General features: G+C 42.5%; 1 long non-coding RNA gene and 1 pseudogene across 1 annotated transcript; both read left to right on the top strand.

Annotated features, from left to right (window-relative positions):
• Positions 1-12,474: 12,474 nt before the first annotated feature.
• On the top strand, positions 12,475-39,652 carry LOC132533786 (polycomb protein EED-like; annotated as a pseudogene).
• A 7,658-nt stretch (positions 39,653-47,310) lies between these two features.
• LOC132534064 (uncharacterized) lies at positions 47,311-47,748 on the top strand. The gene is made up of 2 exons (XR_009545767.1): positions 47,311-47,484; positions 47,596-47,748. It is a non-coding gene; the product is annotated as an uncharacterized LOC132534064 (long non-coding RNA).
• The last annotated feature ends 24,341 nt before the right edge of the window (positions 47,749-72,089 follow it).

Genomic DNA, 72,089 nt, shown 5'->3' with positions numbered 1-72,089 from the left:
TGTTGAATGGATTTTAAAAGAATCATGTTAAGTGAGATCACTAACAAAGAGGAGAATGAATACTGAATGATCTTACTCCTGGGGGAAATTAAGAAACAAGGATAGAAAGAGAAAACACAAAGTGTGACGTGCACTGGGTGTTTGCACCTAAACAAAGGAGGAGAAGAGAAGGAGAGGAAGGGACTTTGGGGGCCCTGGGCTATGATCCTGAAAGGACCTAAGCTGGGGCTGACAGTGTTCTGCAGACGCTCACCTCATGGAGGTAAGACTTGCACCCATGTGTCAGCAACTACCCTGTAAACCATTACCCCCCAATAAAGTTATTTGGGGCTACAGTACTCCTATGTTCATAGCAGCACAATTCATAATAGCTAAAACCTGGAAGCAACTCAGGTGCCCAACAACAGATGAGTGGCTGAGAAAGCTGTGGTATATATACACAATGGAATACTATGCAGCTATCAAGAACAATGAACCCACCTTCTCTGACCCATCTTGGACAGAGGTAGAAGGAATTATGTTAAGTGAACTAAGTCAGAAAGATAAAGACGAGTATGGGATGATCCCACTCATCAACAAAAGTTGAGTAAGAAGAGCTGAAAGGGAAACTAAAAGCAGGACCTGATCAAATTGTAATTAGGACACCAAAGTAAAAACCCTGTGGTGAGGGGTAGACATGCAGCTTCCTGGGACAGTGGGGGGGTGGGAGTTGGTGGGAGGGATGGGTCACAGTCTTTTGGTGGTGGGAATGGTGTTAATTAATATGAGAGGGGGAAAATCAATTGTATGTCTCAAAGTTTTTCAAAAGACAAACTGAATCTTTTTAATATATAGGCTGTGTATTTGATATGCGGACTCTCTCAAAAGCCTAGACCAAGTAGATTAGAAGCATCCAATAGCACAGCTATATACGAGATACTGGGTACTGTACAGCAAACCCTAAGAAAAGGACTTTTCAAAGTTAACCCAATTACCAAATGATGTGATGATAACATTAACTATCGATTGTCTTTTTGAACCCTAAGACAGCAGGAACCTCACATCTCCACTATAGAGCCCCTTGGATAGGGCCCCTTGGATAGGGCCCACTTTCCCGTATGCGTCTCCCAATACATACCAAATAATATTGCATCCACCGAATACAACCTAACCAACACAACGATTGCCACCTCAACATGCTTCACCTCAGACTGTGTCCAGAGACTTCATGTGTGGAATGACAACACTTCAGCTTCATTACTCAGGTGAGACCTTTCCTTTTATAGTACACTCTAATTTCATCTCAGGTGGTTCACTTTCTAACAAAGACCCATAACCTAGATATACACCAGTTTCTGTGAGAGAGAAAGATTATGTTCACACGTATCCATAAACTACTGCAAAATATATACCTGAAAGCAGAAATACACTAGAGTTTGCAGTGAGTACCTCCCTAACACTTCCTCTCCACTATTCCAAGCTTTGGGTCCATGATTGCTCAACAATTTGTTTGACTTCATATGTTAACTCTCTTTTCAATCACCAGGTTCCAGATGCCACCAGGATGCTGGCCAGGCTTCCCTGGATTGAAGACACCACCAATGTTTCCTGGAGCTCAGCTTCCCCAGAGACACACCTTACTAGGGAAAGAGAGAGGCAGACTGGGAGTATGAACCGACCAGTCAACGCCCATGTTCAGCAGGGAAGCAATTACAGAAGCCAGACCTTCTACCTTCTGCAACCCTCAATGACCCTGGGTCCATGCTCCCAGAGGGCTAGAAAATGGGAGAGCTATCATGGGAGGGGGTGAGTTATGGAGATTGGGTGGTGGGAATAGTGTGGAGTTGTACCCCTCCTACCTTATTGTTTTTTTCATTAATCCTTTCTTAAGTAAAAAATTTTTTAAAAATCTGCTTCCCGTGGTTATCAGGGCACCTGATTTGAATTTTTTACAGAAAAAGAGGCTAGGTGGCTTAGACAACTGAATATTGGGGTATGTATCTTTATTTATTTCTTTGTTTGGTTAATTGGGCCTAGGTGTTTGGAGGGCCTTCTCAACAACCATTTGTCTTTGGGGGTAGTAAGGGATGTCTGTGGCATGGGTGATGTTATAAAGGGAAAAATGTTTAAATTGTTGGCTGACAAAGGCAGGCCTATAGTGGCAAGACGAGATACACCAGTTAAGTGTAGAAGAATATGTGAATGTTTTTAATTCACATAGGTTGTGTATGGAGGAACTTCTTATAGTTTAATACCTTACCATATGAGAAGAAGCTTCTTCATGTGAAGGCTTTGACATAGTTGTAGTCAATTACTTGTGAAAAAAATTAACAAGTTAGAAGTTTACTATAATTGATGATTCAATGATTATAATTGGTTTAACTATATAATTTTGTTTAAAGGTCATCTAATGTGACCTCATGTAGCAGTCTCTACATCAGGATCTTTAGAACAATTTTTGTTAAAATATATATTGCTTTTTTAACCATTTTTACTTTGGACTATAAACAGACTCAGGTTACTTAGAGAGTTAACACATGTTAGTGACAATGGTTTTAATATCTTCAGTATCAGATTGATGCCAGATCTGTTGTGCATTAATTTCCACATGATAGCTTACAGGCACTTTGGGGGGAACTCCTATAGCGTCCTGTATAAAGAATTTGTATTTTAGTTTTGGGAATATATTGTCACGTTAAACATTTAAACTTTTACCTTAAATAGTCAGTTACTTTTATCAAATTAATTTTGCCTTGCCTTGTAATAATGTAGCTTTAAGGTTACACTTTTAACCATTAAATTAGTGTTTACCAAACTTGAAGCATACCCATAAACATTTAGTTATAACACACAAGATGAGAAAAACTTTATTATGAAAACATATCATTTTAAAAACAAATTTAGAACTATCTTTACTCACACAGTTTAAGAATAACCATCTTATATAGACACCAAGACTTTTACATAAAAAATCAAAAGAGAGAAAAAATTGGGATGTTTCTGGATTTCTCCAGAAACTTTGGCTGTATCCAGCATTTTTCTATAAAGTCAATTAAGTTTTTTAGAGTACTCTGAGCAAATGGGTCATACAAAAATTTTTGGTCATTCAAGACACTTAGTCACAAAACACAACTGGCCAGTCATAGCATAAGATATTCAGAGAAGGGCTAGGAGAGAGGCCTCTGTGAGCCAGATTTTCCAGATTTCACCATGTCGTATTATGGGTCCTGGGGTGCATCCTGCATCTAGTTCTCTTTCAGTATTTCTTGTTCCTCGGGGATAGCAGTGTTATCATGCGGGTATTATTGGACATGGTGGGCAGGGACCCAGATAGGTTTGGAGTAATTCTGTGGAAAAGCGCATATAAAAACCCCGGTGGTCAATAGGGGGTCAGGCCCTATCCACATTTTATCGAGTGGGTCTTTCCATTTGACCTTAATAGCTGGGAGGGTGGATGGTGTTTGCCAATGAAGCATAGTAGAAGGTAGGTCTGAGTTTTTGTAAATATTAAAGAGATTTAATGTAGTTAAGGCTTTTGCTAGCTGGATATTGGGGGGTACTTTCATCCTTTATCTTTATTTAATAGAGCCTTAACGGTTTGATGGTCCCTCTCAACAACGTCTTGTCCCTTTGGATTATAGAGAATGTCTGTGGTATGAGTAATGTTCCATTGGGAACAAAATCTTTAAATTGTTTGCTGGTAAACGCATACCCATTGTCAGTTTTCAGTTGAAGAGATAAGCCCATTACCGCATAACAGGAGAGCATATGGATTATAAGCTTTTTAGAGCTTTCTCCCATCTGAGCTGTCATTCACATAAATTTAGAAAAGGTATTAATTGAGAAAAACACATATTTTTGTTTGCCAAAGTTGGGTATGTGGGTGACATACATTTGCCAGATTTAACCCCAAGAGTTTGAATAGCAGGTGTTTTTATGAGACCTGCACAGGAAGAACATGTAGCAAGAATATGTTTCAACTGTGCTAAAGGAACATCAGGAAATTGAGCTCAAATCTCTTTAAGATTAACATGGTCTATGGCTATACCACCCTGAACATGCCCAATCTCATCTGATCTCGGAAGCTAAGATTAACATGGGTTAGGGAATGAAAGTCAGCAAGATTAGAGACAGAGGCTAGGAGAATTCCTGTGGAGGTGAGGCAGTCAGCTGCAACATTCCTTTCAGACAGGGAATCAGGAAGAAAGCTGTGGGAACGAAGGTGTTGAACATACATTGGTTGGGTTCAAGAACAGAGCATAGAGAATTTGAACCAAGAGAGAGGAAAGTGGGTTGTCATCAATTTTCACATAAGAATGAGCAAGCCATGGAAGTAAGTTAACAGTATACACAGTCAGAAAAAAGTTTGAAGGATTCTGGTACAGCTTTTAATGCAAGGAAAACAGCATAAAGTTCTCTGTACAGAGGGAAATTATCAGGAAGCTCAGTAAAGAGAGGTTTAGGGGATTCCTTGTCTGGGTAATATGTAAGGGAAGCAGCTACCTTTTATCCACCATCAGTGAAGACTGTAGGAGCAGAGGGGATGGGATCTAGAGAGAAAAGTTTAGGTACTAGTAGAGGCAAAAGATGTAAAGAAGCTATTAATTTATTAGAAGTTAAATTGTTATCTGTTTGTCCTGGAAACCCCACTAAACTTACAGCAAAATGAGAATGGTGGTGTATGAGCCACTCTGTATCTGTGAGAGAAAAGTGAAGAATAATTAAATCCGGCTCCCTTCCTACGACTTGAACCGATCTGTTTCTTCCTTGGTGAACCATGAATGCTAATGCATATATCTCGGTAAGAAGTCTTGGAGCTCTGTCTACTGGCATATGAAGTCACTGGAGAACCCCATGGTTCTGCCACAGTTCCCCCACTACTGTGGGTGTGTATTTAAAGATTAGAAGGTTTACCAGAGATGAGGGGGAGAATTGAACAAGGTTCATGTCTTGGAGGGCCTGGTTAACCCTTTCCAGTGCCAAGGAGCCTTTGGGAGTTAACATACATTTTGAGGATGGCTGTTTGTTTCCTTTTAACAGGTCAAACAGTGGTTGGAGGCAGCTACTAGGCAGATAAAGATACTGCATAAGCCAATTTAAATTTCCAAGAAAACTTTGTAAAGCAGCAAGATTGAGATTAGAAGCAAAGGTAACACAAGCTTTTAAAGGATGAATTTGCATTAGAGAAATTTCTGAAACTAAGAAAGATATTGGAGGAATTAGCTATTCCTTCTCAGGAGCTACATTAAGGCCACTTATCTTTAAGTCAGGAATAAGAAAATCACGTAGGGCACAGAGATCTGTTATCTAATTCTCCCCATATTAAGATGCCATCCATGTAGTGAAAAACCTTAAGACCCTTATGAATATATGGAAAAAGGGCAGATTCAACAGCCTCTTGACAAATTGTAGGACTATTGGCAGTACCACCCATTCAAATCTATCAGCAGGGCTGCCAATATTAATAGAAAAAACACAGAAGGCAAAACACAATCTTGTGGGTGCAAGGGAATAGAGAAAAAACAATCTTGTATATCAATATCCATGATTGGAATTCCCATGGTAATTGCAGAAGCAAAAGGCAAACCGTTTGGAGGGATCCCCAGATTTGCATGGTTTTATTTACCACACAGAGATCTTGGGGGAGGTGCCATTTTCAAGAGTGTTTTTTAATCACAAAGACAGGAATATCCAATGGGCTTCAGGAATGACAAATGTGTAACAAGGAAAACTACTCTCAGACAAGCTCTTTTAAAATTTCTAGTTATCCCTAGGCAAAGGCCACTGTTCAACTCAGACAGGCTCATTAGAAAGCCAGTCTAAGCAGGAAGTTTGGTTACGAACAGTGGCAGTTAGTATTGGGGGTGCTGGTTAGATCTAGAAGTCTCACAGGAAGGGGTGTTGCACTCTGAAGAGGCATCTGTGGATATTATAACATCAAAAGATTCCAGAGGACCTCTGCCCAGTAGGTTGGTGCTAATATCAGCTACCAAAGGGTGGAAGTGTCCAGTAGTCCCTTCTGGGTCTTCCCACATAAGGGAATATCGTGTGAGAAAGGCTTGGGTCAACCCTCCAACTCCGTGTAAATGGGGCCCTGGGAGGAGTTCCAAATTCTGGGGAATCTCTCCTTGCATTAAAATCATCTTTTCTGCCCCTGTGTCAATCAAACATTTAAAAGGAATATTGCCAATCCTTACTGTCATAGTAGGGTGACCTCATTCTAAAACAGAAGTGGTCTACAAAATTTCAGGGTCTGAATTTGAACCATTCAGGGGCATGCCATTTTTATGAAACTTGGACCAACAATCTCTCCTCCAATGAAAACCTTTCTGTCATCTAGGACAAGGTGTTTGTGGCCTCTGGCTCTCTGACTGGAGGCGTGGTTGTCCTGACTGGAGGCGGGGTCACGGCTTATCTGGACATTGGTTATGCCAATGCCCTTGGTAACCTCACTGAAAGCAGGCCCCATTTTGCTTATGTGGGGTAGCTGCATAATCCTGTGTCATAATGGGTGCCCCATAAGAGCCTGGTCTATGTTCCTGTGTTGCTAAAATCCAATTATCTGTCTTTTGGTGTTTAAGACTGAGGCATGCCTGATGGAATTCAGGTATCACTCCATCCCAGACAATAGAACACAGGAGGATAAAATGGGCTTCATGATTATAAATCTTTCTCTCTAAGCTTGACCACACTCTGGCAATGAAATTAGCTAAGGATTCATGGGTTTCTTAGCGAAGGGAGAAAATGTGGACTGAGTCTACTCCTTTGGGTTGGGTTAACATCTCCCATGCTTGTGATGTGCAGATGCATACCTATTCAAAATAACGGGCTGGAAACTTGGCTTCTGCCTGCTGAATTCTGGTTTCAAACTCTCCTTCTCCAAATAGTGCATCAAAATTCCACTCCAGCTGCTTCTGACTATTTCTCTGGGATTGCTTTTAGCATTCACCATGAAAACATGCCTCCCATTGCAGGTAGAGGGGTCAGGGAGTGCAGCATGAGCTACGTCCCTCCAATCTTAGGGGTTATTAAGGTGCTGGAGAAAGCCTCATAAAATGGAGTTGGTCCATGGACCATGGATGCCTTCATCCTTAAGTGCCTGTCTGAACTCCCTAAGTTCTTTGGAGGAGTATGGATGCCATACCTTAGGGTTTTGTCTATTGGGGACCACATTTACCGGGAAGGTGTGGACTTTTTTTGATAACGAGGTAGCAGCGGGGGGTGGAGTCATGGACGTGTAAGCCGCTGGAGGAGAGGCAATGATAGTGGCAGCCAGAGAAACCGAACACGTGTCTGCCAAAATGGAACACTTGGGGCAAAATGCCGAGGGCTTAAGCAGGGCGATATATATGTATGTATATATACCCCAAAAGCTGCAAACATAGCCAAGAGTAGTATCCACAGTGCAACCCCAAGTAATACATCTCCAATATAGAAAGCCTATCCCATGAGAAAAGAGTAGAGGGTTTGGGAAGCTTCTTCCTAAAATGAAGTGAATCTCATGGCAGAGAGGAACATGGGGCTGCAGAGAGTCAAGCAGCTGTGTACTTACCTGCGTCTGGGCGGGTCAAGCCCCACGTTGGGTGCCAGGTGTCAGGTTGTGCCTCGGAGAAGAAAGAGAGGAAATCCAGAGCGAAGAGGGAACACAAATCTTTATTCCCATGGGCACCTCAGAGTTGGGTGAGAGTGCTGTGGTTCGGGCCATGGGGAGTTAGCAAAAATAGCCGCCTCCCAGACCACCCTCCCTTGCATCTAATCACCTAAGTGAAAAAATGGGCAAAAGTGGCGAGGGGCAGAAGGAGAAGGGCTTTATAGGGCAACAACCAGGAGTGAGGTGTCAGGACAGGATTGGTTGAAAGAGGCACTCCGAGAATGTCCCAACTCTTGCGGGAACTGGCACTGCCAGCTTGGCAGATGGGACTGCATCTGCATAATTTCCCAGCTAGGGCTGTGAGGTTGAGGGTGTACTGGGAGTGGGGACTAGGCAGAGAGAGGGTGGACTAACTGGAGGGTGTTTGACAGATGGTGTGGAGTGGACTGGTGGATGTAGGGATTTAGGCAAACACACCACATCCAGTCTTAGGTTGGGTGCCTTGTCCCCAGCTGCCCTGAGGGTGGATGGGGAGGGTGCAAGGATGGTGGTTGGGGTGGGGGATGTTGAATGGGATAGAGTGGTTTGGGGTGCTGAAAGGGGTAGAGACAGGTGAACTTTGGGCAGGGGTGGTATTTGGGATTGTTTAGTGGGGTTCCTCCTCTTTGGTTGGGTGCCTCCTCCCTCAAGCACCCAGTCCACCCTCAATCAACCCTCCAGCACCTGCTACCAGGGCAACTGGAGAGGAGGCGTTAGTGAGAGACCTTCCTCAAAACACTGAAAAGGAGACAAAGACAGTGACGCCCCCACAGTACCTGCTTCTCCTAGCCTGCCCTTCTCCTCTCACTCACTGCCGCAAATGATGGTCCCTCCTTGGGAGAGGGGGAGGAAATGCCTTCCAACAAAATCAGAACATCTCCTTTAAAATAGATTATATCCCAGTGGAAAAGATAGTATGGTGGCTCTGCTAAAGACTTGCATGTCTGAGACTCTGAGGTCCCAGGTTCAATAATCTGTATCATCATCAGCCAGAGTGAAGGAGGATTAGAGAGAAGAAGAAGAGTAGAAGAGCAGGAGTGTGGGGTGAAATGAGAGTGGGAAGGCCAGCTGTGCAGAAGGTGCAGCCCTGCCTGCCATGTCTGCTGCCCTGCTCCCAGCAGCTGAGCAGTGTGGAGGGAGCCCGCGCCCAATGCCCCGCACCATGTGACAGAGAGCTGGCTCCAGCAGGAAGGTGGCAGGCGGAAGCCCGTGTTTCCCAGAGAGAAATGTTCCAGAAACAGAGAAACACTCTCATGAACAAAGGGCAGAGGCCTTTGGAGACCTCTTCACAGCAGAAAAGCAGCCCATAGTGGGTAGGTAGTGAAATCTTCACTTATCTGGGTGATGGATAGGTCAGAACCCACGTTGGGTGCCATTATGTCATCCTGCATGAATCCCTTCTTCTTCTAGTGTTTGCCCTTCTTCCGTAGCCAATTAACAGCGTCAGGTTGAGCCTGATGTAAAGTTTCGAGACCTCCTTTGAATCTGGAGAGGTGGCAGTCGTTGACTATGTGGGTCATAGTCTGTCTGTAGCCGCAGAGAAAGTTCGGGTTGTCTCTGGCTCCCCAGCGGTGGAACATAGTGGCACACTGGCCATGGCCTGTTCGATCGCGATTGAGGAGGGCCCAATCATAACGTGCTAGGTCAAAGCCGGGTTGACGCTTGCAGGGGTTTGTGATGAGGTGTTTGTTCTTTACCTCAGCTGACTGCCAACTCTGTTTCCAAGAGACTGGAACAGAGAAGTTCAGTGTAGGTGTAGGAGACCAGATTGGATGACGAGATGTCAAGCGTTGGACAGGGTGGGCAAAGATATCAGCGTATATTGGCAGGTCCAGTCGAGCGTAGACACTGGAAATGAACTTAGATGATGCCGCATCCCAACGAATATCTGGCGGGGCGATGTTGCTAAGAACTGGCAGCCATGGAACCGGGGTGGAATGGATGGTTCCAGAAATTATCCTCATGAATCCCTGTAAACCCCAAGATGAGAGTGGAAGAAATGAGGAGAGGAGGCAACTTGCAACTCCAGAGGGCAATTACTTGTCAAAAGCTTGGGCATCTTCATCCCACTGCTGCTTCAGCACAACGTCTTTATCCCATTCTTTCTGTAGGATGAAATTGATTTTATTCCTTCTATCCTGTTCTGCACATCTTTCTGCTAAATGCCTGGAGGGAAGGCAAGAGTCTGACTCCATCCACTGCCACCACCGCCCCCCAAGTCCTCTCTCCTTTGGATTCAGTGGGAAATCTGGTTTTGCCCTCACTCTTTGAAATAAGAGGTAAAGACAAAGGCCAGGTGATGGTACACCTAGTTAAAGGCACACATTACAGTGTGCAAGGACCCAGGTTCAAACCTCATGTCCCCATCTTCAAGAAGGAAGTGCAGCAGGTTTCTCTCTGCCTCTCACCCTATCTCTATACAAGACAAATAATTTTTTCAACAAAAAAAGGAAAAAAAGAAAAAGTGTCAATGACATCAGCAGAAACAGTGAACTCTAGCTCTCTCATAACTGAGTGGTCCAGGTCTGCTTGCTTTCAGCCAAATCCCTCTTCTGGTCAATCAATTACCACTCAAAACTGTTTCTTTCCTTTAACTGATTTAAAATCTCATCTCATAGGGTGACATGTGACAAGCGACAGCATCAGAGGGTGACTGGGGAGAGTCAGATGAGAACCAGGGTGGGGTGAGCTAGGGCCAGTCATGAACTCTCCATGTGTCCACCCATGTTTCTACTACAGTGTCAAGGGGGAGGGGGGGAGAGGGAGATGAAGGAGGAAAGGGTTATGGTGGGGAAGGAAGGCCCACACCCCTTACTGTTCTTGGTTTTTCTGTAGCATGTGTTTGTCTTGTTGCTGACTTTCAATGTGGCTCGGGATAATTTTTTCTTTTGTCTCCTACAGTGGCTTCTACCTGTTCTTTCATACAGTTTATGCTTCACTGCTGCTTTCTCTTTCTTCCCAGCGATGGTGTAGGTGTCCAAGGGCTTATTGATGGGCAGACTTTAAGTCCTGTGTTTCAGCTGGAACAGAGTGTCATTGTGAAGGCTGCAGCTTTGGGCTACAGTGACAGACAGAATTTGTCTTTCTTTTTTTTCTTTCCTATGGGGTGTGTGTGTATGTGTGAGCAATCAAACCCCAGGGCAACAGGTGTGCAATCACACAGTCTTTCACGACAAAGCTCTCCCCTTGGCCAAAAGCCCTGCATGGTGAACAAAGGCAATACAGTGGACTATCTATCATGTCCAGAGAGTTGTCAGGTTAACTAGATAATGGTTTGAAAAGAGGACTATTTAGGCAGATACAAAAAGAAGGAATAGTGACTAAAAACATAGAAATGGTGGTCAAGCATGTTCACTACCATCTGAAATGAGGCTTCTTGAACCTTCTGCACCTACAGTCCACCTGAGGTTCTTCCTCATGTGGAGACCTCAATTCTGGGGGTATGGGGAGGGGCCCAAGATTCTATGGAATAAGCTCCCACCCAGAGAGGAAGTGTCACTCTTGAAAGGCCACTGGTATCTGTTCAACGTGCCCTCCAGAGAGTAGGCTCAAACATTCCAAGACAGGATTATATTCAATGGAGAGGCAGAAACAACTCTTACATAAAGGTGCCATTCTGGTTCTTGTGTGTTCTCGTAGCTTCTGCAATGCTGAGCTAATAGGCTGCATTCATTTTTTAAATATTTATCCATCAGGACCAACATAATGGACCCCTTTGTGGGCCTCTTATGTTGAGGACCTTGCCATTAAGGTGAATCAACAATGGTAGGACTGTTCAATTATCCAAAGGGAGGTTGGGTAACTTACCCTACCTACCAGCGAGGAAGATAGGTCCTGAAATTAGTGCAGCCTAGAGTGTTTCTAGTAGTGACCACAGAATCTGAGCTCAGACCTACAGGGATGCAGAGGTTACATAGGTTCTTGTGATGAATATGGGCCCCAGATCAAACTGGTGGGGTTTACAGTTAACAATATTTATATAATTTTCCCATATTTGGGAGCTACTCTCTTCCCTGATCCAGCTTTCCAGTCTTTTTTGCAACTATGATACCATCTCCCCAGACAATAATTTGGGTCCACCTGCATATCAGATGTCAGGCTCAGGCAAAAACTAGTAAATAAAATAGACCTACCTGCTTTTTCCAAAACAGAGATTGACTTCTTCACTTGACCCAGCAGGAGCACCACCTGGAGGACACCCATCACTCAGTCTCATAAATATCCATCAGGGCTGAATAGGGCGGCCCTGAGCAGAACAAGGGGCGGTGCCTAGAAACCCATCCCAGGCCACGTCCCCCTGGTCGGAGAGTGCAACCCAGAGGGGGCGTGGCCCGACGGGGCGTGGCCTGGATCAGAGCCCACATGAGAACTCAACTGGTGCCTGCGCATCTGCCAGAGACTCTTCCACTAACAGGATGGGCGAGGCCAGTCCGGCTTCCTCTAGCTTTTCAATGCCGGTCTCAGTTTTAAAAAGTTGGTCTGTGAATGTCCCTGTGCATAACGTGAGGGCTTTAACTCCAGCTTCAAGATTATGGAGCGACGTGGTCATAGTCTGCTGCCAAGGCCGAGTGGGCTGGTCCACGGCCCAGACTCCAGAGTCTTCGACTGTGGAGGTGTGGGCAGTGTTCTGCAGCGTTTGCGCAGGAGCTGGGGTTGAGGGGAGACCCTCGGAGCCTCCTCTGCTGTCCAAGCACCGGTAGGCAGGGTCTTGCAAGGCAAGGCGCTGCCTTCAGAGCCCCGCAATCACTCTCAGTTGTGGACGGGACACATACAGGTAGGCGCCCTGCGCCCCTTTGTCAGCAGTGTGGCGGCCGCCCACCCACGGAGGCTGGGAGCCCTTTGCCACAGTGGTGGCGCAGGGGAACATGTCTGAGAGGGAGGCGGCTGAGAAGGCAGGAAGCTACATACCTGCCTCCAAGAAGCAGAATCTGAGCAGAGAGGAGAACAACAACCAGGACCTGTCTGGGGATGAGATTGTGAGTGTGGCACAGGGGCTGGGAGCGTGGGGCTCTGGGTGCCCTCTACTCCCATCCCGCTGGCAGCAGGGAGTCTGAGCAAGGACTCATGGCTTCTAGAGATTCTGAGTTTTTATAGACTTATCTCCCTTTCCCTGTCTTCCCTTCCCCTTCTTTCACCACCCGTGGCCACGTTAAAAAATAACATTGATAATTTTCTAAAACGTTAAAAGTTCCATTAATGAGACTGGAGCAGGAACCTGGCTTGTGCGGACTGGGGGATCAAACCTGTGACCTTGCGTTTTCAAAGCCCGCGCCCTGCCTGCTGTGCCTCCTCCCCAATCTCCAAATTCGAATCTATTACTGTTATGATTATGGTGATTATTACTAAAATTTTAAAGCTCTGCCATCAACCTTGGTGAATCATCTAGGCCTGTATTGACTGACTGTGTTGAGGCAGTCACGAGACATAGAATAATAATAACAGGTTGGCATTATTAGGGCAAGAGAGACCTGCATAATGGTTCTGCACAATCACTTTTCTGCCTGAGGCTCCAGAGTTCCAAATTCAGCCCCCAGCACTGCCATCAGCCTGTGCTGAGCCATACTCTGATAAAAAGGAAAAGAAAAAAAATATATTACCACTAAACCCAGTTTCATGGTGAAGTTTCTATCCAGTGAGGTCCTCAAACTGTCTCAGTGATGATATGTTCAAAGTTGCTCTTCTAAAATATGAAGCCTCTTCTGATAGATCGCAAGATCATAGCTTAAACTGGTTTGTCACAGGAGGCTGGTGTAAGTTTCTCAAGGTGTGTGGAAATTGTTTGTGTTGGACCCATGCTAGGAGTAAGGTTGCATCTTACACATCTAGTCCCTAGAGTCTCCATCACTGAAATACACCGGCACAGGCACAGCCTTTGCAAGTTAGGCCTTGACTTTCAAAGTATACAAGATACTGGGGGCTTGTTTGTGGGATTTGTACTTGAAATTTCTGGAGACTGCATTTTACATCATTTTTCCTTTCCTGCTTGTGTTCCCAATATTACTCTATATTGGGAGTTTACACTTTGTAAAATATTTATTTTTCCCTTCTGTTGCCCTTGTTTTATTGTTGTAGTTATTATTGATATCGTTGTTGTTGGATAGGACAGAGAGAGAAATGGAGAGAGGAGGGGAAGACAGAGGGGGGAGAGAAAGAAACCTGCAGACCTGCTTCACTGCTTGTGAAGCGACTCCCCTTTGGGAGGGGAAGCAGGGGCTTGAACTGGGATCCTTACAGCAGTCCTTGTGTTTTGCACCACCAGGAGTTGACATTTTTGACCTCCTTTATTCCTGTCCTTGGAAAATGTTTTATTCTCTTAAATTTTTTAGGCAGGTTTTTCTCAGTGAATAGAAGCTGGGACTGGATACAGTTATTAGGTTAGAATTCCCACAGATAGGGACTCGGGGGTATTGAAGCAGGTTAGCAGCATGTTAAGTGCAAGTTGTGAAGTGGAAAATTCCTGTACCTCCCGTTTATGAAAACGGGGATGGACAAGAAACCTCACTAAGATATAAGCCACTTGTTTGTCTTAAAAGAAATAGCTAACTTAACTGCAAACCCAAGTCCTTGAAACCCAACCGCTTGCTCAAGGTCGAGGGAGCTGATAGACAGGCGGTCTTAGCTGATAACGGGAAAGTGTGGCAACCCTATTTTGCATAAAGGCTTGAAATTTTAAAAATTCTATAGGCTGCTTAGTGTGTTGCAATGTCTGAAATGATTGGATCCCCCATTTCCAGTAAATTGTTATTGAGTGTGTTGTAGAATCCTCATTTTGCATATTTCTCTACCCAGAATGTACTATAGAATCCTATAAATTGTGTGGCTTGAGTTCTGTTTGGGGTCGAGCCTTGGTGGACTGCTGGCAGTCCCCCGCTCGGCCCAGATTCGAATCTGTAATAAACATCTTTGCTTCCCTGCAGCGGATGGTGGTCTGGTTTTTACTCGCTAAAATGTTTTATTCTCTTAAATTTTTTTAGGCAGGTTTTTCTCAGTGAATAGAAGCTGGGACTGGATAAAGTTATTAGGTTAGAATTCCCACAGATAGGGAGTCGGGGGTATCGAAGCAGGTTAGCAGCAGGTTAAGTGCAAGTGAGTTTGAAAACTGCAGCCCTGCCCAGCAAAAGATCAGTTATGTGAAATAAGCCAGAATATTAAAGAGACTGGCACACATGAGGCCACATAGAGGTAGTATCATTCCCACCATTCTCATTGGGGGTGCTTTCTTTGTATTTTTTGCTGATATGTCAAGTCACCAATTCTAGAATGCACTTGGAACTTTAATGCTTAGAGAACTTTACTGTTTGTAGTGTCCAGTTTCTTCTTTTTTTTCTTCTTGTGATAAAGGGTAAATGACATAGAATGAGATAGACTGTGACACCACTCTACCACTTGGCAAACTCCCCCCCATCCACCTAAGATGTCCCCATGTAGCGACTTGTGCTGGCACCCTGGTAAGCCACTTGCTGTCCCCACCTTGCCCCTTTTTTCTTTTCTCTAGATGATAGGTGAGAGATAAGAGACAGAGAGGCAGGAGAGACCCCACAGCACATCTCCAATACTCCTGAATCCCCACCCCCACCCCACAAGCTGTCTTCTATGGTGGCCTGGGACTCAGACCCAGGGTCTTAGACATGGTATCCTGTACACTCCACAGGTGAGCCACCTGCTGACACCAGCTGGTATACTTTTTAATCTTTATTTGGAAACAAAAAAGTCTGTTTCTTAGAAAATGCTTTTTCTTTTTAGATCAGTCGGGCTATCCAGTAAAAGTAATTTGCTACTAAAAAAGAGTGTTAACACTTGGTGGATTTTTTCCCTAAACTTATTCCTTGCAGGATGATGCTGTCAGTGTAGAAAATGGTACAAATACAGAAAGCTTCAATACACCTACAAATACCCTGAATACAGCTGGAAGGAAAAGCTGGGGGAAGGGAAATGGAAGTCAAAGAAGTATAAATGCTCCTTCAACTGTGTGAATAGTCTCAAGGTACGTGCTGAACACTCAGCATTACAGTTACTTTGCAGTGCAAAGCATCTTTAAAAAACTGTCCAGTTTAGAGTAATTCCAATCTACATTACTCTCAATTTTTCGTTTTGTAGTTGAGATGCATAGTCATTTTGTATTGCTTAACTTTTTGCTTTGCTTTGTTTTAAATGGGTAATACTTGGCACAGCAGACTATTTTGTCTATGTTTTTATTCAAATTAACTATTATGGGAAATGTTACTCTTTTGATAAAATCTTAAACAATATAAGTAGCACTTGTTTCTAAAAGTTGACCAGTTAACCTTAAGTCTGTATGAATCGAATGATATTTCTGTGCAGTTCATACATATATGTTTTGTTCATTGCTTGTGATTACTTTCAAAGAAAAGGGTATAAATGTGGGCTGGGGAGATAGCGTAATAGTTATGCAAAAGAGGCTGTCATGTCTGAGGCTCCAAAGATCTCACGTTCACTCTCCAGCACCACTATAAGCCAGAGCTGAGCAGAAGTAAAAACAAGTGATGGGGGTGAGAGTGTGTGTGTAAGGAGAGGGTATAAATGTAATACATTTTTGATTGTTGAGTATTTGTGGAAGACAGACTTGATTACATAAGCAATTACACCCACAGGGGAGACTGGTGGTGGCACACCTGATTTAGTGCCCATTATCTCCAAGTGCAAGTGCGAGGACCCAGGTCTGAGCCCACATTCCCCACCTGCAGGGGTACAATTCCACACAGTTCCCACCCCCAGAACTATGTATCCCATTCCCTCCCTTGAAGACTTCCCTATTGTTTATCTCTCTGGTAATATGGATCCAGGATCATTATGAGGTGTAGAACGTGGAAAGTTTGGCTTCTGTAATTGCTTCACAAGGGCAGAGATTCATACTCCCAACCTGTCATGAGACACATTTTTATATTTTATTATTTCGGTGGGGAATAGATAGCATAATGTTTATGCATAGAGACTCTCATGACTGAGGCTCTGAAGTCCGAGGTTCAGTCCCCTGCACTACTATAAGCCAGAACTAATGAGTGTTCTGTTTTTTAATATATATATATATATATATATATATATATAATTGTTTTTTATTTGCTTATTTTTGACCTGAGAACTCCAAAGTTCCCAGGTCCCCAGTACAGTCTCCAAAACCATCATAAACCAGAGCTGAGCAGTGCTCTGGTCTTTCTCTCTGTATCTCTCTTATTACAATAAATAAAATATTAAAAGAGAAAGGAAGAACAGTGACTTGTCATTCAGTTGTTTCTGAATTGGCTCTAGTTGGAAAGTATTGAGAATACAGCAAGGGCCAGTATGCTGTAGCCTTGGGTGATGGCCACTTGATTTGTTCAATAGTTATTGATCTTTGTGAAAGTTGGGAAGAGATCAGAGCACTGCCTGATTCTGGCATATGGTGGTGTCTTGGAGTGAAGCTGAACCTCAGGGGTTTCAGTCATACAAGCTTGTTGTGCTGCTTGCAGGGCTGCCTCCCTGGCCCTGGCCACTGTTTGGGTAAATAAATTTCATAGGTACACAGGCAGTGTCTCGCTGTCACTGCAGAGTTGAGTAGTGAAGCAAGAAGCCAAACAGTAAAAAATATTGAGTGGAAGGCATTGCTTTTGTTTATCACATGCTGTAGATTTTTTCTTTTTGCCTCTGGGGTCATCGCTGGGACTTAGTTCCTGGATTACAGATCCAAATCCATTGCTCCTGGTGGCCATCTTTGTTCCATTGTTTTTGCTATTGTTATTGTTGTTGCTTTGGATAGTACAGAGAAATTGAGAGGGGGAGAGAAAGACACTTGCAGACCTGCTTTGAAGCAACCCTCCCTGCAGGTGAGAGCCTGGGGCTTGAACCTGGATTCTTTTTAAAATTTTTTTAAATATTTATTTTATTTATTTATTCCCTTTTGTTTCCCTTGTTGTTTTATTGTTGTAGTTATTATTGTTGTTGTTGTTGGATAGGACAGAGAGAAATGGAGAGAGGAGTGAACCGGGATTCTTAAGTCAGTCTTCGCACTTTGCACTCTGTGTGCTTAAACCTGTGTGCCACCCCCCACCCCCATGTAGCTTTTTGATGAAAAGACTTGTTTAAATCTAATGGTGTAAAGAGAAATGAGAACTTATATGTCAGAAACTTTTATCAGTTCTTGAGAACCTCCACGTGTTGAATTATAACCCTTTTACTTTTCGAAAACAGTTACTTCTTAACTGACATATCTTAGGCTGATGAAAATGTTTACACTTGTGGGTGGACATATGATTGCAATACCAGCCATCTTCTGCTGGCTGTGGCTGGATCTAGAGACATAATTAGTATTATTAATCCCATAACAATGTAGTGCATAAAGGTAGGTTTCTGGTTCAGTTGTAGTGCAATTGAACTCCCTCACTCTCATCTCCCCAATTCTCCCCCTCACCCCTCTCAGTGCACCCCTGAGTACTACCTCAGAAGTATTTCTCCTCATTCAGGAAAGCTATCATAGCACGGAAGCTTCCTTCAGTACTATGGGGGCCAGGCTCAAACTGGGGTCAAGTGCATGACCAAGTAAGCATACTATAAAAGTAAGTTATGTTTGCCTGTCCTAAAATATTTTAAGACCTACAGGTATATTTTTTCTGCTCTTGAAAGTTTGAGCTTATACCTGTAAATTCCCATGAGATACAATTATTTAAAGTTACAGTATAATCCCATTTTTGTACTTTATACAGCTGATGTCCAAGTTTTTTTAAACAAATATTTATCTATTTTCCCCGGTTGTTTCCCTTATTGCATATCATTGTTATTATTGCTATTGTAATTGTCGCATAGGACAGAGATAAATCAAGAGAAGAGGGGAAGACAGAAAGGTGGAGAGAAAGATAAACACCTACAGACCTGCTTCACCACTTGTGAAGCAATTCCCCTGCAGGTGCGGTGCCATGGGCTAGAACTGGGATCCTTATGCAGGTCCTTGCACTCTGCTAGACCTGCACTTAACACACTGCGCTACCATCCGACTCCCAAAGTCCAAACTTTTCAAGTTACTATATAAAAGTCAGTATCTAAATGTAAGTGATTTTGACCTTTTTTTTTGTCTGTGCTAGACAGACACTCTGGTGGCAATATTTGGTGGTGTGGAAGGGCACAGAGATGAAGTTCTGAATGCTGTAAGTTGAGAGCTGCAGAGCAGTAACCTTCAGGTGTATGTAGCTGGGCATGACCCTTGTGGGCCTCTTCCCTTAGAAGGAAGAATATGATTTGTCTCATGGAATCTGCCAGCTTCACTGACTTATGACATAGAGGTTATCATCTTACAGGTGAGGACCTGAAGGAAGTTTCTTGGGGTTTGATCCATATTTTTTTTTTTACAAGAGACCTGCTCAGCTCTGGCTTATGGTGGTACAAGGGATTGAACTTGGGTCTTTAGACCCTCAGACATGAGAGTAACTTTGCATAACCATTTGCTGTCTAGCCCCTACCCTTATCCATATTCTTTTTTAAAAAATTCTTTGTTGGGAGATTAAAGTTTCACATACCACAGTAAATACAATAGTTTGTACATGAATAACATTTCTCAGTTTTCCACATAACAATACAATCCTCACTAGGTCTTCTGTCATCCTTTTCCAGGACCTACACTCTCCCCCCACCCACAACCCAGAGTCTTTTAATTTGGGGTAATACACCAACTCCAGTTCGGGTTCTATTTGTGTTTTCTCTTCTGATCTTGTTTTTCAGCTTCTGTCTGACAATGAGATCATCCCATATTCATCCTTATGTTTCTGACTTATTTCACTTAACATGATTTCTTCAAGCTCCATCCAAGATGGGCTGAAAATGGTGAAATCACTGTTTTTAATAGCTGAGTTGTATTCCATTGTGTACATAGACCACAACTTGCTCAGCCACTCATCTCTTGTTGGACACTTGGTTTGCTTCCAGATTTTGGCTATTATAAATTGTGCTACTGTGAACATATGTGTACACAAATCTTTTTGTAAGGGTGTGTTGGGTTCCTTAGGATATATCCCCAGGATAGGAATTGCAGGATCATAGGGCAGGCCCATTTCTAGCCTTCTGAGAGTTCTCCAGAATGCTCTCCCCAAAGGCTGGACCAATTTACATTCCCACCAGCAGTGCAAGAAGGTTCCATTGACCCCACAATCTCTGTGGCATTTGTTGCTGCTACCTTTTCTGATGTAAGACATACTTACAGGAGTGAAGTGGTATCTGATGGTTGTCTTTATTTGCATTTCTCTAAAATTCAAAGACTTGGAGCATTTTCTTATGTGTTTCTTGGCTTTTTGGGTCTCTTCTGTTGTGAATATTATGTCCATGGCTTCTCCCCACTTTTGGATGTTGTCATTTGTTTTCTTGTTGTTGACTTTGGCAAGCTCTTTATATATTTTGATTATTAAACTATTGTTATAGTGATTCAGTTTCATTCTTCTGCATGTTTCAACCCATTTTTTCCAACACCATTTGTTGAAGAGACTCTGCTTGCTCCATTTAATAGTCTAGGCACCTTTGTCAAAGATTAGATGTCCATGATGTGGGGGCTTTCTTCTCCGTTCTCACTTCTATCCCACTGGGCATTGTGTCTATTCATGTTCCATTAACAAGCAGTTTTGATAGCAATGACCCCATTATACAATTTTGAGATCTGGGAGTGTGATGTCTCCAATTCTGTTTTTTCTACTCAAGATTCTTTTGGCAACTCTAGGTCTTTTCTGGTTCCAGATAAATATTTGTAACATTTGTTCTCCTAAAAATGTTTTTGGGATCTTGATGGGGATATCATTAAATTTGTAGATGGCTCTGGGTATTATATTCACATTAATGATGTTAATTCTTCCTTGATAGTCTTTTTTAATGATATTTATTGGGTTATCAGAAAAGTCATGACACATTTTACATAGAAAAATACTCCATTACTTTTCCTGCAACCCAAGACATAATACAGGTTTGTGTGTTAAGGAACGGGGCTTAAGTTATTTATTATTAGTAGTTGGTTACAAGTTTATAAGATATACACTTTATAGTTCCATATCATCTCCACCCTTCCACCTCCCAAAAATAACCACTGTAGTTTTCATAATTCTTAACAGTTTTCTTGCTTATGTTTTGTTTGGATTCCCCCCCTTTGCCAAGTTCATGTAAATCAGTTCTCTAAATTCCACATATGAGTGACACTATCTGGTAGTTTTCTTTCATCTGTTTACCTATTTCACTAAGTATCATCACCTTCAGTTCCATCCATTTGTCCCAAAGGACACAATGTCATCTTTTTAACTGCACAGTAGTATTCCATAGAATATATATGTTATGGGGGTCGGTGGCGCAGTGGGTTAAGCGCACGTGGTGCAAAGTGCAAGGACCAGCGTAAGGATCCCAGTTCGAGCCCCCGGCTCCCCACCTGCAGGGAAGTCACTTCACAGGCGGTGAAGCAGGTCTGCAGGTGTCTATCTTTCTCTCCCCCTCTCTGTCTTCCCCTCCTCTCTCCATTTCTCTCTGTCCTATCCAACAACGAATAGGGTCAACAATGGCAATAGTAATAACCACAACGAGGCTATAACAAGAAGGGCAACAAAAAGGGGAAAAAATGGCCTCCAGGAGCAGTGGATTCATGGTGCAGGCACAGAGCCAGCAATAACCCTGGAGGGGAAAAAAAAGAATATATATGCCATAACTTCTTTGGTCAATCATCTGATGATGGTCATCCAGACTGCTTCCACTCTGGCTATTGTGAATAACGCAGCTGTGAACATAGAGGTGCATATGCCCCTTCTAATTAGCGCTTGAGTGGGATGCTTTTTCATTCTGATAGAAGGAGAGACACCACAGCACCAGAGCTACTTTTTCCATAGTACCCACCATATAGTGCTGGGATTCAGATCGGGGCATTGCGCTATGTGATGAACTCTCTCTTGTTCCCTCATAATATAATTGTAAATAATGAGTGTGTCCTACCTACCTACCAGAGCACTGCTCAATTATGGCTTATGGTAGTGCTGGCGATTGAGCCTGAGGCCTTGGAGATTCAGGCATGAAATTGTTGTGCAGTCTCCCCTTCCTCTGAGTTAATTCCTCTTCACTGAAATATGTACAATTTTTCCTACTTGGGTGTTCTGACTCATTTGTTATCACAGTACCTCCCTGACTGGGTGGCTTCAGGTTTGTTTGAAAGTGAAATGACAGAGCTAGTAATGAGATGAATTCCTCCCTTCAACTTAAAATTTTTCTGCCATTTCTCCTGGTATGGGGTTTTTCTCTCTCTCTTCCCTCCTTGTAGCTTCATGTGGTCCAAGCAAAATTCCGAGATGGGTGTAATGTACCCACTCCACATTTACAATGCTTAGATTTATCCAGGTAGTTTCACCCCACAGTGAAGTGAGCACTTGCTTTTATCACTACCATATAATTGTTGTTTATAGCCTCTGGTGGTTTGTGAATTCCTTATGTAAGTGAACAAATGAATATGGCTATTTCATTCTTCTGTATTTTGTTTTATTTTTTAATTTTTATTTATAAAAAGGAAACACTGACCAAAACCACAGGTTAAGAAGGGTATAACTCCACAAACTTTTCACCACCAGAACTCTGTGTCCCATCCACTCCCTTGATAGATTCTTATTCTTTATCTTTCTGGGAATATCTACTCAGGGTCATGGGGTCCAGAAGGTGGAAGGTCTGGCTTCTATAATTGCTTCCCTGCTGAACATGGGCATTGGCAGGTCGATCCATACTCCCAGGCTATCTCTCTCTTTCGCTAGTGGGGTGGTGTTCTGGGGAAGTGGGGCTCCAGGACACATTGATGGGGTCATCTGTCCAGGGAAGTCTGGTTGACATCATGTTAACATCTAGAACCTGGTGGCTGAAAAATGAGTTAATATATAAAGCCAAACAAATTGTTGACTAATCATGAACATAAAGGCTGTAATAGTGCTGATGAAGGGTTGGGGGGGGTGGTCTCTGTTTTGTAGATAGTTAGTAGGCCTATTTTAGTTATATTCCAAAGGGCCCATGACTATACTATTTTTTTCTGAGCCTGACATCTGATATGAAAGTGGATCTAAGTTACTGTCTGGAGAGATGATGTCACAGCTGGAAGGACCAGAAAGCTGTATCAGGGAAGAGAGTAGTTCCCAAATATGGGAAAAGTATATAAATATTGTTGACTGTAAACCTCATCAATTTGATCTGATCCTGGGCCTATATTCAGCTTAGGAGCCTATGTGATCTCTGCATCCCTTTGGATCTGAGTTTACATTCTATGGTCATGAGTAGGAATGTTTCAAGCTGCCCCAATTTCAGGACCCATCTTCCTCAGGTGCAGCATAGAGTATTTTGTCCATCCTCCATTCAGAGGATGGAACATTTTCTACTGCTTTTGATCCACATTGAGGGCAAGTTCCTATGGGGACCCACAGAGGGGTCTATTGTGTTGTTCTTCATAGAGATGACTAGTAGCAATGGCTAAAGGGATCTGTTCGAGACCTAAGCCCATCATGTATGTTTGGTATACTCTGGACTCCCTGACTAGGGCCCCAGCTGATGGGGTGGCCTGATAGTGACTAAAGAGTAAACATCAAAGTATGCCAGTCTCTTACCTTTTTAATTTTTTTATATTTGTTTATTTATTTTCCCTATTGTTGCCCTTGTTTTTTCGTTGTTCTTGTAGTTATTATTGTTGTCATCGTGGCTGGATAGAACAGAGATAAATGGAGAGAGGAGGGGAAAACAGAGAGGGGGGAGAGAAAGACCTGCTTCACCGCCTGTGAAGTGACTCCCCTGCAGGTGAGGAGATGGGGCCTCTAACCAGCATCCTTATGGCAGTCCTTGCACTGTGTCTTGCTTTTATCCATCTTTTGTAGTCCTTACTTTGATAAGGTTAGCTTTGGAGTGACTGAGGGAAGTATAATAGGAAGTAGGTGAGGAGGGTATCTAACTCTTAAGTAGACACTATTTCATTAAAGGAACTTTATGGTGTCTCCTTAGGTCTTTCTACTTGCTTGCTGCATATACTGACTCACTACAGACTATTGTGCCCTTTTGCTTTCAGGTATATAGTCTGCCCTAATTTATGGATACACATAAATATAGGCCCTATCTCATGGGACCAGAGCACTGCTCAGCTCTGGCTTATGGTGATGCTGAGGGTTGAACCTGGGACCTTTGGTGCCTCAGACCAGAAAATCTTTTTGCATAAGTATTATGCCATCTCCCCAACCTAATACCTTTGTCTTTTACTATAGTAACCTCTACAGCTTTTCCATACTTAGAAAAAAGCTCTTATTAATAGATGAGTCATGGGTGACTAGGTAAAGGTGTGAATTGGATGCTTACACTATACCTGAGGTCAGCCCACTATTCTATTCTTCTAAAGTTCATGAGTGCTCATCTCAATTGAATCTCAGTTCATTAGTCAGGTGGTAACGCAATGGGTTAAGCACACGTGGTGCAAAGCACAAGGACAGTGTAAAGATACCGGTTTGAGTCCCCGTCTTCCCATCTGCGGGGGGGGGGAGGGTGTGCTTCACAAGTGATGAATTGGGTCTGCAGGTGTCTTATCTTTCTCTTCCCCTCTCCTCTCCATTTCTCTCTGTCCTATCCAACAACAATGATATCAACAACAACAACAATAATAACTACAACAATAAAAGAATGGCAACAAAATGGAATGAATAAATAAATAAATATTAAAAGAAGAATCTCAGTTTGTTTCCCTCACTTCAGGCAACTGCCATGGCATGAACTTTGTAGTGGAAATCAGGTTCCAGAGAACAGAAGATAGATACAGCAGCAGGGCTTGTTCCTGGATGCCTATGAGTTTCTTCAGACAGAATTTATTGCTTAGTTGAAACTTTATACTAAGATAAGCATTTGGTGTTATGGACTTACCTTTAGCCTCTTGTTATATTTGTCTTATTGATTTCTAGTTTGATTCCATTGTGGTCAGAATATATTTTATGATTTTCTTTATTTTGCTTTTCAAATACTAACATGAGAGAGATTCAGGGCACCACTCTGACATGTGATGTTAGGAGTAAAACTTGGGGCCTCCTGCTAAATTTTAAGTCTACCCCTCTAGTGTTGAGATATTATTTAACATATTTTTCCAGCTACTAATCAGAAATGCTGTATGAACTAAACAGCATTTTGGAAACCAGTTTTTTTTTTAATGATGTGAACAATGTGAAAAGATGATAAGAATATGTGTCATCTTGTCAACATTGGGTTGTCAGAAACATGATGCATTTTTACATAGGAAAAAATATGTCATGACATTTCCCAAACCCAATAGCATAAAACTATATACAACTTTGTAAATGTGAACATAGCCTCTCTATTTTGATTTCAGGGTGCTGGGCAGTGGCACACCTAGTTAAGTGCATACATTACCACGCATGTTTCCATGGTTCACTAGTGGTGAAGCAGGTCTGCATATGTCTCTCTCTGTCTCTTTCTCCAGGGTTATCACTGGTGTTGGGTAGCTGGCAATACAAATCCACTGCTTGTGGCGGCCATTATTTTTTCATTTTATTGAATAGGACAGAGAGAAATTGAGAAAGGAACGGAGACAGAGAAAGAAGACACCAGGGCCAGGCAGTGACACATCTGGTTAATTAAGCACACACATTACAGTGTACAAGGACATGGGTTCAAGCCCTTGGTCCCCACCTGCAAGGGAAAATCTTCACAGGTAATGTAAAAGTGCTGCAGGTATCTCTGTCTCTCTCCCTCTCTATTTCCTCCTCCCCTCTCAATGTCTCTCTGTCTTTCCAATAATAATAAATAATAATATTTAATTAAAAAATGAGAGATAGACACCTACAGGCCTACTTCACCACTTGTGGGGGTTGGGGTGGGCACTCAGACCTTAGGAGGGAGTCCTTGTACATTTTACTAGTATGCTTAACAGGGTGTACCAATGTCTGTCTTTCTCCCTCTCTATCTCTTCCTCCCCTCAATTTCTATCTGCCATGTCAAATAAGTTAAAAGGAAGAAAAGAAAAAAAGGGAATGAAGAAGGAAGGAATATGAAAAATAGCCTCCAGGAGTGCTGGCTTTGTCATGTAGACACCTAGCCCCAGTGATAACCCTGGTGGCAATAAACATAAAATAACAAGTGCAGATTTCTGCCTCCCTTAACTTTTATCAAAACACTCCAGGACATAACTACATAACTGGAGCATACAGATGAACTCTGTAAAATAAACAGATTAATTGAAACTAGGGTCTATCATATTCCATGGTGGCAAGGCAGTTTATCCAAAGCATACATTAACTGTGCATGTAAAGCAGTCACAGAGGGAATTCTTTTGCTTTTAAATCTAATACATCTAAAGAACAGTATATTAGATAATTTAGTGTGAATTTTAGAAAAAAAATGTAATAATGAAAGTAAACTAGTGTGCTATTTAAAAAAAAATATTTACTGTAGAGAGAAGAGAGCATCAGAGTTCGGTCACTGTGGCACACGCTGTTGCTGGAGGTCAAACTTGGGGACATTGTGCTTGTGAGCCCAGTTTTTTATCTACTGTACCACTTCCCAGGTTACAACAACCTACACTTGGAAAAATATTTGATTTGGGGGCCATGCGGTGGCACAACTGTGTTATGTGCTCACATTATATTCCTAAAGGTGCCAGGGTCAGGGTTCCTGGTCCCCACCTGCAGGAGGAAAGCTTCACAAGTAGTGACACAGGCTGCAGGTGTCTCTCTGTTTCCTTCCCTCTTTTTTTTTTTGCCTCCAGGTTTATTGTTGGGGCTCAGTGCCCACACTATAAATCCACTAGTCCTGGAGGCTATTTTTCCCCGTTTGTTGCCCTTGTTGTTTATCGTTGTCATTTTTATTATTGTTGTTGCTGTCATTGTTGTTGGATTGGACAAAGAGAAATCAAGAAAGGAGGGGGAGACAGAAAAGGAGAAAAATATAGACACTTGCAGACCTGCTTCACCTATTGTGAAGCAATTCCCCTGCAGGTGGGGGTTGGGGTCTTCGAACCAGGATCTTTATGTGCTTTGCACCATGTGCTACTGCCCCACCCCCTCTTTCCTTCTTTATCCCCACCTCCCCTTTCAGGTTCTCTGTCTGTATTCAATAATAAATAAATAAAAGTTTGAAAAGTATTTATAAAATTATTTGATTTCTTAATACAAGGTAATGGTGGGGTGGGGAGATCCAGGGCATCCTATTGTTTCTGAGTGATGTTTCAGTGTCTCAGCAGATTATGGTCAGAATACAAATAGTAGAGCTGTCTTCACAAACTCTTGAGTTCAGTTTAGCTACTACATTGTCACCATGACCAAGAGCTTTCACTGACTTTACCCTGTTCTGGAATTTCACCATATACTCTTAGGCTTGCAGCTTCATCTCCATTGTGCTTATGGCATCAGCTTTGTTACCCCAGTGGTCTGGAACACCAACCTGTGTAACATGTGAGGTGTTTCTCCAGGTCCTCTGATGTGACATCTCTTTATACCATCAAAACACATTGCTTCTAATCATACACTTCTTAACAATTAATTTCCCTCGTACACTCCTGACTGTCCTCTGCAAACATTAGTGCTCTCTCTCTCTCTCTCTCTCTCTCTCTCTCTCTCTGTTTTTGCCTCTTTGCTTTTATTCTTGGGCATGGTACTGGCAGTCACTTCACAGTCTGCTTACGTTCTTCCTGATTTTGGCAGTGAGACGGTCAATGCTTTCAGAAATGACTACAAGTCTCTTCATCTTTTTTCTTTGCTGAGACTTTAAATAAATTTAAGTATTCATAATAATCTTAAGATGACTAACCAGTTGCCCAGATAAAGTGAATTTCCTGGAGTTACAAATGCAGTGAGCTTTTGGGTGGGAAAAGATGAAAGTAGTGAAGTAGCAGGGCCCATATTGAAGAACCATGCATTCTAAGACAGAATTTATGATTTTCTTTTTCCTATAAAACACTGGAAGTGTATGGACACCAAAGAGCCTAGAACTGAAGGTGATTTTTGTCTGGCAGAGACACAATTGTGATTTCCAAAATAAATATCCCATACAATGTAATGCTTTTGAGTTAATTCAAATTCTTTTGCTAATCAGACCTCTTATCCTCAAGTGTGGATACTGAATCAGCATAAATGAATATATGTCACTGTCACTTGGTAGGTGTGTTACCGTGTTACATGAATTGTCAGTTCTAAAATGACGATGAGAAAAGCAACTTTTTACTGTTGTATAAAATGACAATGGGAAAAGCAACTTTTTAATCGTTGTCGTTGTTGTTGTTATTAATGTTGTCATTGTTACATAGGACAGAGAAAAATGGAGAAAGGAGGAAAAGAGAAAGACAGACACCTGCAGACCTGCTTCAAGGCCTATGTAGCGACTTCACTACAAGTGGGGAGCCCAGGGCTTCAATCAGGAACCTAACATGGTCCATGCACTTAGCACATTAATTAATAGCAATAAAAAGGGACAGTAGCAACATTACTGTAATAAAAGCTGTGTTTCTCTGCCACCAGATACCATGTAATTACTTATCACAGTGGGCCATGGGGTAGCAGATTACTGGAAAGCAAAATTTCAAATGAGATTTTATAGTTCATTTATAGTGGTTCTTGCTCCCATTTACAAATCAGAAGTAAATAATGCAATAGAATGAAAATATAGTCATTTTAAGAGATGTCTTTTCTAAAAGTAGAAAGGTGTCTTAGGACAACTTGGCTACTCAGTGGCCTTATTTTGATAATTTGTTTTTTTTAAAAAAATAGATTTATACAGATGCTTGCATTGGGCAGTTGGGTTGGCAAACTCTATGTTTGGGATTTAGAAGTTGAAGATCCTCACAAAGCTAAGTAAGTATTTAGAAATTCCTGTTTATAATTTCTGCCCTTTTCTCTAAAATGGTTTTATCACTTTAGAGACTCTTACATCATTCCAGAGTTATTTTGATGTACCTATTTATTTTTTTCCAAAACACTGCTCAGCTCTGGCTTATGGTGGTGCTGGGGTTTGAACCCTGGGGTCTTGGAGCCTCAGGCATGAAAATCTTTCATATAACCACTATGCTGTCTCCCCAGCCCTACTTTTTTGTTTGTTTATTGTTTTTCAGGAGTATAGTGAAGGCAACTTAGTTCTCTATGTAAGTTACACAGTACATCTTAAATTTAAAATTGCTCATTTTGCACAGAACTATTTGTGTGAAGTCTGTTTTGTTTGAATGCCTTCTACATGAGGTGGAACATTGTTCACTGTCTCATTCACTGTTTTAAGTGAGTTAGACGTAAATGAATGAGACATGACAGCATTCTGCATGGATAGTATTTAACCTGTTGTCATGTTTTCTCCCTAGATGTACAACATTGAGTCATCATAAATGTGGTGCTGCTATTCGTCAAACCAGCTTTAGCAGAGACAGCAGCATTCTCATAGCTGTTTGTGATGATGCCGGTATTTGGCGATGGGACTGACTTCGATAAAGTACCTTTTCCTAATCAGAATTAAGGTGTGTTTTCTGTGTACAGTAGAACTAATGTATCTTTCTAGTAAGGTTCTTAGAGCCATTAAAGTTGTCTATCAGCATTCAGTCAGGGTGAGCTGAATGTGGTGATGTTTACACTATTCACAAATTTGTACTGTCTCCTGCTCAGACACTACTGCTTTTAATAAAAATTTATTTTTGTAAAATTGTGTTACTCTAGCTTATTTTCATTGAGATAAAAAGAACTTGTTTAAAGTAATAAAATATGCCTTACCTTTTTGTAATGATTTTTATTTTTGTAGTCCTTTTTCCTGGAAAAAGAAATGCAATGTAGTAAATATAAGCTCCAGAGTGGGACGTAAATTTGGGTTCTGCCAGTCCAAATAAAGGGTTAATCATTTACTTCTAAAAATCAAAACAAAAGACAAATGAGATTTTGCTGCTGCTATGTGCTGACCTTGGATAATTACCTTAGAATTTGTTCCAGTTTCCTTATGTATAAAACAGGTATAATCAGCTTCATAGGGTTATTATACCAATCCAGTCAGCTAACACATGTAAAGTAATTGGAACACAGCCTACACTAAACCGTAAATACATATTTTAAGTTTATTGAAAAAAATAGTTTTAAAATTCTGTCAGCAGGGCTGTACTACTCTGACCTGATTTTCAAATAGACTCATCACCAAAGCTTCCTCCAATGCAGGGGGAGCTGGTCTTGAAACTAGGTTCCAGGCATATCAGAGCATCCCAGTAATGATCTATTTTTATTTGTTTGTTTATTTATTCATTTATTTATTTATTTTAATCAGAGAACTGATCAGCTCTGGCTTTTGGTAGTGTGGGAGATTGAACCTGGGACTTTGGAGCCTGAGGTATGACCATTATGATCTTTGCATAACTATTATGCTATCTCACCCCACCCACATCACACTATTAAAGTGAGATATTTTGATGGCCTGCAAATTCTATTTTGTTTTCATATATATATATATATATACATATATATATTTCAAAATTTAAAATATATGTGCATATATATATGTGTGTGCATACATATATACAAACATGTATATGTATGTATATATTTGTATATGTATATTCATGTATATACATATATATACATATTCTTTATTAGTGTTCCCTGAGGAACAAACTCTGGGCTGTGAGAGTACTGAGCAAACTCCCAAGCCTATTTTTTCTTTCCGTTTGTCTAGAGAGACACCTAGCACCATGCCACCATTCATGGAGCTCTCCCCCCACTCCTCCCACTCTCCATGTGCTCTCTGGTAGTCCTGTTTCATACCTGGTTTGAACCCAGGAACTCACACCCAATAAGCTCATCTATTTCATGAGCTATCTCCTGACTACAGTTGGATACAGAATAATTAAGAAACTGTTTTTCAATATGTAAAATATTGCCATAGGACTTTTAGTGGGCATATTTTTCCCTTTTGTTGCCCTTTTTGTTGTTTTTATTGTTGTAGTTATTCTTCTTCTCGTCCATATTGGATAGGACAGAGAGAAATGGAGAGAGAAGGGGAAGACAGAGTGGGGGAGAGAAAGAGCCACCTGCAGACCTGCTTCAGTGCCTGTGAAGTATCTCCCATGCAGGTGGAGAGCCAGGGGCTCAAACCAGGATTCTTATGCTGGTCATTGCGCTTTGCACAACGTGTGCTTAACCAACTGTGCTACTGCCCAACTCCCTGTATTTTTCTCTCATTAAAATAAAATATTTTAAAATTGAAGTGATATTATGAACATTCCCCATTACCTAACATTACAAAAACTTTTCTCCATTATCTTAGTTCAGGAGAATGCTAAACTCAGCCATGCAAGTTAGACTGTGACTGTGGTATGCATTATATCGGCAATTTAAGTATATGGTAGAGAACTTTTGTGTGTGTGTGTGAGAAGGATAGCCAGGAGAGAGAGAGAACCAGCTATTGCTCTGATACATGTGCTACCAGGACAAACTCACGGCCTAATGCTTGAGAGTCTAACAGTTTATTCGTTGTGCCATATCCCAGAACTGTTACACAGACAATTAATAAGTTAATTGTCTGACAAATAACAAGTTATAACTACTCACAAGATAAATAATTAGTTAGAATTATAATTACAGGAGCTTGGCTGTGGTGAATGCACCTGTGGTGAATGCATTCAACCTGGTTGAATGCACATGTGCAAGGACCCATATTCAAGCCCCTGCTCCCCACCTGCAGGGGGAAAGTTCACAATTGGTGAAGCTGTTCTGCAGGTGTGTCCTCTTCTCACCCTCTCCGCTCTCCACTTCTCTTAGTCTCTATTCAATAATGAAAAATAAAGTACAGTACCCAGTATCTTGTATATAGCTGTACTATTGGATGCTTCTGATCTACTTGGTCTAGGCTTTTGAGAGAGTCCACATATCAAATACACAGCCTATATATTTAAAAGATTCAGTTTGTGTTTTGAAAAACCTTGAGACATACAATGGATTTTCCCCTTCTCATATTAATTAGTGATTTATATGTCTATATTTTGCTAGGAGTGTACATAAACACCAAAAGACTGTGACCCATCCCTACCACCCACTCCCACCCCCCACTGGCCCAGGAAGCTGCATGTCTACCCCTCACTCACTACCTTCTGCAACCCGCAATGACCCTGGGTTCATGCTCCCAGAGGGATAGAGAATAAGAAAGCTATCAGGGGAGGGGGTGGTATATGGAGATTGGGTGGTGGGAATTGTGTGGAGTTGTACCCCTCCTACCCTATGGTTTTGTTAATTAATCCTATCTTAAATAAAAAGTTAATTAAAAAAATAAAGTATTTTACAATATGAGCTATAGGGTAGGGGTAAATAGCATAATGATTATGCAAAGAAACTCTCATGCCTCAAGTCCCTGTGGAAAACAGACTAAATGTTGCTCACAAAATGAAAAATAGAACTACTTCCAAATAGACTCATGTCTAGGCCCTTGAAGAGGTCTTTGTACACCCTTGTTCACTGCATAGTTAGCATGCACTAGTCTTGAAAATAATAAAATGTAAGTACCCCCATGCTAACAGAGCTGCCAAGTGCCAGACCCCTAGACTGGAACCCAGAGCCCAGATTTGAAAATCTTTCACTGGTGTGTCTAGTGCAGACTGTCTTTAGACTGATGCTCCTCCGCTCCAGTTAATGCAAGCCTGTGGTTTCTACCTAGTGCACATCCTCTACTGGAAAAACAAAGGACAACTGCCCAGTAGATGCTCATTCTAAGTCTTGATAAGGCATCCCTGAAAAATGGACGGAGAAATATGAGATGAGAGGGAGAGATAGAGAAGGAGAGAGGAAGAGAGATACCTGCAGCACTGTGCCACTGCTTGTGAAGTTCCCTCTTCAGGTGAGTACCAGGGGCTTGAACCAGGTCCCTGTGCCTCTTTCTCTCTCCCTCTGTATCACCCCACTCTCTCTTAATTTTTTCTTTCTGTCATATCAAATAAAACAAAAGTAGAAAGAAAAGAAGAAAAGAAAAAATAGCCACCGAGCACAGTGGATTCATAGTGCCAGCACTGAGATCCAGCAATAAACCTGGTGGCAATAAAAAAAAAAAAAAACAAGTCCAATGGGCCAGGGAGTGGTGCACCTGGTGAAACACACACATTACTGTGTACAAGGACCCAGGTTCTAGCCCTGGGTCTCCACCTGCAGGGGGAAAGCTTCACGAGTAGTGAAGCAGGAATGAAGGTGTCTATATCTATTAATAAAAATTAAATGATAAGTAAGAAGTTCCTAGAAATATGTATGCTCAACTGACTTCATGACCAATCAACCCCAATATAAATTTTAAATGAAAATCAGAAACATATAGTGTATCTTTTAAACAAATCCCCTGCAAGACTCCTATACTGGCAGCAGAATTTTCAAGCTTTTTCGTCTTTTTAATGGTCATTATTGTTCACAGTAGGCCATATGCCATTATTAAAAAGAAGAAATCAGAAAAAGGAAAAGAAAAGGGAGATGTGTTGATGTACAGATGTCAAGAATGGGGACCAGGCAGTGGTGAAGTTGGTGGGGCAGAAATGACAATACATAAAGACTCAGTTCAAGCCCTAGGTCCTTGCCTTCTGCCCCCACTTGCAGGGGGGAAAACATCACAAAAGGTGAAGAAGTGCTGCACATGTCTCTTTCTCTCTGCATCTCTATCTTTTCTCTCAAGTTCTTTCTGCCATGACTCAATAATTTTTCTTTAATGTCAAGAATGTGTTCTATAAACAAAGGCAAGTATCCAGGGTTGTGAGCTGTGGGCTCTGTCACAGTCAGCTTCATTGGTAACATTTTGTAGTATTTTCACATCAAGATGTATTTGGAGACTCATCTCTATGGATGTGAAAGAAAACGAGTAAATAAACTGTACTGCATCAAGCTTAAAGGCTTCTACACATTGAAAAAGCTATCCAGGGATAACCAGGTGACACAGTAACAGGGAGAAGATATTTGCACTTCCTACTTGTAGAAGTGACTGATACTAAATATCTATAGGGAACTGGTACAAATTACACGGGGGGAGGGAAAACAATAAAAATATGGCCCAACCCTTGGAATATACCTAAAATAGTCTTTCCTAGTTTTTTTCCATATAAGGACCCCTGGTTTTATCTGTTTTCTTGTTTTTTTTAAAGGATTTTATTTAATTATGAGATAGGAGGAGAGAGAAAGAACCAGACATCACTCTGGCACATGTGCTGCCAGGGATCAAACTCAGGACCCCATGCTTGAAAGTGCAAACCTTTATCTCTACCTCACCTCCAGGACTACTATTTGTTCTATTATTACTTTTACATTCCTTTTTATTTGAAAATTTGTCCTGCATGATATGTTTCTGCCTTTTACCCACCAAGTTGCAGATACTACTATGATGCCATCCTGATTTCCATAGGCAGACAGAATCACTAATGTGTCCTGGACCCTCACCTCCCCAGAGCTTTACCCCATTAGGTAAAGATAGGAATAGCCTGGGGTTATAGATCGACCTGCCTAGGACCATGTTCAGAGGAGAAGCATTTACAGAAGCTAGACCTCCCTTCTGTAGCCTGTAAAGAATTTTGGTCCATACTCCAGGAGGGATAAAGAATAGGGAATCTTCCAACAGAGGGAATGGGATGTGGAACTCTGGGGGTGGCAAATAAATAGCTGCCCCCCCTATTATCCTAAATCACTAACAAAATTTTTTTTTAAAAAATGTGGCCAAGGGGTCTGGGCGATGGCACAGTGGGTTAAGTGCACATGACAGGAAACACAAGGACCAGCTCAGGGATCCCAGTTCCAGCCCCTGGCTCCCCACCTACAGAGGAGTTGCTTCACAGGAGGTGAAGTATGTCTGCAGGTGTCTATCTTTCCCTACCCTTCTCTGTCTTCCCCTCTATTATCCATTTTTCCTTGTTCTATCCATCAACAACTACATCAATAACAACAGCAATAACCCCAACAACGATAATACAACAAGGGCAACACATGGGGAAAAAAATAACCTATAGGAGCAGTGGATTCATGGTGCAGGCACTGAGCCACAGCAATAACTCTAGAGGAAAAAAACAAACAAAAATGTGGCCAAATAACTGAACAGTTGTTGAAAGAAGAGGTTCACATGGCCCACAGACACCTGAAGAAATACTTAATATTAGAGAATTGCAAATTGAAACTACACTGAGATTCCACTTACCACTGAGATTCCATTACCTGATGACTCAGCAATATGTAAAGAGATGAAAGACACATCTTCCTAGCACACCATCTTCCCACCTTTCAGAAGCATCTTCACTTAGCTTGCTGCTGCTAAGCTGAGTCTGTGTATCAATTCAAGTCTCAGGGAGCCAAACAAGAATGATTCAAAGGAGCTTCACAGCCCACAAGGTGGCACTGTGCTCTCACTCTGGACTTAAGAAGTTTGATTCCTGGGGGGCTGGGCTGTGGAGCACCTGGTTCAGCATGCATCTTACCATGTGCTAGGACTCCAGTTCAAGCTCTCAGTCCTCACATGCAGCAGGGAAGCTTGAGGAGTAGTAAAGGAGTATATCAGGTCTCTCTTCTCTCTCTCTCCCTCCTTCCCTCCCTCTCTATATTCTGTCTTTATCCAATCATAACAAATAAAATATAAAATTAAAAATAAAGAAGTTTGAATCCTGACTTTAAAGTGCCCGAACTCTGGTTCTGTCTCTGTCTTCCTTTTCTGAAAATAAATTTGTATGGCCCTGAAGGTGGGCAATGGTTAGAACATTGGACTCCAAAGCATGATACTCTGAGTTCAGTGTCCAACATCACTTGTGCCAGAGTGATGCTCTGATTATTTTCCCTTCTCTCTGATGTTAATAAGTAAGTTTTTTTTCTTCTTTGCCTCTAGGGTTATTACTGGGGCTCGGTGCCTGCACTATGAATTCACTGCTCCTGGGGGCCCCTTTTCCCATTTTGTTTCCCTTGTTATTGTTGTTGTTGTTGGATATGACAGAGAGAGAAATCAAGAGAGGAGGGGAAGACACGGAGAGAGGGAGAGATAGAGAGAGACAGAGAGAGAGAGAGGGAGAGAGATCTGCAGACCTGCTTCACCACATGTGTAACTCCCTCCTTCAGGTGGGAAGCCAGGGACTTAAACTGGAATCCTTAATGCTGGTCCTTGTGCTTCACACTATGTGTGCCTAACCCCCCTGCGCTACCACCCAGCACTCCCGTAATTTCTATTTTATTTAAGAAAGGAGACATTAACAAAACTATTGAATAAGAGGGGTACAATTCTGCACAATTCCCATAACCTGATCTCCAAATCCCACCCCTCCCCTGATAGCCTTCCCATTCTCTATCTCTCTGGGAGTATGGATCCAGGGTCGTTGTGGGTTGCAGAGGGTGGAAGGTCTGGCTTCTGTAATTGCTTCCCCACTGAACATGGACGTTGACTGGTTGATCCATGCTCCCAGTCTGTCTCTCTTTCTCTAGTAGGGTGGGGCTCTGAGGAAGTAGCGCTCCAACACACATTGATGGGGTCGTCTGTCCAGGGAAGTCTGGTCAGCATCCGGGACCTGGTGGTTGAAAAGAGAGTTAACATACAAAGCCAAACAAATTGCTGAACAATCATGGACCTAAAGACTGTAATAGTGCATATGAAGTGTTGGGGGTATTCCCTGTATGCTATTGAGTACTTCTGCTTTCACTTATATATTTTTCCCTTAGTTTATGGGCATGGGTGAACCTATGCTCTATCTCAGGGGACCTGGACTATATCTAGGTTTGGGGACTTTATTGGGGAGTGGAATACCTGGAGTGGAATTAGAGAATACTATGAAAGGAAAGGTCTCACCTGAGTGATGAAGCTGAAGGGTTGTCATTCCACACCTGAAGTCTCTGGTCACAGTCTGAAGTGAAGCATGCTGGGGTGGCACTCGTTGTGTTGATTAGGTTGTGATCCACGGATGCAATATTATTTGACTTGAATTGAGAGCAGCATGCAGAAAAGTGGGCCCCACCCTAAGGTTCCAGGACTGGGGAAATATATGCTCTATAGTGGAAATGTGAGGTTCCTGTTGTCTTAGGGTTCAAGAAGACAATGGATAGTTATTGTTATCATCACATTATTTGGTGATAGGGAAAGTCCCTTTGATAGGGTTTGGAGTATAGTACCCAGCATCTTGTATACAGCTGTGCTGTCGGTTGCTCCGTAATTGTTTTTTAAAAAGTAGGAAGGTGGGTGGTGAAATAGCTCTCAATTGGGGGGGCAATTGGTGGTGCACCTGGCCAAGTACACACATTACAATGTACAAGAATTCAAGCACCCCAGTTCCCACCTGCAGGAGGAAAACTTCCATGGGTGGCGATGCAGGGCTGCAGGTGTCTTTGTCTCTATTCTTCTCTATCTCTATCCAATAAAACAAGATTTTTATATTTTTTTCAAAAATAGCTCATGGGTAGTCTGCTGCTTTGCCATGTGTGCACCCATGTTCAAGCCTGGCCCCCACTGATTTAAAGGAAGATTTGGTGCTGTTGTGTGTCTGTCTGTTTCTCTCTCTCTTTCTCTCTCTCTCTCTCTTTCTCCCTCTGCCTCTGTTTAAGAAAAAACAACTAGCTCTCTTGCAATGATTTTACCACCCCACACCAGTCTTTACACACACACACACAAACACACACACACACAGAGGATTTTATTTGTGCTCATACACATAGCCACTCATCTTCTCTTGATTGGTGACTAGTGTCCTACCAATTAAGCAACAAGTGTGAATCTTAGGGGCAGGTGGTGCACCTGGCTACGAGCACACAGTACAGTACACAAGACCTGGGTTCAATCCCCTGGTTCCCCTGAAGGGGGAATGCTTCACGAGGGCAGCTGTTTTCTCTCTGTCTCTCCTTTCTATCCCTATCTCCCCTCTCAATATCTGCTGTCATCAAATATAAGTCATGTTCTTATAATTTGCATTTACTCTTAATGAGGACAAAAGAGATTCCATCCCTAATAGAGTTAGTAATTTAGAATAAAGAACATTTATCAGTCTATTTTAATATACAAAGTGATAACATATTTTGGTAACTCAAAACATAGGTTGGTTAAATTCATTGCTTAGCTATTGTTGGTGGTAGTGTTTTAGTTCTTATTGTTATTGTTTTACAAAGTGATTCAGAACATACTGGTTTTATTGACAATGTTGTACTTTATTTACTATGTAAAACAAAGCAAGTGGTTTCTGGGTTTTGTAAGATATGTCTCATTTTGAAGTCCTACAAATATACCACCATTGATTTATGTTGGGTAGTATGCCAACTCCCCCAGCTTAAAGCTTGTGTCTCTAATCCTACTTAACTAAGTACCGGCATGCCTACAGGGCATTGTTTTTGATGCCACTTAAAGCTGAGGTCTATTTACATAAACCACTGTTAACTAAGCACGACCCTGTCTCCAGGGCATTGGTTTAATCCTGCTGGTTCATGGTCTCTTTGCTCTGCCCCCTCTCCTTGTCACACCCTGATTTTCACCAATCTCTTTGTGCTACACCCTCTCTACGTCACACCCTGTTTCCACCCTACTTGGCTAGTATATATAGAAGCTGCTTTTCTGAGCAAAAAAACACTTGGAATTGCTTTCCAGCTCTGAGAGTTTCAGAGTGTATCTCCTGCAAAGTTAGTGCAGCATGAGTTCCTGATCCCTCTCCCATGCAGCAGCCTAGATCGGCTCCAGTTGAGTTCTCTCTAACCCAGAGAGCACTTGCCTGGGAAGAAGCACCCGCAGACCATCCCAGCATTTGGCGCCTGGAGCAGGGACACATAGGCAGCAGATTTACAAGAAGACATCCTAGATAAGTATACACCATTTGGATATCTGCAACCTCCTATTAAGGCACTGTGATATTTTTTTTCTGTTTTCTTCCTTATTATTTTCCTGAGACCTGTCTACCATGGATGATCTTTTCCAAATTCTGTATTCTTTTTCCTGTATACAATTTTTATATAACCTTGGAACTTTAATGCCTCAGGCATGAGAGTCTCTTTTCATAACCATTATGCTTAGAATAGATCCTTACTAGAAGACCAGACCATGAAGGAAACCAAACTAAAGGGAAGTTATAAGAGTTACTTCCTGATAGGTGGTTTGAAAGCAAGTATTACCCCATATATGAAATAGTTTAATTAAATGTATTTCTGTGTACTATATACACTAATTTAATATGCAAGGATTAATATAATGCAGAAGTTCATAAAGCTATATTTTGATGTTCATTAATAAATACTTGCTACAGAAAATATATTTATTGATCCTGGAAATATTTTAAGATGAAAGAATGATGACAAATTTAAGTTAAAATAGGTAATATTGAAGAGCACTTTTATTTATTTATTTTTCACCAGAGTACTGCTCAACTCTGGCTTATGGTGGTGTGGAGAATGAACCTGGGACTTTGGAGGCTCAGGCTTGAGAGTCTGTTTGCATAACCATTATGTCATTTACCCCACCCAAGAGTTTTTTTTAAAAAAAAGCTTTACATTCTCCTGCAGGTAAGGATTGGGGGCTTGAACTTGGGTTCTTGTGCATATTAATGTATGCATTCTACTGTATATGCCAATGCCTTTCTCCCACATCCCCCACCTTTTATTTTTAAAGATTTATTTATTAATGGGAGAGAAAGATCACTGTTCTGGGTAATTGACTTCAGGACCTCGTGTTTGCAGGCCCTATGCTCCCCTGCTTTACCCACCACTCCTTGAGATGTTAAGTGCTCCCATTTTTTCCTTCATTATATTATTTTTTTCTTCAATAACTATGTGTTAAATAGGGAATCAATGAATTGTCTACCTCTTGCATGGAGGGTTCTCTCTCTGCCTCACCATCTCGCCTCTTGTCTCTTAGCAACCAGCCAAGTGCCTGGTAAAAGCTAATATATACTCAGTAGACATGGGTTAACTTTCTGGCAGGTTTTGAATAATACAAAAGTGAGTGCAATTTAAATGTCTTCTCTTTCAGATACATTCCCATACTGTCCTTATTCAGAGTGTGAGTCTTTGGGTTCTGTGGCTGCTGAGGGATGTGAATGAAAAAGTGACTCTCATGTGGGTTTTGCAATGCAAGTCCGAGCTTGCAGAAAAGTGTATGTGCATTGAGGCAGCTTAGAAAATTCTGACCCAGTTCATTTCTGTCTGTTTGCTTAAATCCCTATACTCTCCCTGCACTTCACTCTGTGTGTTTCTTACCTTGGTCAACTCTTAGACTACTTGAAAAGTAACCCATACTCTTGGTGATCAGTAAATAAGAGAGAAAAATGAGCAAAATAGTTACCTGAACTCTTCCTCCCCCTTCACATAAAATGTCACATGGTCCCCAAACAACCACAGCCAACACTTGCGTATCTGTCCTCAAAGACTGATACAAGTTTGGAAAGTATACTTATGCCAGGGACTGAACCTAGCAGTTATCTTTCTACCACCTGGCATATAAGTTTGGCCCTGTACCCACTGAACTGTTCTCCTTTCTCCTGCAGAGCAGACTGTTGGCAGGGGAATAGCCAGGATGCCCTAGCTTTGCTGTGGACTGAAGACTTTGTGGTCTACACTCTGAGTAAGTCCAGCTAGTCGCTAGTCTCTGTTTGGACAGGCTGGGGAGCAGGATGGAGCAGTTGTTGCTTTTCTTTCTTTTTATTTTCTCCAAGGTTTTTGCCAGGGCTCAGTGCCTGCAATACGAAACCTCTGTTCCTGGAGGGTATATTTCACATTTTATTGCCCTTGTTGTTGTGCTTATTGTAGTTGTTTTTGTTGTCATAGCTGTTGTTGTTGGCTAGGACAGAGAGAAATGGAGGGAGGAGGGGAATACAGAGAGTGGGAGAGAAATATAGACACCTGGAGACCTGCTTCACCACTTGTGAAGTGACCTCCCACAGGTGGGGAGCCAGGACTTGAACCGGAATCCTTACTCTGGCCCTTGAGTTTTGCGCCATGTGTGCTTAAACTGCTGCTCTACCGCCCAGCTCCCTGGAGCAGCTGTTTCTATCACTGATGACGTTCTAATTATTGCCTTGGGCAAGGTTTACATGACTGTGTTTAATGTGTGAGAATTCACAGCTAGCAGTGAAGAGTGTGAAAAACAACAGTGCAGGTTGGTGGGGCTAGTAAGGGAATCCAGGGGCAACTGGATAAAGAAGTTGCAAATGTGATGAGACAAATACTGTTTTGTAATTAAAAAAAAACATTGGAGGTGATGATGCTAATTAAAATAACGGAGTGAAAGGTAGCTCCCATTTGATTTTGCTCATGTGAGGAATATAGAGTGCTGAAACACAAACTAAGGAAAGGAGTGGGGGAGGGAGGAAAGGAAAAGGGAAAAGAGGAGGAGGAAATATGAAAAATGAAGGATTATTAAGAAAGGAGGAGAGAGATGAAGGATGCCACCCAACCCTCTGTGCCCCTCCCCCTGGGCAGGCTGGGGGGGCTGGGGGTGGGTAGGGGGAACCCACACTCTGACAGCCTGGGGTGCCCCAAACTCTGATATGATCTGTATACTGGCACCAAATCTGTGCCCAATCAATGCCACTCAACACAGCCACCTCCAGGCTTCCTGGCCAGGACTACACAGCTGGTGGCATCCCTGATTCCTAGGGTTGTGTTAAGAAACTGGGGTGAGGAAGGCCCAGGTTCAAAGCCCTAATTCCTACCTTCAGAGGGTGGAGATCTTTAGGAGCATTGGAGCAGTGCTGCAGGTATCTCTTCAGTTTCTCTTGCACTTTCTCTCTGCCCCTCTGTTGGAAAGTAAGGCGGGGGTGAACATAAAAACAGTGGCTTAATGTTTGGGAGATGACCAGAGCAGCATCTCCTAGAAGACTTTCTAGGCTTGTTTGAAAGTGAACCCCAAGGGGGCGCTGAGCTTTTGGCAAAACAGGTGCCTCATGAATGGCACCACCATTACCATTAAGTCTCTGGGCTCTTGCCCAGACTCTCACTAAATGATTTGAGATAAGCCAGGAAGAGGCATCTCTTCTTTCTCTTCCTTGGCATCTATTCGTCTTCCATATTTTTATAAGAACTTTATTCTGCTGTCAGGAACAGGAGAGCTATGGTGTTTTGGTTCACTGTCAGTAATCTTCCTCTGTGGGACATTTAATTACTTTCCCAGTATTCACATTTCCTTTAGATTATAGTTAAAACATTTCTTACTAAACACAGGTTGATTTTTTTCCCAATGAAATTCTGAAATGAAATATCACAGGTAATAATTTTATGGGTCTTTTTAAAAATATATATTTTTAAAGTATTTATTTATTTATTTCCTTTTGTTGCCCTTGTTGTTTTATTGTTATTATTGTTGTTACTATTATTGTCGTAGTTGTTGGATAGGACAGAGCAAAATGAAGAGAGGAGAAAGTTAACACCTGCAGCAAGCCTGCTTCACCCCTTCAACCCACTGCGCTACCACCCGACTCCAGATGTTAGGCATCTTAAGAAATCTATGCATGGGCAAATTTCTCAGTTTTTTTCTTGATTTCTTTCTAATTTTTGGTAGTATTCCTTTCATTAAGCCATTTGGAGTGCCCACACTGTGGCTTGGTGTGGCTAGAGGTCAAGTTGCCTAGGAGATGAGTATGTCACAAAGGCCACCCTGACAGCCAGGCCCCAGGTCATAAAGGTGGACATTTCTGGGGAGACCAGTATGTGACAAAGGTCAGCCTGGATGCCAGGTCCCAGGTCATAAAGGGGTACATTGCCCAGCACCACCAAGTGTATGGCTATGTGCTGGGTACTGGGGAACTGATCAAAGTCAAACAATTTTTGAATTTATAACCTAGTGGGGGAGATACACAAAAACAGTAAACACTGATGTAAACACAAATGTACAATGAGTGTGAGTCATAATTTGTATGGTTACAAGGAATGCTTTTTTAAAAATTTCCTTATTGGGGGATTATTTTTTTCCAGTTAACAGTAAATACAATAGTTTGTAGATGAATAACATTTCTCAAGTATTCCACATAAGAATACAACCCCCACTAGGGCCTCTGCCATCATGTTGCAGGACCTGTACTACAAGGAAGACTTATACAGAGGGCGAGGGTGGGGTATGTTTCAAGGCTGACTAAAGAAGCGGGAGATGTGAAGTGAGAATCGGGATTAGTGGAGCAGGAGGGGAGGATTTTCTTTGGTAGGGAGAACAAGGAGAACAAACACACTTGACTGAGGGTGGGTGGACAGTGTGTGGAAGGAGGTGAAAGACAACACTATGGCTGCTGTCTGACTGGACATGGAAGTATGTGATTTTTTTTCCACCAAAGTTATTTTTGGAGTGTTGTGCTGGCAATACAAAGTCAGCACTCCTGGCAGCCATATTTTCCTTTTCTTTTTTAATAGGACAGCAGAATTTAGAGTAGGGAGAGAGAAAGGTAGATACGTGCAGGACTGCTACAGTGCTTGTGAAACATCCCCACTGCAGGTGGGGAACCTGGACTCAAACTCAGGTCCTTGCATAGGTCCTTGCACAAAAAACTATGTGCACTTAACTGGGTGCATAACACCCAGCCAAAGTGTCTGCTTAATGAGAGGAAAAAGTCAGGTTATTAGGGGCACTGTCAGTCACATCACATAGGTTGGCATTGAGGATACTCCCAATGAGGGGGTAGAAGAGAAGTGAACCCCCAAGCTCTGTGCTGGGAAACACTGGCTCAGGTGGCAGTGTGGAGAATTAAATGGAGGTCAGGAGTGCCTTTATGAGTGATCTAAGTGACAGCTCAGGTGGTGGCACAGTGGATAAGATGTTGGACTCTGTTTCATGTATTTGTTATTTGTTTGCATAGAAAGTGCAAAAGCCCACAAGAACAAAATTTCATTTAAGGAGTTGGAGGCTGGGGTTGAACCTAGATAGCACACATGGCAAAGTACTTCAGTGTCCAAGGAAGCATTTTGCTGGCCCAGGCTGTTGGATTTTCAAGCTTGAGGTCTTGAGAATAATTTCATGGCATCTTATGTGCCATAACGGTTCTCTGGTTCTGTCTCTTTCTCTCTACTAATTATTTTCCTCATAGGGTTCCCCGCTCCCTAGCCCCCCCCCCCATGTTTTAAACTTTAATCAGGAAAATGAAAAGGCCACGCACTAGAGAAGCATGTGGCCACTCAGGCAACAATGGATGACCTAACGTGGAACAACTGTTTCCTTTCAGAGTTATCTAAGACAGAAAGGATGGTGACTTGGCCTGAATTGGTAGAATGACATGTAGAGAGTGGCCAGTGGGAAATGAAAATCTATTGGTTGCAGTGATGGAGTAAATGACAGGATATAGCAGAAAGGAACTTCCCAAGCAGCTTTTGAGTTCAGGTCTATGCAAGTGAATCAAGTGATGATGCTATTTTTCGAGAACAAAAGCCTGACTCAAAGACAAGATTTAAAGGAAGCCCAATTCTGGCTTTGAGTGAGTTGTGTGTGGTTTTTCCCAGAGCACTCATCTTTGCAGGCTTATGGTTGCACTGAGGTTTGAACCTGGGACCTCAGAGCTTCAGGCTTGAGTCTTTTTGTATAACCATTGTGCTATTTATTTCTCCAGTCCAAGCATATCAGTTGTGGGATATTCAGGTAGGAAGTCGCATGCACAGGATCAAAAAGGTGATTGTGTGTGAGTTGGTGGTAGGGGGTTAGGGGGAAGGAACCTAGGCTTCTGAATTTGCCTTTGGCAGTGATCTGCATAGTGATGGTTAGCAAGGCCCTGGGCATGATGTAAGCAGAGGGCATGGAGGGAAAAAAGAGAATGTGCAGCTAGACCTCTACAAGCTCCAACACTGCTGTCAAAATGAGCAAGTGAACCTGCTAAGGGAACTGAGAAGAAATGGCAGAGAGACACAGGGAATCCCAAGAGAGAATGGTGCCACAAAGCCAGCCTTTGATGCCACAAGCCCTCATTGCCAGGGCACATTGTGTACATGTGCAGTGAGCTTGTTGGCAAGGTAACAGTGTCAGTGAATCCTGCAAATGCCTCATTGGTTTAAGGGCAGAGAAGCATTTTTAAATATAAAAGTCATATTTTTAAACACATGTAAAATATATTCCAATTCTCTGACACACTGACATATTGGTGCATCTGGAAAAGTAGTTCAAAATCAAGAGTCTGTTAAGGTTTCCAAGTCTAGTCCAACTGAATTGCAGAGGCCTGAAACTTTTCTAGAGGGGGCCAGGTGGTAGCCCACCGGCTTATGTGCACATAGTGCAAACTGCAAGGAGATGCACAATGATCCTATTTCAATCACCTGGTTCCCCACGACCAGGGGATTCATTTCACAAGTGGTGAAGCAGATCTGCAGATGCCTATATTTCTATTCCCTGCACTGTTTTCTCCTCCACTCAATTTCTGTCTGTCCTATAGAAAAAAGAAAAGAAAAGAAAAGAAAAGGTGTCCAGGGGTAATGGATTCATAGTGCAGGCACCAAGCTCCAATAGCCTTGGAGGAAAAAAAAAAAAAAAACTTCTTTGAATATTATGCATGTGTTCTCTGTCTTCAATGAGAAGTAGGAAATATCAGGTCAAATGAATTTGATGTTAATGCTGCTCTTATTAAAACATCTATTACAGTCTTAAAATCAAAACCACACAGTGGATTTGTATAGTAAGCGGATGAAGAAACATGACTCTTACATTTCCAATTTAGCTCTCACAAGCCTTTCTACTTGCATTTGGTTGCAAGGAATATTGTTCTCTGAGTCCCAACTAGGTCATTTCCTTTTTGAATAGATGTGTTTCCTGAAATCTGAGCTTCCTGTCACAAATCTACGTGAAAGACAATAGTTTTGATGCACTAACGTGGAAAGGGCTCCGCTATATACAGATAGTGAGATTCTTTTTTATTCCTGTGTGTATTTGATCATGATAAAATTTTAACTTGGAGGGTACAAGTTGGACTAGGTTGGAGGATCTTCTTTGTGCATAGCTTCCAGGCAGAGAATTTTTTGGTTATGAAGATATGACAGGATAGAGGAAATACCTGATCAGGTTCTAGCAGGGGAGCACAGCTATTCATACACCCTCAACCAAAGACAGTCCACCTCTACTCGGGGTAGGCCGTCCTCTTCAAGCAAATGCAAGTCTTCTGGAGGATCACACATGGAGCGGTGAGGGAGGAAGGGGACACCCACTTAGCCAGGCAGATCAGCCAAATCAACCTGGCATTCAATGGGGTGACAGATGTCACAGCCAGATAGCCCTCGCATCCCCTGATCAGTTTTAGTACATTGATTAGCCATGATTTAGACCATGGTTGAGAGGATAGGGCAAAGTCTTAGTCTTTGACTTACCTTTAGTACTTGGCTTACCATAGCACATGTTTTGGGGTAGGTTTCCACCACCCAGTTTGTCTCCAATGTCCATAAGAGCAATTACTAGTTCTCCTTCAACAACCTGTGCTTCCTTTCTAGGACATCAGAAAAAAACTGTGTATAACCTCCACATACTGGTAGTGAAAGACTCTGGTATCTCTGTCTCAGGTAGTGGTTTGGGGGTGGGGGGATTTTTACAATTAATTGAGCAGTTTGCTTTATTCCAGAAAGATATTCTTCAAGCACACATCATGATGTACTATTTCTTACATATTTACAGAGCTTAGCGGGGTGAAGTTAAACAATCAGGAAAACTGATTTTCAGAAAGGACCTTATTTCAGTTTGTTCCTAGATGAGAATGACTTGCTATTTGACAGTCTTTTGCACTTGCATTTGGATAGTGACAGGGGTACTTACATAAATCAAATTGTGTTTTTGTTTTCTTCGAATTTCAGAAGTCTCTATGATATGAAGCCATGTTTCTGACTTTTTTCTACGACAGCTGAGACTACAAAAGGTAGGACTTAGGAAGGTGACTTGGCAGTAGAGCACCTACCCTGCACACGTGCCTGAGGTCTTAAGTGTGAAGCCTGGCACTGACTGTGCTGGAGTGGTGCTCTGCTATCATGCTCTTTCACCTCTCTCTGTCTGTCTCTGTCTCTGTCTATGTCTCTGTCTCTGCCTCTCTCTCTCTGCCTCTCTCTCTCTCTCTCTCTCTCTCTCTCTCTCTCTCTATATATATATATATATATATATATATATATACACATGCAACTATGGCATCCCTATAGTTTGTCTTAATATTTTACCCTGAGTTAGAAATGGACCTACTCTATGATCCTGCAATTCCTCCTTGGGATATGTCCTAAGGAACACAACACACTCATGCAAAAATATCTGTGTATAAATATGTTCTTGGCAGCACAATTTGTAATATCCAAAACCTGGAAGCAACCCAGGCGTCCAACAGCAGATGAGTGAATGAGGAAGCTGTGGTATATATATGTTGGAATACTACAGAGCTATAAAAATGGTGACTTTACAGTTATCACCTGATCTTGGATGGACCTTGAAAAATTCATGTTAAGTGAAATAAGTCAAAAACAGAAGGATAAATACGGGATGATATAACTGTCAGGTAGATGTGAAAATCAAGATTAGAAAGGAAAACACAAGTAGAACCCGATATTGCACCAATGTAAAAGACTCTAGGGTGGGTGGGAGGAGGAATACAGATCCAAGAAAGATGACAAAGGACTTAGTGGTGGCTGTATTGTTACATGGAAAACTGGGAAATGTTATGCATGTACAAACTATTGAATTTAAAACAGTAATAACCCAATAAATTAAAAAAGGCAAAAGATATCATAGCCTTCAAATTGGTTATATTTTATGCAAAAATAATTTGAAAACTTTGAGTCTAAAATTCTCTCAGGATTCTTCTTTGTCATCCCTCCAGAGAAGTCAAAGTGGTTCTTTTCTTCCCACCTTCTTTTTGCTTCATTTCTAGGGGGTCTACATACCTGCTTTTGGAACATTTACTTTTATGAGACAAAAACTAGATGCTGGGAACAGGTTTAGCTTTATCCAGATACTGATCTTTATAATGTCAGAGAAGCTATTGCAGCTACATGGACTATGACAAACTAAGATCCACACACCTGGTAAGTAGCTCTACTGGCTAAACCTTTCCCATTAAAAGAGTGACAGTTACTTCTGAGTATTTATATCTGCTCACTGTCTTTCCCCCACACAACTGTCCTTTTCTCTTCCAGGGGATATCCCCATTGTGCCACTGAATTTTTTCATGGTTGCCATAGTGGAGCATTATAGGAGGGATATAGTCAAAGGATGCATTAAAGAAACTCTGCAGCTCTTGTCACGATCAATCTGCACATGAAAGAAAGCTGAATTTACTTTCCAAGGAATCGGTATCCTTACAATTGAAATTGGCAAAGTAAAAATGATTTTTTTTTCAGGACTTCTTGTCTGCAGTGGATACAAGTGGTAATCTGTAGAAAGTTATTGCAAAGGTAATATTGACCTTCTAATTGTTTATCTTTCTTACAGTTCTGAATTGGCTATAGAGGTATCATCCTTCAGTTGTTGGCTTGTCTTAAGTGGCAAGTACCCATGGGCAAAGAAATGCTTGATTCTAAGTGAGTTATTCAGACAAAATGGTCAGAAGGATACCTGAAGGTCTGAGCCAAGGTCAGGAGAAAAATATGGTTTAAAAGTATCTTACTGGGAGTTGGGAAGTAGTGCAGCAGGTTGAGCACAGTTGGCCTAAAGTGAAAAGACTGGCATAAGGATCCGGGTTCGAGCCGCAGCCTCCCCACCTGCAGGGGAGTCAATTCACAAGCGGTGAAGCAGGATACCCGGTGTCTATCATTCTCTCCCCCTCCCTGTCTTCCCCTCCTCTTTCCATTTCTCTCTGTCCTACTCAACAACAAAGACATCAATAATGACAATAATAACTGCAACAATAAAACAATAAGTGCAATGAAATGGGAATAAATATATAAATAGATAAAAGTATCTCACCCACATAATTTGTTTTTTTATTTCTTTATTGGAGGATTAATGTTTTACATTCAACAGCAAATACAATAGTTTGTACATGCATAACATGTCTCAGTTTTCCACATAACAGTACAATACCCACTAGGTTCTCTGTCATCCCTTTTGGACCTGTACTCAACCACCACTGTACCACAGAGTCTTTTATTTTGGTGAAATACACCAATTCCAGTTCAGGTTCTACTTGTGTTTTCTGAACTTTTTTTCAGCTTCTGCCTGAACATAGGTATACACACATGTTTTTGGATGTGCATGTTGGGTTCCTTAGAATATATCTCCAGGAGAGGAATTACAGGATCATAGGGTAGGTCCATTGCTAGCCTTCTGAAAGTTCTCCAGAGTGTTCTCCACAGAGGTTGGACCAATTTAAATTCCCATCAGCTGTGCAGGAGGGTTCCTTTGTCCCCACAACCTCTGTAGCATTTTTACTGCTACCTTTTCTGATGTATGACATAGTCATAGGAGTGAAGTGGTATCTAATGGTTGTCTTTATTTGCATTTCTCTGACAATCAAAGACTTGGAACATTTTTTCATGTGTTTCATGTCCCTTTGGAACTCTTCTGTGGTGAATATTCTGTCCATGTCCTCTCTCCATTTTTGGATGGCATCATTTGTTTTCTTGTGATTGAGACTGGTAAGCTCTTTATATATTTTGTTTACTAGCCTTCTGTTTGATGCAGGGCATGTGAGGATCTTCTCCCATTCTGTGAGGGGTCTCTTGGTTTGGGTATTGCTTTCTTTTGTTGTGCAGAACGTTGTGAATTTGATGAAGTCCGATAAGTGTATACTTGCCTTGGTCGACTTTGTAACTGGATTCATTTCATTGAAGATGTCTTTAAAATGTATGTGGTAAAGAGTTCTTCCAATATTTTCCTCTAAGTATCTGATAGTTTCTTTTGGTCTAACATCCAAGTCCCTGATCCATTTAGAATTTACTTTTGTGATTGGTGGTTCACTTTCATTCCTCTACATGTTTCTACCCATTTTTTCCAACACCAATTGTTAAAGAGCCTGCTTTCCCCCTTTTAATAGTCTTGGCACCTTTATCAAAGATTAGATGTCTGTGGTATGTGGGCTTTCTTCTGGATTCTCAGTTCTATTCCACAGGGCAGTGTGTCTAGTCATGTTTTATTACCAAGTAGTTTTGATTACAATGGCCCCATAATACAATTTGAGATCAGGGAGTGTGATGACTCCAGTTCTATTCTTTCTTCTCAAGATTGTCTTAACAATTCTAGGTCTTAGTCTAGTTCCAGTTAAACATTTGTAGAATTTTTTCTATTCTCCTACAAAATGTGCTTGGATTCTTGATGGTGATAGCATTAAATTTGTATATGGCCCTGGGTAGTATATTAATTTTAATGATGATAATTCTTCCAACCCATGTACATGGAATTATCTTTCCACTTTTTTGTGTCTTTTTCAGTTTCCTTGAGTATTGACTTATACTTTTTAGTATACAAGTATTTCACTTCTTTGGTTAGGTTCATTCCTAGATATTTTATTGTTTCGTTTGTTGTTGTTCTTGCTGTAGTAAAAGGAATTCATTTCTCACTTTTTCTTCTTCTAACATAGTGTTTGAATAGAGGAATGCCACCGACTTGTGAATGCTAATTTTGTAGCCTGACACCTTGCTGTATTGCTTGATGATTTCCTAAAGCTTCTTGCTGGATTCCTTAGGTTTTTTCTATGTATACTATTATGTCATCTGCAAATAGGGAGATTTTGACTTCTCTTCCAATCTGTATGCCTTTAATTCCTTGCTCCTGTGTGAATGCTATGACAAGAACCTCCAACACTATGTTGAATAATAATGATTACAGTAGGCAGCCCTGTCTAGTACATGATATGCGTGGAAATGTTTTCAGTTTTTCACAATTGAGTATGATTTTGGCTGTAGGTTTTCTGTATATAGACTCTACTATCTTGAGGAATTTTTCATCTATTCCCATTTTGTATTGTTTTGATCATAAAGGGATGTTGGATTTTGTCAAAGTCTTTCTCTGCATCTATTGCATGTGGCTTTTGGTCTTGTTTTTGTAGATGTGGTGGATCACGTTGACTGATTTACATATATTAAACTAACCTTGCATCCCTGGGGTTAACTCCACTTGGTCATGATGAACAGTCTGTTTAATATACTACTGTATCAAGTTGGCTAGAATTGTGTTCAATATTTTAGCATCTTTGTTCAGCAGAGACAATGGTCTGTAGTTTTCTTTTTTGGTTGTGTCCCTGTCTGCTTTTGGAAAGAGATTGATGTTGGCTTCATAGAAGCTGGAAGGTAGTATTCCTGTGTCTTCAATCTTCTGGAAGACTTTTAAAAGTAGAGGCATGAACTCTTCCTGTGAAGATTTTGTATCATTCATTTTTAAAACCATCGGGTCCAGGACTTTTATTCTTGAGAAGGTTTTTAATAACTGTTTCTATTTCATTGGCTGTGATGGGCCTGTTCATATTATCTAGTGCCCTTTATTTAATTTTGGAAGTTTGTAGTTATCTTGGAAATCTTCCATTTCTTCCAGGTTCTCGAGCTTGGTGGCATATAGTTGTTTATAGAATCCTTGCATGATACATTGAATTTCTTCAAAGTCTGCTGTGATCTCTGATTTCCATTTACAGTCTGATTTTTTGGGTCTTCTCCATTTTTTTTTGTGAGTTTGGCTAGAAGTTTCTCCACTGCTCTATCTCATGGACCATGGTTCTGTTCTTCTTCTCCTTCTCCTCCTCCTCCTCCTCCTCCTCATTCTCCTTCTCCTTCTCCTCCTTTTCCCTCCTCCTCCTCCTCTTCCTCCTTCTCCTCCTCCTTCTTCTCCTTCTCTTTCTTCTCCTCCTCCTGCTCCTCCTCCTCCTCCTGCTCCTCCTACTCCTCCTTTTGCTCCTTCTCCTCCTCCTTCTCCTCCTGCTCCTCCTCCTCCTCCTGCTCCTCCTACTCCTCCTTTTGCTCCTTCTCCTCCTCCTTCTCCTCCTTCTTCTCCTCCTCCTCCTTCTTTTTCTCCTCTTTCTACTTCTCCTTCTTCTTCTTCATCATCATCTTCTTATTATTATAAGGCCTTAATGTGTGCAATCAGGTTATTTGTGTGTTTTCTTGTTTCCCAATGTGTGTTTGTATGGCTATGAACTTCCCTCTCAGTACTGCCTTAGCTATGCCACAAATGATTAGATAGCTTCTGTGTTTATTTTCATTGAACTCTCAAAATATTTTGATTTCTTCCTTGATTTGCTCTGTGTCCCAGTAGTTAAGTAGTGTACTGTTGAACTTCCACATTTTGGGACTCTTACTAATCTTTTCTTGATTGTTAAGTGTTAGTTTAATTCCACCGTGATCTGTGAAGATGCTTGTGATGAATTCAATGCTCTTGAATTTGCTGATGCTGTCTTTTCAGCCTAACTTAATGGTTTATCCTTGAGAATGACCCATGTGGACTTGAGTAGAATGTATATTCCAGTTTCTTTGTGTGAATGGCACTGAAAATGTCCAATAGGTCTAGTTTATCTATATCATTTAGCTCCCTCACGTCTTTGTTGATTTTCTGCCTGGGTGATCTGTCAAATAGAGTGAGTGTGGTATTAATGTTCCCTACTATGACTGTGTTGCTGTTAATATATTTCTGTAGCTCTTTCAGTAGATGTTGGATATATTTAGATTGCTTCCCATTGGATGAATATATGGTAATAATTGATCAGTTCTCTTGGTTGACTGATCCTCCGAGTATTAAGTAATGTTCATCCATGTCTTTTAAATTTTATTTATTTTAAAGTCTATTATGTCAGGTATGAGAATAGCTTTTCCTTCACTTTTCAGTGGGCCATTGGCTTGTATGATAGTTTTCCATTCTTTCACTCTGTGTTTGTCTTGTTGAGTTAGGTGGGTATCCTGTAGACAAGATATTGTTGGGTTGTGTTTTCTGATCAGTCTTCTTACTCTGTGCCTTTTAATACGTGAATTCAAGCCATTGTCATTTATTGATATCATTGATTGAAGATATATCAATATCACTATTGTAGTTTTTAGAGTATTCTTATATATAGCATATTTATGGTGGTCTTGAGTGTTTATAGGAGACCTTTTAGAACTTCTTTCAGGACAGACTTGGTGAGAGTTTCAACTGTTGCTTGTATGAGAAGGTTTTTATGCCTCCATCTTGTCTGAATTACAGTCTAACAGCACACAGTAGTCTTGGTTGAAAGTCTTTCTCCTTGAGCACTCAAAAGATATCTTGCCATTCTTTTCTGGCTTTTAGTGCTTGTGTGGAGAAGTCTGCTGCTAATATTATGGGATTTCCTCTGTGGTGACTCTTTGTTTTTCTCTTGCAGCCTTTAGGATTCTTTCTTTATCCTTATTTCTTTCCATTCTAAATAAGATGTGTCTTGGTGTCTTTATGACTGGATTAATTCTTTTTGGGACCCTCTTGTCTTTTTGAACCTTTTATATCTTTGATGTTGTCTAGACAAGAGAAGTTATCAGCTATTATGTTCTGAAGAATGCTTTCTTCCCCTCCCTCTCTTTCTTCCTCTGGTAAGCCAGTGATGTGTATGTTATTTATTCTGAATTCATCCCATAAGTCTCTGTTGTTGTTTTCAGTATCTCTTAATCTCTTTTTTGAGATTTCTTACTCCTTTCTTTGTTGTCTCTAATTAATCCTCAATCTTGCTAATTGTGTCTTCAGACTCATTTATTCTATTCTCTCTGCCCTCTACTGTTTTCTGGATTTCATCTATTTTGTTACCCTGTTCTGATATGGTTTTAGCTTGTTCAGCTAGTTGTGTTTTTAGCTCATCTATGTCAGCTTTCGGCTCTCTAATAACCTTGAATTAAGTAGTGTTTTCTTCCAAAGTCTCATTTGTTGTTTCTGCATTTCCAATGACAATTCTTTCAAACTCTTTAATCACTTCTGTGATTACTTCCTTAACTAGTATTTGGATGTTGACCTCATTATTTTATGCTTCAACCTTTTTGGGGGGTGGCTTCTAGGTGGACTCTTATCCTGGTTCTTTTCTCCAATATTTCTTCTTGTTGGTTTAACCATTCTATATAGTATGTTATGAGGTCCCTCTCTCAGTACTTTTCATATTACAGGTCACACTTGCCTGGATTGACTTTTGTTTAAGTAAGGTACTTAAAGAGTTCACAAGGGAGTCCGGCGGTAGTGCAGCAGGTTAAGCACAGATGGAGCAAAGTACAAGGACCTGCTTAAGGACCCCAGTTTGAGCCCATGGCTTCCCACCTGCAGGGGAGTCACTTCACAGGCAGTGAAGCAGCTCTGCAAGTGTCTCTCTTTCTCTCCCCTTATCTGTCTTCCCCTCCTCTCTCTATTTCCCTCTGTCCTATTCAACAATGATGACATCAATAACAACAACAATAATAACTACAACAATTGTACAAACAACAAGGGAAACACAATGGAATAAATAAATATTAAAATTAAAAAAAGAGTTCACAGTTGTGGAACTTAACACTTGTTTCAATATTATTGCAATCCCTGAGTTGGAGCCCATTAGCTGTTAAAACTTTGTTTGTTCTTTTTCTTCCCTCTAGGTTGTAGGAGCCTGAGAGCTATTAAACTATAAGGCTTCTTAGCTTAATCACTCACTGCTGACCAAGAGGTAAAGCAGGGTTGGGGAGAGATAGCACAGTGGTTGCAGAAAGAGACTCACACTCCAAAAATCCAAAGCTCCAAGCGCAATTCAGCCTCTCTGCCAAGCCAGGCAACACTGATGGCCCCTGTGAGTTTCTAAACAAGTCCCATTTATATTATGTAGGTTCTGAGGCAATTATTCACCATTTTCTCATCAGGAGAACAATATGGAAAGGCTCCCATTATACAACCCCACTACAAGGCCTCCGAAATGTAGCTCTTCCCCTGAGTTTTTTTGTCAGTTCTCTATTCTAAGATGTCAACTCAGGGCCTCCCCCCTGCTGCTCCAACCTCTGAGAGCAGTAGCAATGGAGACTTAAAGTTGCATTTGGTGAGTCTTAGGGAAGTCCTCTCCTCCCTTCAGCAGTCTTTTTGTTGGTAAAACAGACTGGAGGTGTTGCCTCAACTGGTGAACTGCTGGACTATTATCAGCTGCTCAATGTCTCCTTAGGCTCCTCTCTTTCCACAAGCCACACATGTTTGCACTCACTGGTGATTTGGTGGGTTCCTGAAGTCGTTCTAGTCCTGCCTTATTGTGGTTCTAGGTGATTTCCTTTGGTATTCCTAGTTAATCCGGAACAGGAACTGAGAGACAAACATAGCTGCTGCTGCTCCATAGCCCCACCTCCAGAAGTCTCACACACATAATTTCATGTAAATCTCAAAACTTCATAAAACCAGTATAGTTGCCATTGAAATATTATGAATGAGAGACAAGGAAGGGCTTAGAAGGTAATGTGGGAAGCCTCTAGTCAGGATGCTGCTAGGACTATAACAGGTTTCCAAAGTATTTTTTCATTGCTGATTATCTAAAGTGAAAGTCACCAACCAATTCTAATTTAAGTCCAGGAAATGTACCTTCACCTTTTAAGTTCCCATGTTGTGAAAGCAACTTCATCCCTAGCCCCATCCTAGCTACTATCATATAGCTGATGGGGACACTTGTGTGAGGTTGGGCATAGAGCTTAAGGGAGATCATTCTTTTTGTTTCCTTTTTTTAGTTTTTATTTATGAAATAGAAATATTGTAAAGACTATAGGGGTACAATTCCACATACTAAGAGGGGTACAATTCCACATAATTCCCACCCCCAGAATTCTGTATTCACTACTCTCCCTTGGTATCTTCCCTATTCTTTTTTAACATTTTCATTTTTTTATTATTGCATAGAGACAGAGATAAATTGAGAGGGGAGAGAGACAGTGAAAGAGACAGAGATGCTTGCAGCCCTCATTCACATCTTGTGAATCTTTACCCTTGCAGGTGGGGACTAGGGACTTCAACCTGGGTACTTATATTCTATAATGTGTGTGCTTACCTCCGGTGCACCACTGCATGGACCCTAACATTTGTATTCTTTTTTTATTTTGATTTATAGAAAGGAAGCATTGACAAAATCACAGGATAAGTGGGATACAACTCCACACAATTCCCACCACAAGAACTCTGTATCCCATCCCCTCCCTTGTTAGCTTTCCTATTCTTTAACCCTCTGGGTGTATGGACCAAAGGTCATTGTGGGGTGCAGAAGGTGGAAGGTCTGGCTTCTGTAATTGCTTCCCTATAGGACATGGGTGTTGACAGACTGATACATACTCCTAGCCTGCCTCTAACTTTCTCTTGTGGGATGGGGTTCTGAGGAATTTAGCTCCAGGACACATTGGTCTGTCCAGGGAAGTCTGGTTGGCATCATGCTAGCATCTGGCTCCTGGTGGATGAAAAGAGAGTTAACATATAAAGCCAAACATGTTGTTGGCTAATCATGAACTTAAAGAATACAGTGGTGCAGATGAAGAGTTGGGGGTGGTCTCCATTCTGTGCATAACTAATGGCCATATTTTACTTATGTTCCAAAGGGTCTGCAGGTATACTAGTTTTTGTTTTTCCCTGAGCCTGAAATCTGATATGCAGATGGATCCTAGTTATTGTCTGGGGAGATGATGCCATGGCTGGAAAAAGGACCAGAAAACTGGATCAGGGAAGAGAGTAGCTTCCAAATGTGGAAAGGTATATAAATATTGATGACTGTAAACCCCATCAATTTGATCTGAACTGTGGCCCATAATCAGTTTAGGAGCCTATTTGACTTCTGTATCCCTTTAGATTTGACCTCACATTTTGTGGTCATCAGTAAGAACTTTTCAAGCTGCCCCCAAATTATTACCCATATTCCTCAGGTGTAGCATAGAGTATGTGGTCCAGCCTCCTTTCAGAGGATGGAACATTGTCTACCATTGTTGATCCAAGTTGAGCTCAAGGTCCCGTGGGGGTCCACAAAGGGATATGTTTTGTTGTTCCTGATACAGATGACTGGTAACAATGGATAGAGGGATTTATTTGAGGTCAAGGCCAATCATGTCTGTTTGGGAATGTCAGGACTCCCAGACTAGGGCCCCAGCTGATGGGGTGGCCTGATAGTGACTAAAGAGTCATTGTTAAAGTATGCCAGTCTCTTGCCCTTATTGAGCTTTTGCAGTCCTTGCTGTGATAAGGTTATCTTGGAGTAAGTATAATAGGAAATAGGGAAGGAACTTCCCTATTCTTTATCCCTCTGAGAGTATGGACTCATGATCATTATGGGGTGCAGAAGGTGGAAGGTATGGCTTCTATAATTGATTCCCTGCTGAACATGCACATTGGCTGGTCAATCCATATTTCCAGCCTGTCTCTCTCTTTCCCTAGTGGGGCAGAGATCTGAGATAGGTGTGGCTCCAGGTGGAGTCATCTGCCCAGGGAAGTCAGGTTGGCATCATGGTATCATTTGGAACCTGATGGCTGAAAAAGAGTTGATATAGAAAGCTGAACATATGGTTGACTAATCATGAACCTAAAGGCAAGAATATTGCAGATGAAGATTTGAGGTCTCTGTTTTGGAAAAAGCAGATAAGTCTATTTTAGGTTTATTCCAAGAGGTCCATTTTTGCGTAAGCCTAACAGCTAATATGAAGGTGGATGCAGGTTATTGTCTGGGGAAATGGTGTAATAGTTGGAAAAAGGACTATAAAGCTGGATCTGGGAGAAGTGTAGGGAGATTGTTATTAAATGGGTGGTAAGCTTGTGGCTTTCGTCACTGAGGACCCAACAAGAAAGCCTTCCTGTAGCATTGCTTGCAGGGAGCCTGTGAGTTGTCTGGGTCCTGGACTACAGACCAGGTATAAATCTGTTGCTATGTTTCATATTGGTTTGGTCTCGCTCTCCCCCCGCAAGAATTAGTTTGGCCCTTGCTAGTTCCGCGCCTCGCTTTCTCCCCACCCCCTATGCTATGTAATTCCAGAGTTCTTGGCACAGTGGCGTGAGGGGATGCAACACAGATCTGTGTGGTGATTAGTTTAAGGGTCGCTCTCTGCCACCAGAGGAGAAAGACAGGAGAGGACATGTTTGCCCGCTCGTGAATAAAGCCTTTCTCCCCAGCCATGTGTCTCTGGTCATCTCTACCGCTGAAAAGCTAGCCCGGCCTGCTGGAGCCCCCATACTTAATGACAACTGGCTCCCACGTGGACCTGACCTGCGCATCTCTCAGATAAGTGAAGACAATTTGGCTACCTATGCACTATGGCCTTCTCTTCTGCTTGTGAAGAGATCTCCAGAGGCCTCTGCCCTTTCTTCACGAGACTGTTTCGCTGTTTCTGGAACATTTATCTCTGGACCACTCTGTGCTTTCTGCCCAACGCCAGCCCGCAGGAGCCCAACAACAGCCCGTGTGAGCCAGCTTTCCACGACGTGGTGTGGGGCATTGGGCGTGGGCTCCCTCCACGCTGCTCGGCCACCGGGAGCTGGGCAGCAGACATGGCAGGCAAGGACCATCATGGCCACAACCCCAGGGCACCTGGGCCTGCGCCTTCTGCACAGCTACCCCGCCCGCCCTCCTGCTATGAAGTCTGGACAGATCCCGGACCACCCAGAGACCGCGGGCTCCCTGCCAAAACTGGGCCCCCTGGCAGAGATCCTCAACTAGGCTCTGAAGTCAGAAGAGCTACAATATGCAGAGATTCGTGCAGGGATCGCAACCTAAAATTCCTAGAAGTTGAGCTGCTCAGGAAGTCACCTCTGGATGGTGACCCCCCCCAACAACTAAGACAGTACAGATCTAAATTCATGTTTAAAATGACATGTCTTCATAACAAAGGTTTCTCTCCTTGTGTATTAAAGACCATGTTTACGTGTGTGTTTAAAGTTTGGTAAACATTAACTTTAAGGTAAAAAATGTAACTTTAAGTTTATTTTCTTACCATACAGAGTTAAATGAAAAAGGTTTCCAACATAGTTCTCATAAAGGCAAAATTAACTTACATTTAAAGTCTGAGTTAAAAATTAGTTAAAAATCAATATATTTTAACTAAGTTAGTCTAAAAAAAAAAACCTGCACACACCTAGGGTGTGTCTCCATCTTAAATGGGTGTAGCAAAAGGTTAAAAAGACGCTGTTGATATGTAAAACTCTCAAATTCTTTCTCAGTTAGAAACCTTAGATTGCACTATGGTTATGCTAATGATTCTCATGCCTGAGGCTTTTTTTTTTTACCTTTCCACATTCTATTGTTTTAACTTTAAACAACCTTAAAATCATATTAAAAAGGAATTCCAATTGTAATAGAGTTATCAATTGTGGTAAACTTCTAACCTGCTACAAGTTTTGTTTCATAAGTAAGTGAATTACAGTTGTCAAGTTCTCTACAGAGTAGCGGAATTCCAATGGCTGACATTCCCCATCAAGACAGACGTACAACAAGTCACCGCCTGGAAATTCTTTGGTGGGCATCTGCTTTGGACTCGCACTTCTATTGGACTAACTGGTACACCTCGGATGCTTTGCACAAAACTAGCAGCTTCACTTTATGCTGCTGGGTTTCTCAAAGACTGACTGCAGCCAGCTGCCTTGGGATTCTAGGCCATACCCCCCATGCTAGGTAATGCCCACACACACACAAAAAAAATGCCCGTTGAGGCAAGTAACGCCCCTCAGAGGCAAAAAAAGGTCCCCCTCAGGCCTTCCCTTGGCAGCACACTGGTTCTTGTCATACATGTTCCTCCATGTTTGTGCCAGTTTCTTTTTTGAAAATGCCTGTACAATATAGGTTTCTGTTCACTCCACACCCCTGATACTGTGGTCATTTATTTAAAAGAAAAGGAGGAATTGTTAGTATGTTTCATATCTGTTTGGCTCACTATCCCCCTCGCAAGGAGAATTACTTTGGCCCTTGCTAGTTTCTCGCCTCGCTTTCTCCCCGCCCCCTATGCTACATAGTTCCAGAGTTCTTGGCGCAGCCGTGTGAGGAGATACAACACAGATCTGTGTGGTGATTAGTTTAAGGGTTGCTCTCTGCCACCAGAGGAGAAAGACAGGAGAGCACATGCTTGCCCGCACATGAATAAAGCCTCTGTGCCCAGCCGTGTGTCTCTGGTCATCTCTGTCTAATGCCATGAAGCTAGCCCGGCCTGCTGGAGCCCCCGAACTTAACGACATAAATCTTCTATTTTCCAGAAACCTCAAAATGTCAATTCAACTAAATCAAACATTGAAACTTAGAAGAGAAGTCCACACTGTTCTTTTTCCTTCCACAAGTGAGTGCCTTGCCCTACAGGTTCTATGGGTCTATCAACCCTGGTCTCCCAAACTCTCTGCCAACCACGTACCACTCTGACAGCCATGTATTGGATCTGGTGACAGAACTAGAAAAGACACATTCAAACTGAAATCAAAACCCAAAGTCATATCCCCCCCCCCAAGTATGAGTACCTTTTGATACCTCAGTTTAGAAGAGGCAGGTCATAGTCAGACTTAGGCTAAAGGAGAAAAGTGTCTTCAGTCTGTGACTTCTGCATTACAAAGTACAGGCACTCACTCATAAAAAAGAAGTAGGTTAATTTCAGTATTTTCAGGCTGGCTGGGGTGATGGTCAGAACTGAGAATTCCCCTAGTGTCTTATTCAGATCCAGTGAGCAGGCAAACATTCTGGTCCATTCCTAGAATCGAATTCGAAGTAAGACAAAATAATGAAACATTGGAAACAATCGAAACATCTAAACTGAGGAAATCCAATGTTAAAAATGAATCCAGACAAAGGGGTTGTGCAAGGTAGGCCAAAGATGTTAGCTGTCATCTCCTTATTGCTAAGCAGCAGGGCATTGTTGCTGAGCATCTCCTATGCCAAAAGTCAGTACGATTAGAATTATAAGACATGTTTTCTTCTAAGAAACAGATCTTCTATAATTTCCTTTTTGTCTTTTTAAATTATTTTCCCTTTTGTTGCCCCTTTTATTACTGTCATTGATGTCATTGTTGGATAGGACAGAGAAATGGAGAGAGGAGGGGATGGCAGAGAGAGGGAGAGAAAGACACCTGCAAACCTGCTTCACTCCTTGTGAAGCAACTCCCATGCAGGTGGGGAGCCAGGGGCTCAAACTGGGATCCTTACACCAGTCATTGTGTTCTGTGCCACCTGTGTTTCACCAGCTAAACAATTTCCTGACTCCCAAGAAATATGATTTTCTTAGAAAGAGCTCTTCTAGAATATTCTATCACACCTTACTTAACGGTAATCCCTGAGATTCTCAACTAAGACTCTTTGCTGGCTCTCTACTACCTAAAAGAGTCAAAGTTCATATGGGTGGCCTAGGCAGGTAACAGAAATGCATCAAGGAGCTCCAGTGGTGCAATTGGTTAGTGCGCAGTACTTACACAGAAATGCATCAAGTGAGCTACATGTAACATGTGCCATAAACATACACACATATATGTATATGTGTGTATATATATATGTATATTCTGAATATGAGTTTTATAACTGTGTTATAAGGATTAATAGAAAATAGTAGGGTTCTCATGTTTATAGCTGATGTGACTTTGGTTGAAACATATGTAGAAGTACAAAGGTTTCCTTTATTTTTTCTAAGTTACTAGAGAGAGCTAGAAGTTGCCAGACAATGTTTTGAGGACTGTTCCTTTCATAAATAGATTTTATTTGTTTTCTTAAGTTGTTATTTATGCAATCTTTTCCTTTCATTTTCTTCCATTCTCTCTCTCACTCTCTCTCTCTCTGCCAGGGATTGAACCTGTGATTTCAGAGCATCACATACAAAAAAGTCTTTTGCTTAACCACTATGCTATCTCCCTGGTCTATTATGCATTATATATTTTTAAATTTATTCCCTTTTGTTGACCTTGTAGTTTTTTATTGTTGTAGTTATTATTGATGTCATTATTGTTCGATAGGACAGAGAAATGGAGAGAGGAGGGGAAGACAGAGAGGGGAATAGAAAAACACCTGCAGACCTGCTTCACCACCTGTGAAGTGACTCCCCTGTAGGTGGGGAGCCAGGGGCTAGAACCAGGATCCTTACACAGGTCATTGCACTTTGGGCCACCTGCATTTAACCCGCTGTGTTAACACCCAACTCCCTGTTATGCATTATATTAAGCACTTAGCACAGTTGGTATAGAGTACGAATGTGTTATATGTTCCTATTGTATTTTTCTCTCTTCATTGTTTCTATATGACCATTAAAGCTTCAAAGGAAACTTAACTCTATCTCTTATTCTGCAGTCAACTTTCTACATAGACTTCTAGGTCAAAAACCCATTCCAGCATCTGCAAATATTACACTTGTAATATTTCCTATCACAGTGGAGCCTAATAATACTGTCTGTACAAAAACAGAACCAGAAGGTTACACACTAGTCTTTTGTGCGGGGGTGGGGATCACACTTTACTAAAAGTAGTCTGAGTCTTATCTTGATTCAGGGATATTAGATGTTTCCATCCATGCCTTCACATGGTGTACCTGCATTTGTCCTTCCTAGTGAGGACTGCAGGGATGTCCAGGGCTCACAGTCTATCAGGGGGAAGCTATATGTGCATGGTCATTAGCAGTGCCAAATACACTGGAGACTTCACTTATCTTGTTTAGTAACTTTGTTTTAGAATGTTAATTCCACATGCAGATGGTGTGTGTGTGTGTGGGGGGGGGGTTCACGGCACCTACCATGCCTGAGAAAGTGCAGACAGTAATGCTCAAAATCAAGTGTAAACAAGAATGTTGGGATTGAAGTCCAGGTTTATCAGACACTAACTTTTGCAATGCAGAGCTCTGAAGAGAACCACTGAGATATCTCCCACTGACTATATTTGCCGCTAAGATGATCATTACTCTAGATGTGAAATTGTGGTGTTGTCTTTTAATATTTATTTATTCCCTTTTGCTTCCCTTGTTGTTTTATTGTTGTATTTATTGTTGCTGTCATTGTTGAATAGGATATAGAGAAATGGAGAGAAGAGGGGAAGACAGAGAGAGAGAGTGATAGACACCTGGAGTTCTACTTCACCACTTGTGAAGTGACTCCCCTGCAAGTGGGGAGCCAGAAACTCAAACCGGGATCCTTGCCGGCTCCTTCCACTTTGCGCCATGTGCACTTAACCCACTGTGCTACCGCCGACTCCCTGGTGTTGTTTCTTATAGATCCACCCAGTCCATAAAAGAACAACAAAACAGAACCTAAGACCTAAGACCTCTGAGACTACAACTTGTAAGGATCGTGAGAAAGCAGGACAGGTACTGGTCTCCTCAGACAAGCAAATGATGGGGTGGGTGCCACTGAATACAAACAGGGCTGGGAGAAGAAGGTTTCTGAGTGAACATAGACCCTGCAAATCAAGTGGAATTGTGGCCACTCCTGCAACCCGAGGACTCAGCCTATCAAACCCACCGTGCTGATCGCTGTTCATATGCCCTTTTATCAAACACCCTCCTCGAGAAATCTAGTCTTGGGGGAGCACAGGAAGAATTCTGAAGGTAAGAATGCAAAAGGCATAAACAGACCCTTGGTGTCATTGTAGGAACTTGGTTACCTGTGTACGCAACACAGGAAGGCCAACAATGCACTGTATTCTAATATTGAGAAGAACAAAGAAGAAGAGGAGGACCAGCAAATTCTACATCAATTCCAGATAATGAGAGACAAGGACACTGTGTTAAAAAACCAGGTAGTGCAATGCTTTGCTAGAGAGGTGGTGCAGAGGGGGCAGCAGGCAAGACAAGGCCACTGCAGATGTCCTGGGCATATCTGCCTGGCAGTGTGCCCAATCAGGCATTTCATGTGAGAATGAAGTTTGGGTCATGGCCAGGTTTTCAGGAGCAGACTAAAGTCTTGTTTGGTGCACTACATTTTGAAGCTGAAGTTACTTTCTGATCTCTTCACAGCTTATATAAATGCATTGGGGAGGGGTTTGGAGGATGAATGGAGGGTATACTCTACTCTTTTGCATGAGTACAGGGAAGAACATAGACAGCCACACATTTTTAGGTGCCATTCTTCTTGGCTAGCTTGAGCCGCCAGGCCTTGGGTGTGAAAAAGAAAATTCTTAACTGGGAAACAGTTTATCAGCGATCAAAACAAACAGAAAAGCCCAATAAGTTTGGACTCATTTGAAACACAGTCTTTGTAGAAAGAAAGGTTAGTAGCCTACACAAACAGAATGCCATTTCCATTGTGTGTTTGTTTCATTTATTTATTTTTTCCTTGTAAAGTTGATACTAAAATCAGAAAAAGAAGAACACATGAAGAATGGTGCTTATAACCTTGGTGTAGTAGATGCTATAAAATCACAGAGGAATCAGAAATGCCACTTTTCTGTAAGAGTTGCATCTACCTCTCTCTTGCATATAACCCTGTCTGGGCATGTTTGAACCCACCCTCTGGAGAGCAGATTGAAGTGATTCCAGTGAGCTTTGCAAGAATGACACTTCCTCTCTGGGTGGGAGCTTATTCCATAGAATCTAGGGCCCCTCCCCACAACCCCAGAACTGAGGTCTCCACCTGAGTAAGACCCTCAGGTGAACTATAGGTGCAAAAGATTCATGAAGCCTCATTTCAGATGGTAGTGAACATGCTTCACCACTATTTTCATGTTTTTAGTCACTTTGGCTTCTATTTTTGTCTGCCTAATTCATCCTCTTTTCAAACCATTATCTAGTTAACCTGACAACTCTTGGACTTGATAGTCCACTGTATTGCCTTTGTTCACCATGCAGGGCTTTGGGACAGGGGTAGAGCTTAGTAGAAGAATCTGTGATTGCACATCTGTGGCCTTGGGGTTAGATTTATGATTTATCACACACACACACACACACACACACACACACACACACACACACACACACACCATGGGGAAGAAAAAAAGAACTATGACCTTTGGTCAGTGCTACTCAGAGTCACCTTGGAGCAGGTGAGTTCAACATGTAGCTGCTTCATCAGCACTATGAAAAATCACTTTTTTTCTTTTAGATAGATGGAGAAAGCAACTACAGCACTGCGGCTTCCTCCAGTGTGGTGGGCGTAGGGCTGAAACCCAGGTCTCAGCAATGACAAAGCAGTAACTGTATAAGCCAGCTATTTTACTAGCCCATCAGTTGCTTTCTTGCTCAGCTCAAAGAAACGAACTGCTCCTCTTTCATCCTAGAATCCATACTACTTTGAGAACAGACAAGCAAGTGCTGCTATTGTCACTGAAAAGCAAAAGGAATATTCTAATAATCCACTACAACAAATAGATGTCAATATTAGACTGGCCAAGAAAAATAAAGAAAACCAGGAAGTCTTGGAGCAACTAGAATGGCTACAACTCAAATAAAAGTGAGTTTTGGTGGACTTGCAGGGAGACTCTGGTGGGAAAGGGTTGGGCAGCACAGCTAGTGCTTCAGCACATCTCAGCTAGCCAACTGGGGTCTCCACGCAGCCCGTCATCGCCACCATCCTCAGTGTCAGGACAATCTTAGTGGCCAGGCACAGTTGTCAGTTCATATCATGGCCTTTAGCTTTGTGGTCATTGCTGTTAGTAGAGGAAGAAGGGGCCAGTCTAAGGCAGGGACCCTTCCCAGTGTAGGTTTATCATCAGTCTGTTGAGGGCCCAGAAGCCAGAGTCAGGAGTGTGGGGGCCCAGACTAGAAACAGGGGCCAGACCCTCATGGAAAGCCTATTACATACTCATACCTACCATTATCCTGTAGCTCAGCCTGGGATGAACATTTCTCTCACTTCCCAGTCCTGAGAAAAGAGAGTGTTTGGTGGCACTTGGCCTGAGGCTGAACATTTGAGTCAGGAAGGAGGTCAGGAGAGCAGTGAAGTAAACTGCTGTAGGAAAAGACTCCCCAAAATGGAGGTAATTCCATAAATCTAGTCTCTCTCTCTCTTCCTCCCTTGCTCCCATCTTCCCTCCTTCCTTCCATTCCTTAATTATTTGTTACTATGGTTATTTGGGACTTGGTGCCGTGATGCTCCACTATTTCTGATAGTCCTTTCTCCCATCCCTTACTAACCAGGCCCGACCCTGCTTAAATTGCGATATCAGATGAGACTGGACATTTTCAGGGTGGTATGGCCATAGACATGACAGTCCTTTCTTTGACAGACTGTGAGAACTAGAGAATGAGAAAGAGAGAGAGAGAACATGAGAGACATCTGCAGCACTGTTCCACTACTTGTGAAGCATCTCCCTTGCAGGTGAGGACCTTGAGCTCAGGTCTTTGAACATGTGTGCTCTCCCAGATGAGACACCACCAGGCTCCAAGGGCCATCTCTATCAGGTGCAATAGAGGCTTCCAGAAGGAAGTGCCATCTCTTATTTTCGTGGAATTCATTCCCACTATTACTTGTTAGGTGAGTTTTGATGAAGTTGGTCTCCATTAGAATAAACTGTGGCCTCACCTCCTCCTCTTCTAATTATCAGGATTGATGAGCAAAAAGCTCAACAGAAGAAACATCAATTTGAGGAGAGAGAAATGTATAAGAAAGCACTGGAATACCAGGTAAGTGGACGGGTTGCTATTTTGAGAACTGTACACTGCTTCCTAGCACTTGAAAGTAGGTGTGTGGAGAGTAGAATACTGGGCCCCCACCCACCTACCTCAGAGTTTCCTCATGTGAGTTTGGGTGCCCTGGCTCCTTCCTATAAACAGTGGGTCTGTCAGTGTACCCCAATGCTGCAGCCTTCACACTAGCTCTCTTTGTTCCAGCTAAAAAACAGTCATCCATAATGCCTGTCTACGAGCCCTTGGGAGACTTCACTAAAATTGGAAAAAATGAGAAGACCTTGGAGGCTGAGAAGTGGCAGAGAAATACTGAATTTCTAAAACATCAGGCGGAAGCCGCTGCAGGCGACAAAAACTGATTATTCCCAGTCACACAAAAAGTCTTCAGCAAAAGAAAGAAATGACCCAGAAAAATCACAAGTAAGGGGCCTGGGCCTTCCTTCCCCACCATAACACTCTTCTCCTTTTTCTCCCTCTCCTCCCCCACCCCTTGACACCATCCTTAGTAGAAACATGTGTGGACACATGGAGAGTCATGACTGACCCTAGCTTGGCCCAGCCTGCTTCTCATCTCAACTCTCCAGTCAACTTCTGAGGCTGTTGCATGTCACAATTGGATGAGCATATATTGGGGGAATTAATGTTTTACATTCAACAGTAAATACAATAGTTTGTGCATGCATAACATTTCTCATGTTTCCACATAACAATACAAACCCCACTATGTGCTCTGTCATCATTTTTGGACATGAACTCTCTCCCCACTGCACCGGAGTCTTATTTTGGTGCAATACAGCAACTGCAGTTCTGGTTCTACTTGTGTTTTCTCTTCTGATACTGTTTTTCAACTTCTGCCTGGGAGTGAGATCATCCCATATTCATCCTTCTGTTTCTGACTTATTTCAATTAAAATGATTTCTTCATGCTCTATCCAAGATGGGCTGAAAATGGTAAATTCACCATTTTTAATCACTGAGTAGTATTCCATTGTGTATATAGAACACAACTTGCTCAGCTATTCATCTGTTGTTGGACACCTAGCTTGCTTCCAGGTTTTGGCTATTACAAATTGTGCTGCTACAAACATATATGTACACAGATATTTTGGATGTGTGTGTTGGGTTCCTTTGGATATATCCCCAGGAGAGGAATTGCAGGATCATAGGATAGGTCCATGAGATGAGTTTGTAGATGAGTTAAAGCATACTGCTTTTGAGTGGGGATTCATTGACAGGAAGAGGGTTTCCAGTGTTTTGGTCTGCCTCTACTCAAGGAAGCTTTGTTTTCCTTTTGTGGAGGGTGAGGAACAGAGTTTGGGGCATTTCTCTTTGGAAATAACAAGTTTGAAGCAAGGAGAGTAACTTTCCATCCTTGGCTTATGGACTGTTCTGTTTTAAGAGCAGAGCTGAGGAATCATGGGTAAATGGGCAGTCAGTCAGGAATGGAGTCTTGGGTAATGGGTGCTATACGAAGTGAAACACCCAGCAGGGAACAAGTGCAGACCATCCTCCCAGAGGGTGCCTGTCCCCTCTCCTCAGCCCTTTCTGTCTACTCACCACCCAGGAGCAGAGTCTCTAGTCCCAGGCCATGGAGATTGACAGCTAGCCTGGGAAAGGCTGATGATCTTTTGTCTTATTTTCATTTGTCAATGGGGAAAGTTAACATGTGTGTGACTGAGAAGGTGAAAAACTTGCCAAATCAGATGGAGCCTATCCCTTCAGATGCTATCAAAGCCTCAAATACCAAACTTTTTTTTTTCCTCCAGACCTTAGGTCAGGCTTATAATAGAGCTGGGAATTAAACTGGAATATAAAAGGAAATGAAAATGACTTGAAGAACCACTGTGCTATATCAGCAGCCCCAAATATTCTAAATGACCAATTAACGAATTGTTATCCTGAGAAACTCATGGATAACTCCTTCTCCTCCTTCCTGCCCAGCTACTCTTCTTCCTCTCTTGACTCCTCCTTCACTCTGGCTAATGTTGATACAGGGGATTGAACCTGGGACTTCAGAGCCTCAGACATGCAAGTCTTTTGCAGAACTGCCATACTAGTTTTACCACTGCGATACAATCTCTTATAGAGAATATGTTTTTATTTTAGTGGATGGCATTTCCTACCCCTCTCCCATGTAGGCCCATCATTTGTGGCTGTGAGAGGAGAAGGGCAGGCTGGGGGCTAGGGGAGCAGGTACTGGGGGGGGGTCACTGTCCTTGTTTCCTTTTCACAGTTTTGAGGAAGGCCTGTCACCATCTCATGTGCTTCCTCCCTTCCAGGGCCCCAGACAAACTATTTATTTTGGATCAGTGTAATGACTACAAACACTGCAAACTGTCAGTGAGACCCATCCAACAAGGGTAAGACCCACTTCTGGCCCTATAACAAACACTTGCCAGGGTCTCACATGCTCATGTGAAGCCAGAGTCTGGTCCTCACCTCACAGTTGTCTTAGGACTCCAGCATGATGCCATCTGGGAGCTAGTGGAGGAGATTGTGTCTGTCCTCCCTCCCTTTGTGAATCTATGTATGCCTGACATCCATGTGTGCACCCAGAGCATAACGTGACAGCTTTGGGGAGGAGTCCTGTAGCCTCACCCTAGGGTATAGTGCTGTCCTCCACCCACACCACCGACATCAGTCCAAAAGGCGCAAGCCTCACCTGAGCTGTGGTGCGCTGCCCTCAAACCTGCTCCCCCACATAGCCCCTTCCCTCACAGTCAACTTCATCCCTCCCCTAGCCATCCCCTCACACCCCAGTTGACCCCCACCCCAGCCAACCACCCTCCCTGCAGTCTGTCTCCCTTCTTCGCATCCACCACCTCCCCTCATCCACCACCCTCCCCTGCAGTCCACCTCCCTTCCCTCATCCACCACCCTCCCCTCATCCATCATCCACCCTGCAGTCTACCTCCCTTGCCCCTGTCCATGTCCACGTCCACGTCCACTCAGAGTTCACTATCCACCCCCCTCAGTCTACCCTCACCCCACACCACCCTGGCTGTAGTGTGCTGCCCTCACCTTCACACTACCCCCCCCCCGCCTACCCCTTCCTTTCAAATCAACACCTTTCCCTTATTGCACCCCTCCCCTCCCAGTCCACCACCACCCACCAGTCCTTCCAGCTCACCCCCATTGGACTCCCCCCATCAAAGCACTCAACCATTACTCCACCCTCCCTGCCTCCCCCTCCTTCACCCCCACTTATTGTCCATTCTCAGCCCTAAATCTACCCATTGCCAGAGTGGCTGGGGAGAGCCACCCAGCCTCCATTTGGCTTTGGTGTATTATCTCCCTCCCAACCAATCCAACCCACCTTTCCCTCTTTGGACCCCCCTCTCTAAATCCAGCCTCCTCCCTTCACCTTCCCAGTCTATCCTCATCCACTGTATCTGCTGCCAGGGCAGAGACACCCAGCCTTACCCTGACTGATGTTTCAGCCCCCTCCTCCCACCAGTCCTCTCCCCTTCCTCATTAGACCCCCTCCTACTCCTATTAGTCAACACTCCCTCCAACCTCCACCAGTCCATCCCCTCCTCTTACCACACTCCTCCTCCCTCCCCTCCATCCAACTCTCCTCCCATTAGTCTACCCTCATCAAGGACTCAACTCAGGATCTCATGCTTGTGACTCCTGTATTTTAGTCACTGCTCCACCACTCTGCTCTCTCACTGCTCAGCTACATGCCCTGAACTACTCTCCTCCTGTCCAAATGACTCCCCACATGGCACACTTCTCTCCCCACCAGCAGTCATGGGCACTGTCAGGGCTGAGCTCCAGGTGGGGCTTTTAGATTTCTCACAAGCTTAGGTTCAGAGCTGGCAACAGAAAGTCTGGAGAAATTCATAAGCCAGATGTAGACGGAGGTTCTAAAAAGATGGGCATTTAGGGCCTGTGAGACAAGATATCCCTGGGCTTCTGCTCTTGCAAGGACAAGGACAGCCATCAGAGGTCATCTGTATTGTGGGTGTCCCTCCCTTGCCCCTGCCCCCAGCCCTGCAGAAATGGCATCAGACCATCTGCACACTCATGGCTTCCTTAGGCCATGTGTAGCTGTCCAGTGAGAATGAGTCATAGTCAGGAGTGTAGACCAGGGAGCAAAGAAACACCACCTTGTCCAAGGGTTCCAGGTAGTAAGTGGCCAGGTTGTGCTTGTAGGCATAGTAAAAGACCTGTGAGGGGTGGGGGTGGGGGATAAAGGGGATTAGTGTGCCCCTAAGCAGGGCACCAGCTAGGGGAGCAGGGACAGTTAGGAGGACTATATGCTATGTAGCTCTTCAATTCAATTCTAGGAAATGAAAAAACACAGAAACAATAATATGGGGCCAGGTAATAGCACATATGGTTGAGCACACGTGCTACAATCCCCAGTGACCAGGGCTCAGGCTCCCAGTCCCCATCTTCATGGTAGACGCTGCACAAGTGATAGAGCAGTGCTGCAGGCATCTCTCCGTCTCCATCTACCTCTTCCCTCTCAATTTCTGATTCTATCCAATAAATATTACAAATATTAAAAAATTACTGTGGAAATACATACTACAGGTATGTTCATAGCAGCACTATTTGTAACAACCTAAGTTTCAAAGCAACCAGATGCCCAATGAAAGATGAGTCGCCAAGAAAGTGGAGCACTGGTGGAACACTGATCAGCTGTGAAAAATGACAAGGTCATCTCCTTTTCCTCATATGGATAGAACTTGAAGGAACCAGGTGAAGTGAGATTAGCCCAAAAAAGAAGGATGAATACTGGATGATCTCACTCACAGGCAGATCTTTACAGTCAAGGACAGAAAGGGAAAACACTAATAAATTTGAACTGAATTTCATGCATTTCACAAAAACAGCAAAGGATTCTGGGGAAGGAGGCAGGAAAAGGGCTGTGGGGAGCTTGAAGGGATGGTTTCTGATGCATGATGGAACAGAAGGACCTAAGTTAGGATTGAGAGTGTTCTGCAGATGACAGATTGCACCCATGTTTCAACAACTGTCCTGTAAACCACTATCCAGCCAACAAAACAGTAAAATATTGGTTTAATCAACAAAAAAGATGTAAGATATACATGTATATGTATATTAATAGAAATAACAATATAATAATGTCCTCAGCACTCCTGGAATCATCAAAGATAACTTCATGCTCCACATTTGTTTGTTCCACCAGGGATATTTCTGGGGTTCAGTGCCTGCATGGCTCCACTCTTCCCTGTGGCTATTATTTTTTAATGAGACAGAGATAGTGGCATATAGAAGTGAGATACAGAATTAGAGGGAGAGACAGAAGGGGAGCCACTTGCAGCACTGCTCCACTGCTCATGAAGCTCCCCCTGCAGATGGGGATCCGTGGCTTGAACCTGGGTAACTTGTGCTCTCTGCGAGGTGAACCACCTCCTGGCCCCTCTGATTTATGTTTATGGCCTGGGCTCTCAGGTCCCATTTCTGGTTCCATACAGTTTTCTGTTTATACACGTGTGCATTCACACATATGTACACACATGTGCAGCCTAGTCCTAACATACCTGTGTGTGCACAAACATAAGTGGGAGCCCTGGGTGAGAGCATGTCTGACAGGAAGCAAACAGGGGACAGCCCTGGCAGCACACTACTAGCTTCCTATGCACCATTCTCCCCTCCTCCCGCAAGCCACAGAGAAGGCCACTTGCCTCCCTGCCATTGCTACAGGGCAGAGGTCATCACTTTGATGGTGATTCTCAGAGACACATGGAGCTGAGGGGTGGGTACAGTCTCCCCTGTGACAGATGCTGCTCAGACACCTCCTGGGCAATTTGCTGGGGGGGTCGGTGAAGTAGGGAAGAGGATGAGAGAGTGGGAAGAGAGAAACAAGCTGAGTTTGGCCATTTCCAGAACAAAGCCAAAGTCTGAGCCTTGGGTTGGTGCCCTGATAGCCTGAGGGTGCTTCTCCTGAGCAAGTGCTCTCTGGGTTAGAGAGAACTCGACTGGAGCCAACCTAGGCTTCTGTGTAGGAGAGGGATAAGGAACTCATGCCTGGCTAGCCTAGCAGGAGAGAGACTCTGGGACTCTCAGAGCCCGAAGGCAATTTCAAGTTTCTGCCTCCATAAAGCTAGTCTCTTCCTTCTCCCCTCCATTCCTTCCTTTTTTGCCACTATGGTTATCTGGGGCTTGGTGCCTCTGATGCTCCACCATTTCTGACAGTCATTTTTTTTATATAATGTGTGTGTGTGTGTGTGTGTGTGTGTGTGTGTGTGTGTGTGTGTGTGTTTGTATGTG

The sequence above is a fragment of the Erinaceus europaeus genome, chromosome 17 (assembly GCF_950295315.1).
Source record: "Erinaceus europaeus chromosome 17, mEriEur2.1, whole genome shotgun sequence".
Taxonomy (NCBI): Eukaryota; Metazoa; Chordata; class Mammalia; order Eulipotyphla; family Erinaceidae; genus Erinaceus; species Erinaceus europaeus.
Note: the sequence above shows the minus strand (reverse complement) of the source record. Positions and strands in the feature narration are given on the sequence as shown.